At 38.5% G+C, this 72089-nt stretch overlaps 2 protein-coding genes across 2 annotated transcripts; one reads left to right on the top strand and one right to left on the bottom strand.

The window, feature by feature from the left end:
• Positions 1–59257: 59257 nt before the first annotated feature.
• Positions 59258–60488, top strand: LOC140004618 (uncharacterized). The gene is made up of 2 exons (XM_072044749.1): positions 59258–59803; positions 59919–60488. Exons 1-2 carry the CDS (start codon positions 59258–59260, stop codon positions 60486–60488), a joined length of 1116 nt encoding a protein of 371 aa, XP_071900850.1.
• A 3602-nt stretch (positions 60489–64090) lies between these two features.
• On the bottom strand, positions 64091–65008 carry LOC140004610 (uncharacterized). The gene has a single exon (XM_072044723.1). The coding sequence runs from the start codon at positions 65006–65008 to the stop codon at positions 64091–64093; it is 918 nt and encodes a 305-aa protein (XP_071900824.1).
• Positions 65009–72089: the final 7081 nt, after the last annotated feature.

Here is a 72089-nt window from a genome sequence, read left to right as displayed (position 1 = left end):
AGTAACTAACACAGCAAGCTAAACATTGAAAATAAGTTTTCACCATTTCAAGACAAATAGGTTTCAAAGAAATACTGCAAACTCCATGTACCAACACCTGACTAAAGGAAACATTAAGAGTTTTGAAAAACAAGTGCCTATACCACAGCGAAACCAAAGATGAAAAATGGAGAGCAAAGACATGCAGACAATCACACATGAAATTTTAAGTTCAGATACCAATATTTAGATGAATATGTTGGTCTAAAATGGAACTGGAAGGCCCAACTTTTGTCATGTTTGCCATATTTGCAGACTACTACAGTCATAATGATCTAAACAATGAATTAAGATGAATAGTAAATCATTCTGAATATGTTTTGCGTCTTAAAAATTTTTCCAAATTCAAGCAATTAGTCAAATTCCATTTCTAAAGAACAAATGGTACTTTAATTCTTATGTAATTGATATTACTACTCCAAATTATGAGTGCCAATAATCACCAGTTCATATTTGTCTTCTAAGATTTATTAGAAATGGAGATCACTAATTTAATTTTCAATTTTTTTCATAAAAAATTTGTAAAAGCAAAGACATAGGTACACACCTAATCAGCAGAAAATAACCTCAGGAGTTTGAATTTGATAGCTCATGTACAACTACTTAATACTTTGCTCAAACAAGCATAGAGACATATAGTAATAATCTATCATGAGTTTACCTATATGAACATAAGAGACTACTAATTCTGAAATTAAAAGTAAATTTGTGCAAAATTTTATTAATACAATGACAATATGGTAAATTGCCTACTAAATTAAAACATAATAGAGTAGTATTCTATTGAAAATTTCTAACTTTAAGAAACAACCGATGGAAACAAATTGCATGCGTCTATAAATATCCATCGAGTTGTACACATTTAAGAAGAGAAACTAAACACACAATCAAACAAAATGAATTTCTCAAATAGATAACAAATTGCATATGCATAATACATGCTAAACTGACAGTGTGTGACAACCCCACCTTCCCCCTAAGGCGTACCCTAGGGTTTAGCAGACCGCCTGCCCAACTCTCGCCAGGACTCGCTCACTTACTTCAATAAAATAAGTTACAATCTCAAAAGTAAATGAAACAACAGTTCCCAAGCTTGGAACGTACAATTACATTCATTTCTATCTCAAACATTTATACAATCCCCAAATATAACAAAAGATTTGAGTTCCAGATACATTCAACCCTAATCGAGTACTAGTACGCGTACAATTGCCAAAAATTAAAAAAAAAACAAGACTATTCTAGCCTGTACCAGCCTCACACCCTCACTTGTAACCCCTGTAAGGAAAACAAATTTAACGGAATAGAGTGAGGCAAAACTCAGTGAGATTCCAAAACTTCATGCAGACCCAAGTAGCACGTTGGTCATTATGTAAAACTTAAAATATCAAAGTAGCGAGCACAAGAGTTCATAAAAGTAGGCAATAACAATTCAAATTAGCAAATGATTAGTTATCCAACAAATTCCAGGTAAAAGGATACGGATGACTCTCAAGAGTCAAATTCCTGTTGCATTACTTGATCTAAACCCGTTGACACCCCGTCAACATTTGAAGAAGCAAACCATGACCGTAGATCTCCACTTTACACCAATTTTCATCCACCAATCAACCCTCTACCAGGCCCGAAATCCAAAATAAAAGTGATTGTAATACTCGAGTATACCGAATCCAGTGGACCTAATCCAAAGGATTATACAATAAACAATAAACAGTAGTACCTATGGTTCGCCAGTCTTCTCGACCAAGCCCTTATTGGCTCGAATCGACTAACTAACCAATAGGGTGTGGATCCAAGTAGTGAGACGGGATGAGAGGCACCACCCACTCGGATGGAGTATGGTACATGCTACCGCTCTACACTTACAAGTTAAGTACAAGATCTCAGGTAGTATTCAAGTTGTACACATGTATATCAAGTCAATAATAGCCAGTAAACAGTAATAAATCACATTAGAGCAAGTGCGATAAAGTACATCCTTACCCGTTTAAACAAGTCAAGTATTTCTTTTAAATATCAAGCTCAATCATGCACTTGGAAACACTCACCAATTCGAGCAAGAAATATGCCAAAAGTTTCCTTCCGGATTGTACTCCGAATCACCAAAGAAACCTAAATCAGTCAAAATAAGATATTATGGTTCAACAAGTCAAAATCTAGATGAACCATCAAAAATCCAGAAAGTACTAGTGCAAATATGAAAATACAGTTTTAGAGTGAATAATAACATTTGAACTTTCAAGTCATGAAGAATCTTGAGTCATTTCTCAAATTCAAACATAACCAAAGAAAATTCTAGAAATCAGTAGTTGAAAGAACAACCAATCCCAAATTGAAGTGAGCAAATATAATTCAAAATTTTCGAGATAAAACTAACACTTTTCATCGTAGTTGATACCAAATCTTGGTAAAAAACAACTCATATAATACTATTGAAGTGCATTCAAGGATACATATGTAACTTAAGATCCAACTAATCCAAAATCAAACCTTATATCTCACTAATATACATAAGAGCAAGTAATAGAAATTTGGGCAGCATTTCCCCTATTTTCTTACTTTTCCCATCCATGTACAACTTGGATTCACAAGTCAACAAACCTCCAATCCAATCACAAGTGATAACCAACAATATACATCTATTCAAGGCCTCAAAACTGACCAAACTAACCAAATAATAAACTTATCACCATGGATATCAAAGCTGGAAACCAGTTTAAAGAAGAAATTATAAGTGGCAGATTGGTCATCCTTCAATGTTTTGGTTATAACTATAGGTAGGTATATCGGATCGAGGTAAGTTTGATGGTGTTTCGAAGGTAAGACAGAGACCTACAACTTTGATGAAGGCATCAAACTCCAGTTCAAACATTATCAGGGTCGAAATTGGCAAAAATAGAGACATAAAAATTCTATCGGAGCCAAAACAAGAAAACTGAACAGTTTTGGTAAAATGGCTATAACTTGGTGTAGAAATTTTGAAATTGAGCTCCGTCAGCAGCATTTAAAACTAGATTTATAGAGGTTTCCAACGGCATAAAAATTAGGTTCTAGTTCATCTCCTTCAACTACCGGAAAGCTCAGAAATTTGACTGAAATTCACCACCAAATGCTGGAATGCTACATATTTTAGCCAAATCAACCTATACAAACTAGTATATCCACTTAGCAAAGCTAATAAAGCAAGATTCAACTTAAAGCAACAATATAAAGTTGAAATCTCATTACCAAAGTTGACATTCTCATTTCACCACTCAAATCAACTAAGAAGTCATGAAAATCACCATAATCAAACCTAAAAATCACTTATAAACATGTATCTAAGGTAAATATAGCTTCTTGAAACCCATACCTTGATCACCTTCTTGAAGATAGCAAATCCTAGCTTAACGCTCCAAAATCTCTCCACCAAGACCTTCAATCTTCCTTGAGTACCACTTTTTATGGAGTAGATTGTTAGTTTTATGGTACAATTTCAAGATCGAAGCAAAAATGGACGTAGAAAATGAAGCTTTCCTCTCTTCTTTTCTCTCTCCCACGTTCGGCTGACCATGGAGGAAAATGGAAGAAATGAAGACAAAACAAAGGCTTAAGAGATAAGCTTAAGTTAGTCTAGTCAAAGTCTTTGGTCAAAGTCTTAAACAAGACTTAATACTACGGCGACAATTGGCATCATCTAAGCTAATATATATCCTCAGCACATCATAAATAACGTCCCTCAGCATAACACTTCCACCATACTTCAAAAATTTAACGCACGTAACACCTTAGTGGGTCCCACCACCATAATGCATTTCAAACTTATCATGTACTAACTTATACAAGAAAAATGTTTTAAAAACTTGATTCACTTATAAAAATATCTAAGTAATTAAAGCAATGAGTTAAACTAAAGAAAATGTATTCGAAAAAACAAAATACAAAATATAAAAATACAATAAATTTATGCAAATGTAAAAATCATTTCAAATCATTAATTAATCAAACAAATGAGGTGCAACTATGTTAAAATAAAGTAAAAATAGCAAGAATTTAGGTCGTCACATTCTATTCCTCTTACACAAAAATTCGGGGTATTACATTCTTCTCTCCTTAAAAGAATTTCGTCCTCAAAATTCCAACCTTAGTTAAAAAATTTCAGATATCTCTCTTGTATCCCGCTCTTAATAATTGAAAAACTTATTTCACATTAGATATCACGTAATTCGTATATTCATAATCTTTTCACACATTTCACAAATTCCAATACCTCATTAATAAAGATCACCTCAAGAAATTTGTCAATCTATATATTCCAATTCAAGAACAAATCATGTAATCCTTATCTCAATATCCTAATAGTCCTTAAGTACTCTCCTTATTATCTCTTAGTTGTCTTTCTCTTTAGTCAATGCAGTGATGGAACTCCTAGAACTATCCACGAAATCATTAGTACACCCTTACTCCTCAATCACACTAACTTCAGGCTCCCTACTTAAACCAAGAATTTCACATTCAAATCTTCGATAAGTTCTTGGAAGACGTAAGAAGAGCAAACAAAATTAAAAAAATCTAATGAAATCCAGAATTTACATTACCAGAGCCCAAGTCCGCAATTCTTCGAAAATTTCAAGGGTTTCTTGTTCAAAGCATGGCCAAATCTGGTGCGAAAATATATTAGTGTACAATCATGGATTGAAAAACTTGGTTAGAAAACTTCAACCTTTTCTTAGGTCTAGCATATATAAAAATTCAATAAACTCATTACTTGCTCACAAATTTCTAGTTTTAAATTCAAGTGAAATTCACATACTTATCAAAATTGGTAAGTTATAAAGTATTTAGAGCATATATATATTATTTTCAACCATCGTTTGAAAATAAAACTAGTACATCTTAATTCTCTTTGTTTTTTTAGATTCCAAAGCAGGAATTTTTCAGTAAGTAAATGGGTGGAAAAATACATTTTATTCCTTTGAAAATTTGTTTGTTTTGGTTCAAAACCACCATATGTGAAATTAACTAGCAAATCTCTGTTTCTTATCTCCTATAGCTAATACCAATAGTTACACAGATTCCTTCCATTCCTACAAGTACAAAGCCAATTCAAATCTTATTCAATCTTTCACTACTAACCTCTAACATACATAATGTTTTCTTTCCATATAACACCACAAAATTCCTCAGTTTTGTTTCCACCAATCCCATATAAGAAGCTCTCAAGTAACAATTCTCTTTAACCACCAGCATACAGTAGGTTGTCTAGTCCATGTAATATTCAAGTTAATCCCACAGTCCAGCATCCTAAACTTTAAATTTAGGATACACTACAAAGATTTGAAATCTAAAGCTCTGATACCATTTGTGATGACTCCACCTCCCCCTAGGGCATACCCCAAGGTTTAGTGGACCACATACCCAGCTCCTGCCAGAACTTGCTCACTTACTTCAATAAAATAAGTTACAACCTCAAAAGTAAATGAAACAACAGTTTCCAAGCTTGGAACATACAATTACATTCATTTTCTATCTCAAACATTTATACAATCCCCAAATATAACAAAAGATTTGAGTTCTAGATACATTTAACCCTAATCAAGCACTAGTGCGCGTACAATTGCCAAAAATTCAATAAGAAACTAGACTTTGCTAGCCTGTACCAGCCTCACGCCCTCACTCGTAACCCTTGTAAGAGAAACAAATTTAATGGAATAGAGTGAGGCAAAGCTCAGTGAGGTTCCAAAACTTCATGCAGACCTAAGCAGCACGTTTGTCATTATGTAAAACTTGAAATATCAAAGTAGCGAGCATAAGAGTTCATGAAAGTGGGCAACAACAATTCAAATTAGCAAATGATTAGTTATCCAACAAATTCCAGGTAAAAGGATACGGATGGCTCTCAAGAGCCAAATTCCCGTTGCATTACTTGATCTGACCCGTTGGCACCCCGTCAATGTTTGAAAAAGCAAACCATGACCGTAGATCTCCATTTTACACCAATTTTCATCCACCAATCAACCCCCTACCAGGCCCGAAATCCAAAATAAGAGTGATTTAATACTCAAGTATACCGAATCTAGTGGACCAAATCCAAAGGATTATACAATAAACAATAGTACTTATGGTTCGCCGGTCTCCTCGACCATGCCCTTATTGGCTCGAATCGACTAACTAACCAATAGGGTGTGGATCCAAGTAGTGAGATGGGATGAGAGACACCTCCCTCTCGGATGGAGTGTGGTACATGCTACCGCTCAACACTTACAAGTCAAGTACAAGATCTCAGGTAGTATTCAAGTTGTACACATGTATATCAAGTCAATAATAGCCAATAAACGGTAATAAATCACATTAGGGTAAGTGCGATAAAGTACACCCTTACCCGTTCAAACAAGTCAAGTATTTCTTTTAAATATCAAGTTCAATCATGCACTTGGAAATACTCACCAGTTTGAGCAAGAGATATGTCAAAAGTTTCCTTCCAGGTTGTACTCCGGATAACCAAAGAAACCTAAATCAGTCAAAATAATCTATTATGGTTCAACTAGTCAAAATCTAGATGAACCATAAAAAATCCAGAAAGTACTAGTGCAAATATGAAAATACAGTTTTAGAGTGAATAGTAACATTTGAACTTTCAAGTCATGAAAAATATTGAGTCATTTCTCAAATTCAAACATAACCAAAGAAAATTCCAGAAATCAGTAGTTGAAAGAACAACCAATCCCAAATTGAAGTTGTGATACCCCAACTTTTAGGACCATCTTTTGTTTAGTCTCAAAGAGGATATTACGGTTTCTTTAGTTTATTTTTATTTTAAAAACATTATTTTGTTTTAAAGAAGAAACTAAAGTTATTTCTTTGGGTTTGATTTAAAATCTTGTTTTATTTTAAAAGACTAGAAACCCTAAACGTCTAATCAAAACCCTAGTTTCACTTGTGACTGACCGTTTTTCAAATTTATCATATTTTAACCGAAACCCTAAATTCAATTTATGGGATTGTAAAACCCCTCACATTTTTCTTAAAAATTCCCTTTTATTTTGAACTTATGATTTTAGAATAGCCCTACTACCCAATCACACCACAATAAGTGTAAATGAATATAGAAGTAAGGGTTTTTGTTGTCCGTTTTCAAGTTAGAGTGAATTAGGATTTTTACGTTTTTCCGTAGTGTGACTATCCGGTACGAAGTGTGGATCAAATTTGGTAATTAAAAGTGAGTTTTAGATGATATTAAATATGGGATTAGAGGTGATAATAATAAGTTAGTGAATTATAAGTTAAAACCCTAATATACGCGATTTAAGGAAAATCGGGTTGAACCGACGTGTACCGTTCTCTACCGATGGATTACACCACTTGACCACCACTTTATTACCGTAATTCCCTTGTTTTTACTTGACAAATTAGCCCTAAATTACCCCTTAATCCAGCCACCTTTGTTGACTAAAGAAAAGGATGAAAAGAAAAAAAAATTGAGATTGAATCCTACGGCGACACTTGGCGGCAATCCACGTAACTTTGACCCAAGCTTATTAATATCTTCTTAACCTTCTTGAAGCTTCATTTTAGCCTCCATTTTTACACATTAGAACCGTGACTTAGAGAGGAGAAAAGGAGAGAAAGAAACCAAGTGAGCAACCGCCAAGTTTCACTGTGAATCACCTTCATTTGAGCAAAATCAATGAATCCAAACCGATTAAACCTTCATTTGAGTGCTTAGGTAGTTGTGTGTCGTAAAAGTTTGGGAAGACAGTGTTTGGTTTCACACCTACAAGGGAGTTTTTGGCAGGTACATGGCTGTCTTCTCCTTATCTCTTACTTAAATTTGGTTAAGGTTAGATAACAATGCATATTTGTGCCAAATGATAGTTATTTTAGAGGTTTGGATGGATATGGTGCATGTTCTTGAGTTAGGGTTGAGATGGTTAACTGTATTTGTTGTTGTTTAGGTGATATATGGTGTATATAATCTTGGATAGGAGGTTGAGGTAGTGGTTCAAGCTAGAAATATGAAGTTTGCACCTTAAATTCAATGAATTCCAGAATTAGAGCTCTTCACTGCTTGGTTCTGTCCGGTCCTGTTTGACCATGATGGAGGCCGAATTAGGCTTAGTATAAAACATGAAAGTTGTAGAGAATGATATTTTATAGTTTTCTGCAAAATTTCAGCTCAATCAGAGTAACGTAGCCTGTGAAAAGGCAAAACTACCCCTGACTCTCATAGGTTTAGTCCAGTGGACAATTTTGATATTTCACAACACTAACCGTGTCTGTTCACACTGATGTGTACTGAATTAACCTTTGGCCAAAACACAAAGGTTGTAGTGCTATATCTTAGCTTTCCAACACCCCTAGAATTACCTCGTTTGGATTTCAGTAGCCTGAGTTATTGTCATTTACGCATAAGGCGGTTAACAAGCCCGAATATGAGATTCCGGTTCTATTATTTGAGATTTTGACTTAGATACACTACAAACTGGACTGAGTTGTCTTCATAAAAGTTGTAGGCCTTTGTCTTAGCTTCGAAACGGTATCAATTTGACCTCAATCCGATAAGCGTAGCTTCAGTTGTGTCCATTATGCAAAATAACATCAAATCTGTCTTTTGTTTCTTGACTCAACCTTCATTTCCGCACATGCTCCTAGCTTGATTTTGTACTTGTATGACTTGGAGCCTATGGAATGGCTATTGAAATGAGATGATTTTGTATATGACTTTGGATTTGATTGAGGAAAAGAATGAAGCCATAAATGGCTGAAAAATAGGTAAATACAAAGGGTGTGCCTGCCCAAATTTACGCTCGAGAACTAGGTCGATATATTTGCAACTTGAGTAAGGCTTGAGAGCGAATACCACGTGAACCATCTCGGGTATTTATGTTTTCTTTGTCATTTCGACTCAAATAGCGATTTTAAAGTTTTACAAGTGAGTCTAAATTTTACAAATATTTTACTTATGTTCTTTGGTTTCAATGTACTCTTTTCACTACCAAAACCATATTTATACTTTGTACTAGTACGTATTCGACTTTTCTTTGACTCACTTACATCTTTGATGGTTGAAGCATAATGTGTTCATTTGATTATATTAGGATGCTTTGGTGATTGACGGTGTATCCGGAAGGAAACTTTGGACGTTATTTTGCTTAAATAGGTGAGTGTTCCTTGTTTGCTATATTTTTCTTGACTTCATGGCTTGTGTTATTGTTTGATAATGTGTTAAGTGCTTTCAAGGATTTTCAAAACGAGTTTTCTAGGTGAGCGTGTACTTTATCACGCTCGACCTAAATGAAACGTGAAATTTTCAATGATTTAATGATTGATACATTAGTTGTGAATGATGTCAGCCTTTTGGCTGAACTGGGCCCTGCCCTTCGTTACCGATCGACTCGAGCCAGAAGCGGACTAGGTCGGGCGATATGGTGACCCTGGGTGTGAACGTTGGTATACTCGAGTATTACCTTGTTGTCGGGTGGAGTTCGGCCAACGTTCGGAAGGGGGTGAAATGAAATGAACGAACGAGTGGCAATGAATGAAATGAAGGGTTTTACTTATCAAAATGCATTTCAAATAATTGGAGGAATAAGGGGAATGACAGGAGAACGAACGAATGAATGAACGAATAGCTTGGTAGAGACTAGCCTAGACTAGTTTCTTTGATTTTATAATGGTTCTCGCCCTAGTGCTCGGCACAGGCTGGATGTATGGTGAATTGAGAACCTTTGTATATTCGATGTTTGTAGTCCCTTTTGAGATAGTGATGTACATAAGTTTTATCGTCATTATATTTATTCTTGTGGGTTTATTCTGATTTTGTTTGAGGGATGAAGTGAACGACTGAGTCCCGGCGAGAGCTGGGCAGGCGATTTGCCTAACCCTTTGGTTCGCCTTAGGGGGAGGTGGGGCTGTCACAGAAGTGAGCAAATATAATTCAAAGTTTCGAAATAAAACTAACATTTTTCATCTCAGTTGATAACAAATCTTGGTCAAAAACAACTCATATACTACTATTGAAGTGCATTCAAAGATACATATGTAACTTAAGATCCAACTAATTCAAAATCAAACCTTATATCTCACTGATATGCTTAAGAGCAAGTGATAGAAATTTGGGCAGCATTTCCCCTATTTTCTTACTTTTCCCATCCAAGTACAATTTGGATTCACAAGCCAACAAACCTCCAATCCAATCACAAGTGATAACCAACAACATATATCTATTCAAGGCCTCAAAACCGACCTAACTAACCAAGTAATAAACTTATCATTTCGGGTGGGAGGTGTGAGGACTTGCAAATTCCTTACATATTTCTTGAAAAATTTCTTTTTATTTGAAAATTATTTGAAAATTATTATTCTATACCATATTGCTACTTAATCACCCTAGAAAAAGTGCCAATGATCATAGAAAATTAGGGTTTTCCTTTCCGATTTCAATTCGAAGTGAAATAGGATTTTTCGTGTATCCGTCGTGTAATTATCCGGTACGGAGCGAGGATCAAATTTAGTGCTTAAGAGTGACTTTTGGGTGAGAAATAATATGTGATTAGAAGAAATGATAAAAAAGTTAGTGAATAGGAAGTAAAAACCCTAATACGTGTGTTTTAAAGAAAAACGGCGCGAACCGACGGGTACCGCGCACTACCGATTGAACACACCACTTGACCACCACTTTCTTATCACATGAGCATTAATACTTGAGCAAAATATTCCCCCCTCATTGCCAGCTAGCTTGACCAAAAATGTGGACTAAAAATAGCAAGGAAAAGAAAGAGAAAAATGAAAGGTGGTGGTGGCGACAAGTAGAGTTTCTTGACCAAGAGATGGTCTTCCTTCTTGTCCCCAATTTTTGCATCTTTCCTCTTCATTTTTTCTGCTCCATAGCTGAGACAAGAGAGAGAGAGAGAAAGACAAAGAGAGTTCATCTTGTTCTTCTCCAAATCTTGAAAAGTTTCTTCTATTCGCACAAATATACTCCGATTAAGTTGTTATCTAGCACAAGGGCTACCTATCGATGTAATTTTCTTGAGGAACAAAGGCCTTAAACACTTGTTTCTAGTCTCCTTGGAAAGGTATACATGCTCGAACCTTGACTCTCTGATTAAATTCGCGATTAGTTGCTAAATATGTCACATATGGTAGAATTATTGATGTATGTGGTGAAATAGAGGCTTGGATCATGATTTTCCATTTTATTGGAATTTTTACAGCTTTCCTATAATTTTTCTAGTGCTTAAAAAATTGGGGCTTTGATGTTTATAATCTGATATGGGAAGTTAAGGTAGTGAAGCAAGCCAAAAATAAGGAAATTAGCAATTGATTGCAAGAATCCCAGATTTCTGGAAAATTTCAGTTTAGTTCTGCCCGGTTTTAGTACTCATATTTAGAGGCCGAATTAGGCTTTAACCTAAAACATGAAAGTTTTAAAGAATGATATTTTATAGTTGCCTACAAAATTTCAACTCAATCGGAGTAACGTAGCCTGTGAAAAGACCAAAATACCCTCACTGTTCTAGGTTACATTCCAGAGTTCCGCGTGGACAGCTTAGTCTATTTGGTTGTGTTTATTGACTATAATCCGTTTTGATTTATCCATTTTTCAAAACATGAAAGTTTTAGTACCCTGTCTTATCTTTTTAATGCCACCAAGAACGTCTTAAACGGACCTTGGTAGACTGAGATATGGTCATTTGAATGCAGTACGGTTGATTAGCCGAATAGTTGGAACCAGGTTATATGAATTGGGAATTTGATTAGGTTACACTAAAAATTAGACTAAGTGCTCTTCATGAAAATTTTAGGCTTTCGTCTTAGCTTCGAATTGGTATAAGTTGTACCTCAATACGATAAGCATAGCCTCTGATGTGCCTGTTCCGTAAAAACCCGTCAAATCTGTCTTCTATAAGCTTTGTTTCCGCACTTGATATTAGCTTAATCTTTGTTCTTGTATTGTTCTAAGCCTATGGAATGGCCATTGAACTGACTTTGAGTTATGGATAACTTTGGATTGGATTGAGTAAGATAATGAAGCCATAAATGGCTGGAAAAATAGGTAAATACAAAGGGCGTGCTGCCCAAATTTTCGCTCGAGAGCTAAGTTTCTATTTGAATTTGTATATTTTCGTTTGGCAAATACTATGACCGTTTTACCATTCCGTTTTACCATTCCAAAACATGATACCTCTTCGATTTGAAATGCCAGATGTTTACTTACTCCGTACCCAAAATATAGAGGTATGATTTAGGGTTTTCTCGGCAACAAGTGAACCACGTTTAAGTGAGGTTTTAAGTGTGAACGTAAGGTAGTATTGCCCTCCTTTTCACATGATTTTATCATGACGTGTAGTCTATACTAGCTTCTTGGGTATGAGGTGATTTTGAACTATCTAAACGATTCCGAAAATAATATTTTTAGCCTATCTCGTTGGAGTCCGAGTTGTCTTTGATCCAAGTGTTTTCCGCCGGACATTTTATAACCCGTTTGAGTTAGTTTTGTGTTTGGTTTATGAAACCCTAGTTATTTTCGTCCTCCGATCTAAATATCCCCTTTTCACTATAAAGGCGTCCTTATACATTTTACTTATCAATTGCCGATTTTTCTTTGATTTCACTTATTTGTTTGTGCTAGATAGATTGTAATATTCTTTCTCATTTACTCTTAGGTTTTCTCGGTAACTGAGGTAATATCCGGAAGGATATTTGCACGTTGTTTTACGTAAATAGGTGAGTGTTCCTTGTTTGTTATGTTTCTTGATTATATGGCTTATATATGACTGATAACATGTTAAACGCTTTCAATGATTAGCCAAAACGAGTTTTCTAGGCGAGTGTGTACTTTATCGCACTCAACCTAAATGATTATGAAATTCTCAATGATTGAACGATTGAAATGTTACTTGTGCATGAATGTAAGCCTTTTGGCTGAACTAGCCACTGCCCCTTGTTACCGATCGACTCGAGCCAGAAGCGGACTCGATCGGGCGATATGGTGACCTGGATGAACGTTTGGTATACTCGAGTATTACCTTGTAGGTTGGTGGAGGTTGGTGGAGCCTGGCCAATGTCCAGGAAGGGTGGAATGAAATGAACGAACGAACGAACGAGGGTTTTATTGATAAATGAAAAATGCATTTTCAAACGTATGAAGGAATAAGGGGAATGACACGAGAACGAACGAATGAACGAACGTATCCTTTTCATGTGTGACTTATTGTAAATGTTGTAAATGTTTCTTGACTTATTGTTTGATTTATGGCTTGATCCTATGTTCAGAACCTCACTGAGCTTTTAACTCATCCCTTTAGTTTTGTTTTCCTTAACAGGGGAAGGCGAGCGGGGGCGAGAGCTCTGTATCGACTGGCTGGGTCTAGTTTTGGTTTTGTTTTGGTTCTCGCCCTAGTGCTTGGCACGGGTTGGTTGTATGGTGACTTGAGAACTTTTGTATTCTCGACCGTTGTACTTCTTTCTGAGATAGCAATGTATATAAGTTTCATTTTAAGTTTTGGATCCTCATTTTGCTCTTTCTTGTGGTTTTATTTCCGATTTGTGTGAGTGAACGACTGAGTCCCGGCGAGAGCTGGGCACGCGGTCCGCTGAACCCTCTGGTTCGCCTAAGAGGGAGGTGGGGCTGTCATAGGAGGGTCTCTTATCTTGACTTGGTAACCACTTGTTGTGACGCCGTGGGGTGAATCCCTCGACTAGGCTATAAAAAGGTATACTCGAGTAATACCAAACTCTCTCATGAGAAGAACGGGCCCGGTGGGAGTAAGTTGATCGGAGCGTGATACGGAAAAAAAAAATCTACTTAGACCTTAGATAGTGAGAGTTGACGGAGAGTCAACTGCAATCAATTTTGATCAAGCTCGGGGAGAATGGCTCCTGAGAGCCCTATATCCTACCTTGTGCTGTTATACGCTTTCCTGCTTGTTGAATATAGTTTGAAACTATTATTTGCTACTTGTTTTATATGAATGCATGTTTGGGGCACCACTAAGCTTCAGCTCACCCCACGTTACTTGTTTTCCTGAACAGGTTCTGGCATTTGAGAGACCTGAAGTCTGCCTTTACCTTTTATGAATGTTGTTTTGAATCAGACTATGTATCTTTCGGCTTGGGTTGCCACTTGAGGTTGGAAAAGTGCAAAACCTGAGTTTTGTTTGACTTATATGAATGTATTTGAATTTTATGACTTCACTTTGTGGTTTATAATGTATAAATGTAGTTATGTTTTAAATTGATTGGAGGTGTACTTAAGAGTGGATGTTCGGTTGTCCAATGGTAATGTTATCTCTGAAGTTAATGTATTCTTAGTATTTTGGTCGTTTTAAGTGTTATTCTTGGTTTTGATGATCACAAAAGTTTGTTTATACAGACCAAGAAAGTGAACACTTTGATCAGGTCTGTTGGAACAAAGAAAGCATATGTTCGTTTATCTCCTGACTACGTTGCTTTGGATGTGGCAAACAAGATTGAAATAATATGAATGAATTTAGTCAATGTTTTGTTTTCGATCAAAGATATTGTCTTTTAAGTATGTCTAGTTTGTCATTCTTGGTACTTTGAAATATTTGTCTAATCTTCTTCAAATACAAGTGTTTTTTGTCTATCCAAGAATCAGGTTCAAATATGTCATGAAATGTAAAACAACCAAAATGAGAAGCAAAAACAGGACAATCAGGTCGGACGGCCGAAAGGAAACTGTCGGACGTCCGAAAAGATAAAGAACATCAGGAAGGAAGCACCGTCGGACGCTCACATGGAAGCATCGGACGTCCGGAAGGATCGGACGCTTGCCATCGGACGCTAATCAACCGCATCGGACGTCCGAAAAATTCCAAGATAACTTGCTAGCTCTCGGCCCAAGGTCGGACGCTGTGCTGTCGGACGACAAAGAACTTATCGGACGTCCGAACCTCAACTTGGCTATCATCGGACGATTGGTTCGGACGATGATTCGATCGTCGGACGTCCGACAGCCCCAACGGCTAGTTGACTTTTCAGCTGCCTTCTATCCGTTGGAAGCATTGATGAAGCCCATTTCTGGATCCCTTTAAAATCAAACTGGTCTAAATGAAGTAGGGACTTTTGCACACTTTGTTTACAAGATCTAGTGAGATATTTTAGCTAGAAAATAGTCTCCAAAGCAGATTTGTTTTAAAGTGGTGTGAATTTCTGTTGAGCATTTCTTTTGTGGTTGAAAGGATCTTTAGTGTAGCTTTGTTGAGGGTTTTCTGAGTGATTGTAAAACTTCCTAGCTTGACTAAGTGAGGCTTAGGGCAAGGAGGAAGTGCTCCCTCCATTGTACATCTAGTTGATCTTCGTTCATCAAAGAGAAGTTGCTCTTCCTAGTGTTTGGTCTTCAAGTTTGGGTAAAGCTTGGTAGACACTTGGTTTGTTTCTCTATTTTACATTTCTGTTTAATAAAATCTTCATTGCTTATCTATACTTGCTTCTCTGATCAATATTGCTATTGTCTTCTAATCTACTTGGTTGATCATTACTAAAAAGGAAGGTAAATTTTCATTAAAGAAAAAGTGCATAAACTTGGTTAAGATTTTAATCAAACCAATTCACCCCCCCTCTTGGTTGTCTGTGGGACTAACAATTGGTATCAGAGCTTGGTCTCTTTGAGATTAAGCTCTAACGGCTTGGAGTAAAGATGACAACCAGTCATGCTATGTTTGTTGAGGGGCAATCTGTTACTAGGCCTCCCATGTTCAGTGGCTCTAACTATGTTAGCTGGAAAGAACGGATGATTATCTTTTTACAATCTATTGATATTGAACTATGGTTTATTGTGAGTGAAGGACCGCATGAAGCTAACTTTCTTGATGCAGATACAGGGTTGCTTCGGCCAAAAATGAGAGATGAAATGAATGCTCAAGATAGAACTAACCTCACATTGAATGCCAAGGCCATGAATGTTATTTATAGTGCCCTAGATTCAAATGAATCAATCAGAGTAAAAAGCTGCAAATCGGCTAAAGAAATGTGGGATAAACTAAGGGAAATCCATGAGGGTGGTGACAATGTGAAAGAACAAAAAAAAGCCATCTTGGTCACAAAATATGAATCATTTAAAATTGAACCTCTTGAGGATATTGACAAAATGTATTGCAGGTTCACTGACTTGATCAAAGATCTCGAGGCGTTGGGCAAAAAGTACACCTTGGGAGAGAAGAACAGGAAAATTCTCAATGCTTTGGGCAAAGAATGGGAAAATAAAGTGACTGCAATAGAAGAGGCTAAGGATTTAAGTTCTGTGCCTATTGAATCTATCATTAACTCATTAACCTCTTATGAGTTGAAACTGAAATCTAAAGGGCAAGGAGGAAGTGCTCCCTCCATTGTACATCTAGTTGATCTTCGTTCATCAAAGAGAAGTTGCTCTTCCTAGTGTTTGGTCTTCAAGTTTGGGTAAAGCTTGGTAGACACTTGGTTTGTTTCTCTATTTTACATTTCTGTTTAATAAAATCTTCATTGCTTATCTATACTTGCTTCTCTGATCAATATTGCTATTGTCTTCTAATCTACTTGGTTGATCATTACTAAAAAGGAAGGTAAATTTTCATTAAAGAAAAAGTGCATAAACTTGGTTAAGATTTTAATCAAACCAATTCACCCCCCCTCTTGGTTGTCTGTGGGACTAACAATTGGTGTTGAGAGTGGGATGATAAAGGTGTTGTTGTAAGAAATAAAGCCAGATTAGTTGCTAAAGGATATGCACAAGAAGAAGGAATTGATTTTGATGAAACATTTGCTCCCGTAGCAAGATTAGAATCTATTAGAATGCTTCTTGCTTTTGCTTGCTTCAAAGGTTTCAAATTGTTTCAAATGGATGTTAAAAGTGCCTTTTTAAATGGTTTTATTGATCAAGAAGTGTATGTGGATCAACCCCCCGGTTTTGAAAATACAAAATTTCCAAGTCATGTGTTTAAACTTTCTAAAGCTTTATATGGTTTAAAACAGGCTCCAAGAGCTTGGTATGAAAGATTAAGTGGGTTCTTGATTGAAAAAGGTTTCAAAAGGGGTGTTGTGGACACCACACTTTTTACTAAGCATGTGTTGAAAGACCTTCTTATTGTGCAAATATATGTTGATGATATTATTTTCGGTGCTACTAATGAGTATCTATGTAAGGAGTTTTCCACCACTATGCAAAATGAATTTGAAATGAGTATGATGGGAGAATTAAATTTCTTCCTTGGACTTCAAATACATCAAGCTCTTGAGGGAATTTTTATAAATCAAGCAAAATATACCAAGGAATTGCTGAAAAAGTTTGGCATGGAGGACTCAAAACAAGTTGGAACTCCAATGTGCACTTCTACAAAGCTTGACAAAGATGAAGAAGGTAATCATGTGGATGAAAAGCATTATAGAGGTATGATCGGAAGCCTACTTTATTTAACCGCAAGTAGACCTGATATTATGTTTGCTGTTTGCTTGTGTGCTAGATTTCAATCTTGTCCAAAAGAATCACATTTGAATGCTGTAAAAAGAATTTTTAGGTATTTGAAAGGTACATTAGACTATGGTCTTTGGTATGCTAGATCTAATGAGTTTGCTCTATATGGTTATTCGGATGCTGATTTTGGAGGTTGTCATGTGGATAGAAAGAGTACGAGTGGAACTTGTCATTTTCTTGGAAATTGTTTAGTCTCTTGGTTTAGCAAGAAACAATGTGCAATCTCTTTGTCTACCACCGAGGCGGAATATATTGCCGCTAGTGCATGTTGTGCTCAACTTCTATGGATGAAGCACACTTTGAATGATTTTGGATTGTTGTATGACTGCATGCCTGTATTCTGTGATAATACTAGTGCTATCAATTTGACCAAAAAACCTATTCATCATTCTAGGACAAAACACATAGATATAAAGCATCACTTTATTCGTGATCTTGTTCAAAAAGGTGAAATTTGTGTAAATTATGTTTGTTCTAAAGATCAATTTGCTGATATTTTTACGAAAGCTTTGCCATTAGAACAGTTCATTCATCTAAGATCAAAATTAGGAATAATCGAAAAATCATCTTAATTTTCTTTGGGTCTTCGGACGTCCGAAAGAAGATGAACGGACGTCCGATGATGTTCTTCAGTCATTTTCCAGATTGCGCCTGTTCGGACGCAGCTGTCGGACGCACAACTTCGGTCGGCCGTCCGACAGTGCAACGGCTCATTTTTTAAATCAACTTTCTTCCTTATTTGCTTCAGTCTCTTCATATCCTATTTCCTCTCGGACGAAAACTCTCTCTTCCCTCACTCTCAAATTCGTACCATTCTGTAGCTACCATTCCCAAATTGACTCAACCAAAACATTTCCCCATCGTTTGCGTTTCATTTCTCCTGATCATTTCACCAAACTGAGTAACATTTCGCAAATCCCCAAATTTTCCTCACAACCCTACTCTTGCATAACCGCTCTGTCAAATCTCGTTCAAGGTGTTTTTGTCCCAAAATTTCTGTGCGATTCACTTCCCTACTGCTGTGTGCATCATTTGCATCCTCCATTCCACACATTTAGAACAATGGTGAATCTAAGGGGAGGAAAAGTTACTGCCGGACGCAAGCATCCACTCAGGGATGAGGATGAGGATCTTCCTACTGTCAAACGGACATCCAAACGCTTCAAAAGGGGAGCTATCAAGGGTCAAATGTCACGGCCTACTCCACAACCCACATCTCAGCCTGAATCTGGACAGGGGACCTCCTCTCAACCGCCTCCAAAATCAGTCCCTCTCCCTCCATTCTTTGATGATGCTGCAAAAGACAAATACGCCTGGATATCACAGAAGGGTGTCATCCCTCAAAGAACCGTAAACCCCTCTGAATTTCACTCCATAGGTTTAGAATCCATTCTGAATCTATTTGCTTTCCAGAAATGGTCACATCTCATTTCCATGCCAAATGTCTACTACCCTGATATGCTGCATCAATTTTTTGCCAACCTTAGGAAAGGAACTGACCAAACTGAGATCATGTCTAGGGTAAATGGGGTAGACCTAATCTTTGATTCTGATACTGTAAATTCCATTCTAAAGACTACCATTGAACGTTCATGCAAAGATAAGGTTGCTAATTTCTTTTCTTATGAAGAGCTTCCTACTGCTGCAAATCATTTTGATGGGACAAAAATGTTAACCTATTTCAAAAGAAGTTTTTCCTCACCTGCTGATGCTAAATTGAATGATCTAGCTCCTGTGAATTTAATTGCTTTTTCTATCATTTCAAACCTGCTTGTGCCCACTGATGGGCACAGAACTGATGCAAACAAAATGGAGTTGTATCTCTTTTATTGTTTTCGAGAAAAAATTCGGATTGATTTTGGTTTTGTCATGTGCAAGTTTTTACTTCGCTATGCTACTGACTCTCGAAGAAAACTTTCATATGGAAAGTTTCTTCAAAAGATTTTTGACTTTTACAAAGTTCCAATTCTAGGTGTGTGTCCAAAAGAAGCATCTTCTTATGCCTTTACCAGAGCATATTTTGAAAGAAAAAATCTTGTTTTTAAAGATAATCTGTGGGCATATAAGGGGGCATCATCTAGTGAACAAAGGTCCAAGACTGTACATGATCCTTCACCCATTTTACTCACTCCCATTCACCCTAGGAAATCTGCCACTAGACCATCTTCCTCTTCCAGTAATGAAGTAATTGAGCTTCTTCATGAACTCAAACAGCATGTTCTTCTTCTAGAACATGGCCTAATGCTCACCATGTCTTCTGAGCAGCAAACTGCCTTTCTTGACAAAAAGAATCTTCTTTTTCCTCCACCTGTGGTTGAGGAAGTCTCACATGACAAAGAACCTCGAACCACTGATCCAGGTTCATCAGTTCCAGATCCGAATCCAGCAACTCCTGTGACTCCTCATGGCCCTTCCACATCAGACAAAGGCAAGGCACCAATTGTAGAAGCTGCTGAAGATGATGAAGACACTGAAGAGGAGGATCTCGACCAATATCAGCTTTCTCGGAGGACACCTGGATCCACGTAGATCATCATTTAGGACATTTGCATTTTGTTTGTCTCTTTTAGAATATGTTATGTTATGGATATTCTAAGTTTCTTTTGGTATGTTTTGATGGATGATCTAAGTACTGTGGTGTAATATAATGGATATTCTTGTTTATGTTTAAGTTCTGTGATGTTTCTAAGTATCTTGATGGAAGTTATTGGTGATGTTTAAGTACTGGTGATGTTTGTTTATTCTGTTTATGTGAATGGAATGAATTGTTTTTGGTTTACATTTTGGATAAGATGTATTTGTGTATAAGATGGATGTTTTTGGTTTGCTCTTTTGTGATGACAAAAAGGGGGAGAGATCTGATTGATGATTGATAATGTTGGATATGATGAATTGATTGATGGTTTAATTAAATTTGGATTTTGATGATGGATTGAATTGGTAATATGTTGGTTGTGAGTTGCTTAATTGTCATGTTTTGGAACTCGGTTGGGCAGCCTAGTGAGGGGGAGGTTTTCACATTTTTTATGATTCACTAAGAAAGGGGGAGCTTTCATTGCAATCAGCAATCAATCAAAATTCATTTCAAACTTTTGTTTTGTCATCATCAAAAAGGGGGAGAATGTTATTCTTGGTTTTGATGATCACAAAAGTTTGTTTATACAGACCAAGAAAGTGAACACTTTGATCAGGTCTGTTGGAACAAAGAAAGCATATGTTCGTTTATCTCCTGACTACGTTGCTTTGGATGTGGCAAACAAGATTGGAATAATATGAATGAATTTAGTCATTGTTTTGTTTTCGATCAAAGATATTGTCTTTTAAGTATGTCTAGTTTGTCATTCTTGGTACTTTGAAATATTTGTCTAACCTTCTTCAAATACAAGTGTTTTTTGTCTATCCAAGAATCAGGTTCAAATATGTCATGAAATGTAAAACAACCAAAATGAGAAGCAAAAACAGGACAATCAGGTCGGACGGCTGAAAGGAAACTGTCGGACGTCCGAAAAGATAAAGAACATCAGGAAGGAAGCACCGTCGGACGCTCACATGGAAGCATCGGACGTCCGGAAGGATCGGACGCTTGCCATCGGACGCTAATCAACCGCATCGGACGTCCGAAAAATTTCAAGATAACTTGCTAGCTCTCGGCCCAAGGTCGGACGCTGTGCTGTCGGACGACAAAGAACTTATCGGACGTCCGAACCTCAACTTGGCTATCATCGGACGATTGGTTCGGACGATGATTCGATCGTCGGACGTCCGACAGCCCCAACGGCTAGTTGACTCTTCAGCTGCCTTCTATCCGTTGGAAGCATTGATGAAGCCCATTTCTGGATCCCTTTAAAATCAAACTGGTCTAAACGAAGTAGGGACTTTTGCACACTTTGTTTACAAGATCTAGTGAGATATTTTAGTTAGAAAATAGTCTCCAAAGCAGATTTGTTTTAAAGTGGTGTGAATTTCTGTTGAGCATTTCTTTTGTGGTTGAAAGGATCTTTAGTGTAGCTTTGTTGAGGGTTTTCTGAGTGATTGTAAAACTTCCTAACTTGACTAAGTGAGGCTTAGGGCAAGGAGGAAGTGCTCCCTCCATTGTACATCTAGTTGATCTTCGTTCATCAAAGAGAAGTTGCTCTTCCTAGTGTTTGGTCTTCAAGTTTGGGTAAAGCTTGGTAGACACTTGGTTTGTTTCTCTATTTTACATTTCTGTTTAATAAAATCTTCATTGCTTATCTATACTTGCTTCTCTGATCAATATTGCTATTGTCTTCTAATCTACTTGGTTGATCATTACTAAAAAAGAAGGTAAATTTTCATTAAAGAAAAAGTGCATAAACTTGGTTAAGATTTTAATCAAACCAATTCACCCCCCCCTCTTGGTTGTCTGTGGGACTAACATTAAGGATTGGCTTGTTCGGGTGGCGAATTTTGTTTTGGTTTAAGTTATACGTCGGAAGGTTTTAGCCAGTTTCCTTGCTTGAGTCCTGGCGAGAGCCAGGCAGGCGACTCGCCAACCCTCTGGTTCGCCTTAGGGAGAAGTGGGGCCGTCACAAAAATGACTCAAATGGAAGATAAGAAGGTGAGACTTTGTCTTAGCTAAGGAACCATAGGTGGTTGACACTTGTCACCACCAAAGCCTTCCAAGTTTTTGCTTTCTTTTCCTTGTATTTTGGCCTCAAATTTCGGTCACATGGCTGAAGATGAGGGGGGATATTTTGCAAAAATAGCAAGGGTATGTGGTAGTAAGAAAGTGATGGTCAAGTGGTGGGTTCAATCGATAGTGATCGATACCCGTCGGTTTGAGTCGATTTTTCTTAATTCACGTATACTAGGGTTTTTACCTTTTAATCACTAATTTATTATTATCACTTCAAATCATATAATATTTCCTCATCCAAAAGTCATTCTTACCTACCAAATTTGATCCTTACTTCATACCGAATAGTCACACTATGAAAAAACGAAAAAAACCCTAATTCACTCCAACTTGAAAACAAAAAGTGAAACCCTACTTCCTAGGTTCATTTGCACTTATTGTGGAATGATTGGGTAGTAGGGCCATAATAAATGAATAATTTCCAAATAAAAGGGCATTTTTGAGAAAAATATAAAGAATTTTGCAAATCCTCACATAAGAGATAAGTTTAAGTTGGTCTAGTCAAAGTCTTAAACAAGACTTAATACTATAGCGACAAGTGGCATCATCTAAGCTAATATATATCCTTAGCACATTATAAATAATGTCCCTTAGCACAACACTTCCACCATACTTAGAAAATTTAACGCATGTAACACCTTAGTGGGTCCCACCACCTTAATGCACTTCAAACTTATCATGTACTGCCTTATACAAGAAAAATATTTTAAAAACTTGATTCATTATAAAAATATCTAAGTAATTGAAGCAATGAGTTAAACTAAAGAAAATGTATTCGAAGAAACAAAATACAAAATTTAAAAATACAATAAATTGATGCAAATGTAAAAATCATTTCAAATCATTAATTAATAAAAAAAATGAGGTGCAACTATGTTAAAATAAAGTAAAAATAGCAAGAATTTAGGTCGTCACATTCTCTTCCTCTTACACAAAAATCCGGGGTGTCACACAATGCACATGATTAGTCTACTGAAATTGAATTAAAGAAGCATATTGTGAGAACCCGAAAAATTATCGGCGTAATTTATGTTTTCATCTAGAATTTGAAAGTACTACAATCTTCTTGTTATTATTTAACTTATAAGTTTACTTGTTTTTTGTGATTAAACAGCCTAATTGTACCCTGAATTAGTGTAGGATCAACCCTGATAGGAATTAACACTAACTAGAATAAGAAAATTAGTAGGCACATAACATGTTAATATAGAAATATGGGGTAATTATGCAAATAATTCTGGACAATTTTTGCATGCTTGACAAGTGGATGATGACTATGTGTCGCGCCCCATTTTTTGAATAAATAAATAAATAAATGGTTTAAAAAATGTATTTTTTTGATTGGAAAATGAATTGTGATTTAAAAGAAAGATGGGTCTAAATGGGACTTTTGAAAATGCGACGATTTGACCCAAGAAAAAATAGTTCAAAAAGGGTTTTTATATGAAAAATGGAGTCGCCACTTGGTATAAAGTTAGGGTGTACCAAGTCACCCAAAAAAAGTGAATTTTTTAAGGAAAAAAGTAAGAAACCCTTTTGAACGACTCCTAGTCCACGTAAACCAATGAAAAAGATTCCGGAGTCACATTTGACGAAAGGGAAGGCAAGGATAAAAATCCAAGGCACCCCTTCGACCTAACCAAGGCTAGTTGCGTTGATTTAATCAAAGATTTTCTTATTTTAACCAAAGAATTTATTACATTTGGATGTACTACATGAATGCAAACCCTAGACCTAGGGGTATTGGGGGAAATTTCTCTTCAAAGGTGGAGTGATGCCAATCACATTAATTGTGAAGCCCAATAACGATCCTTCGAAGAAGTCACGAATAATGCAAGTGGAATGCTTAAACAAGGAAAGAAAATATGAGAGGTGTGCAAATAAAGGCAAAAGTGCTCGTGTGCAAGTAAAGGGATAAAAAGGTGCATGTGTGCAAATGAGACAAAAGTGAAAGTGGGCAAGTGAAGGGATAAAGGTGTACGTGTGCAAATGAGAGGAGAGATGTTCGTGTGCAAGTGAAGGGATAAAGGTGCATGTGTGCAAATGAGAGGAAAAGTGAAAGTGTAATGATAGAGTGGATTTAGAATGCATGAGCCTAGGGAATTCATGCATAATGGGTACGGGGAGACCTAAATCGTGACTCAATTTGCCCTTTGATAGAGAGGATACAAGCGTGCTAAGGCTTAGAAAAAGCCACACTCGTCTATATCCCATATTTAAGGGGACACTCAAGCAAAATGAACCCTATAGCTAGTATGGGATGCAAAACCTAAAATGAGAGGAAAAGGGGTTCGAGGATCATGCCAAATGATAAAACTAAGGAAAATGCGTGATATGTGGTGAACAAGCAAATGATGTACTAACGAGGGAAAAACCCTAAGGGTCTAGCGTTGGACTAGCCCATTCTATGAATTCCGACTAGCGTTGGACTAGTGGAAACGATAAAAGAAGCCACAACTAGCGTTGGACTAGTGTGGTGACGTACATTCATCCATTCCATTCATCCACACTATGGAAAGCAAGTAGATATACCAAATACTCATAAACACGTAGCACGTAACATTTAGCAGGCTCGACTAGATGCAAGGCCCTAATAAAGCAATTAACAAGTAACACATAGGCATGCAACTAAGCTAATGAACTTATTATATTCACTAACTAAAACAAAAGGGGAAGGGGAAAATGGACCAAATTGCTCGCCACAGCCCTATCTATTACAAGCCAAGAGGTGTACACATACCCCATTAAAAGAATAATTTAATGAAAACAAAAAGTAAATGATATAAGTAAAAGGAATTAAAGAAAAGCTAGGAAAGCAAAGTAGACATGCAATGCACTTAGCACGTTGGGTCACATGGGAATGACGGAAAAAAGATAAAAGAAATTATACCTCCCTTGAAATGGAGCTCTAATGGAGTGAAATCAACTTATTTATCCTCCAAAATAAAAGAAATGGTCAAGGTACCAATTTATTTGGCAAATAATCACAAAGGATAAAAAATAAACATGAATTTGAATCAATTAAATCATGTCAACAAACCACATTTAAGAAGTCAAAAGAAGAAAGGACTTGATTGCAAAAATTAATAAAGTATTGGGGTCAAAATTAAAGAAAAATAAAGTTCAGGGACCTATTTGCAATTAAATTAAGGACTGATTTGAAAGAAGTTGAAAATATCCAGGGCCACAGTATAGTTAAGGAGAAATTCAGGGACTGATTTGCAAAATCGTTTTCTGGTTTCTTCATGGACCAGGCTATTGGGCTATTTCATTTATTTGTTTGGGCCAAAGCTTCCCTAGGCCCATCGCAAAACCAAAACAAAAAGGAATGAGCCATTTTATTCATTTTTGGGCCAAAACCCCTCTTAGCCCAACCGAAACCCAAGCAAAACCCACGGGCTAGCCTATCTTAAATCCAAGAAAAGTTCAACTAAAAATATGTGTGTGGGTTTTATCCCCTAACCCATGTCAACAACCCAGAAAAACAAATCATTAATCCACTTATCAAGCCCAAACAATAAGTTCAAACCAAAACCAACAAGACAAAACTCAACTAAGAAAAATACTAAACTCTGATTATGCATTAAATCCCAGAATTAATCTATCCAAAAAGTCATATAAAAATGTACAAACAGAGGATTAAACTTAGAAGGACCCAATTAGTGCGATTTTCCAGATTTTGGGCGACAATGAAATTAGGCAAATATGGAGGGGCTAAATTGCAAGTTTTAAACATTTAATTCACTCATGCTTCGCAGAGGCTTTCTTCTTCATTGTTAATTTCTGGGTTAGTGCTATTGAAAGCTTATTCGTGCACCAAGTCAAACTGAAACCTGCGAATCTATCAAACGAAAACCTTTAATAAATTCAACCCCTTTAATTAACACAATCCCAATCATGAATATTAAATTATTGAAGATCAAAAAAAACAACAGCTTCCATTTCAACTTTCTTCGCAGACAGAACATCAGAATGTTCAGGTTCGGATTCATTCAAATTCAAGTAATGAAATCGAATTAATGCAAAAATGGAAATTAAGAAAACAAAGCCCTTCAAACTCTGCTTTTCATGACAATAAACCATTCAGACAGGCACGGAATTCACGGACCATTTTTCCCTCACCCGCAAACATAGAGAAACTACCTTCCAATTAGAATTTTCAAACAAGCATTTCATCTAACAGCAAACGGACATAAGAAATTTCACCAAAGTTTTATCCATTGAAGTTATGATTAGCCCCAAAATTATCCGCAACACAAGAGGTTTCAAACCAATTCACATATGAACATGTAAATTCAAAATCGTGTGCGGTTATCAGGAAGTTCATAAGAATCAATTCATTTGCTTTGAGAGCCTTAAAAGTCTGGGTTTGCAAGAAAATATGGAATTCGCAGAAAAGGGATAATTTACCTTACTCCCTCGGTGAAGGTTTGCCCCTGATGGTGGAAGACTCGGGTGGCGGCAGCGGCAACAGCGTCCGCTTGTTGATTCCTTTGTTCCTCAGTCTCTTGCCGCGGCTGGCTTTCCTCGCTGAAGCCTCCCCTTTTCCCCTGTTTTTCATTCAGCCCAGCCGTCAACTTCCTCGCCGTTGTTTTTTCTTTTCCTCTCTTGCCTTGCCTTTCCCGTTGATGGCCAGCCCTTCTGTTTTTCTTTTTCAGCTTTCTAGTTCGCTGCCCCCCCTTCATTCCTCTGATTTTCTCAGCCGCCAGCCCTCTGTCTCTCTCGTTTAGTACCCGAAGATCCTCCCCATTTCTCCTCTAATTTTTCCTTTGCTTCCCGATGGTTTCTTCCTTGCTAATCCCTTGTCCGCTGCTCTTCTTCTTTCTGGTTTTCCTTTTTTCTCTTTTTGTTGCTGCCTGCCGAAGCTGTCCTCCTAGCTTCTCCTTCTCTTCAGCCTTTCTTGCCCTGTTTCCTGATTTCTTTTTTTCGGTTCCCCCCGCAGCCTCCCAATCTTCTAGTTCTCTCTGTATTTTTCTTTTTCGAGAGCCCTTTGTTCGCTGCCTCCTCACGAAGCTCTCATCTTCTTTTTCAGACCAAGCTCCCCCTGTTTCTCAGCCTGAAAAACCCCCAAAGCCTTTTTCGAATTTTTTTCTTTTAGCCGTAGCTCCTCTCCCCTCAAAACCCCTCTCGTTTTTTTTCTTTTTGCCCTTCAGCCTGATGAAAAACCTCCCTCCTAAGCTAAACAAGTGTCCTCCTAAATGTTGTGTTGTCAATTAAACAAAAGGGACACTTGTCCCATGATTGTTTTGTACACTTGTTCCACATGCACACTTCCACCTATTTTTTGCCATTTTCATTCTTTTTCTTTCATTTTTCATCATTTTTCCTTTTTCTCTCTCTTTTTTCATTTCAAGAAATTCTATGCTAAAAACTTAAAAATAAAAATAAAACTAAAAATCGAATAAAACTAACACGACAAATAAACAAACTAAAAATAAACAGTAAATGAAATTACACCAAAAATTTGGTGTCTACAGTTTGCCCCTCTTTGTCTGAGTTTTGAAAAAACTTGAGACAAAGAAGTAGACACCAAATACTTACCTGCATTATTCGGCTGCAAGATGATCTCAACGAACTAGAATTCTAAAATGGGACTGACCCGAATATGAAAAATAACACAGGACTGACCCGAATAAGAATTGAAAACGGGACTGACCCGAACAAAATTTAAACGGGACTGGCCCGAACAAAATTTAAACGGGATTGGCCCGAACAGAATTTTAAACGGGACTGACCCGAACAGAATTTAAACGGGACTGACCCGAACAGAAATTAAACGGGACTGATCCGAACAGAAATTTAAAACGGGACTGACCCGAACAGAATTTAAAACGGGACTGACCCGAACAGAATTTAAACGGGACTGACCCGAACAGAATTTAAACGGGACTGACCCGAACAGAAATTAAACGGGACTGACCCGAACAGGAATTTAAACGGGACTGACCCGAACAGGAATTTAAACGGGACTGACCCGAACAGAAATTAAACGGGACTGACCCGAACAGGAATTTAAACGGGACTGACCCGAACAGAATTTAAACGGGACTGACCCGAACAGAATTTAAACGGGACTGAACCGAACAGGAATTTAAACGGGACTGACCCGAACAGGAATTAAACGGGACTGACCCGAACAGGAATTTAAACGGGACTGACCCGAACAGAATTTAAACGGGACTGACCCGAACAGAATTTAAACGGGACTGACCCGAACAGGAATTTAAACGGGACTGATCCGAACAGAATTTAAACGGGACTGACCCGAACAGAAATTAAACGGGACTGACCCGAACAGAAATTTAAACGGGACGAATTGAAGTGAGATGGAGTGTTGGTGGGATTGACCCATGCTTATTGGTGATGCAAATGAAATGCTCACTAGTGGGACTGACCCACGGCTAGTGGCGAACGAAAAGGAAATGCTCACTGGCGGGACTAACCTCAGGCTCCAGTGGCTTTGAAAATGAAATGCTTTGACAATCGGACAGTGGGATTAAACCCGATCCTGCCGTGATGAACTTGATTTGATTTTTTTGAATTTTTGATTTTTTGAATTTTTTTTTTTTTGATTGATTTTTTTTTTTTTTTGATTTGATTTTTTGATTTTTGAAAAACTTCCCAAAATAATTTGCCCCAGTATGATGAATTGATCAGTGGGATTACACCCAAGCCTGCCTTAGTTGCACTGGCGGCACAAATTTCAGACTCAATAGGATGTCGGCGGCACAAAGTCCAGGCCCAACTTGATTTTTGGAAGGTTGGCGGCACGAAGTCCAGGCCCAATGTGATATTTGTGAATGGCCAGTGGGATAAGACCCAGTCCTGCCACCCAATTGGTCAAGAAATTGAATTTGATTTGTCAAGAAACAAGAAATTTGATTTTCCAAAAAACAAGAATTTGAACTTGATTTTTGATTTTTGAATTTTGAATTTTTTATGATTTTTCGAGAGAGTCTTTTTCAAAATAATTTGCTCTCAGTGTAGGGCCCTTTTCCCCTTCTTTCTTTTCTTTCTTCGGCGTCGGCTTTCCACACCACCAGATGCTCCTTCGTCGATTTCAACTATGAATACCTGCACAGGGGCTTACCAAAATATGACATGCACTTGAATTTCATGAAAAGAAACAGCGTGATTGATTTGAAAAATGCATTATTTGATTCTTGGACGAAATCCTCAAATGAACTATAAAAATTTTGCCCCAGTGTGGGCTTATTCTGTGAAATCCCATGAATAAAAATTTGCTCCAGTGTGGGCCAATTTGCGAAATTTTGCAAATAAAAATTTTGCCCCATTATGGGCCCATTTGATTGCAAAAATTGATTTGGATGACACTCCATTTATTTGAACAATGTAAGAAACTGTGTTTCCTAACAGAAAATTTGATGATGAATCTTTCGAAATAATTCCAAATTACAAAAGATTTCTTTCCCACTTTAGCATAAATGCTTAGGGTAATGGATTACCACTTCTCATCTTTCAGGACCAAACAAGTGGGTGTTATTTTTGATTTTGAGATGACTAAGGAACATGAGAAATCAAGATTTGTCTTGTTTTTGTGCCCCCAATCGTATGTAATCCATTCAATATCACATCTTAGTGAAAGCAAATAGTTTGTCACCCCTATTTCTTAAGAAAATTTAGTCAACATATAAACTTTAAACTTGTACCAAAACGGGTGGAAGCGATAGCTAAACCTGTGAAAACTGATTATACCCCCATGATCACAAATGATTGATGGATTTCTTACGAGCATAATCCTCACTTTGGATTGTCATGAAGGAATAAGTCAACGATGGACTTTATTAACTTGTAATGTGGCTTGAAACGATAGCTGAAAGATAAGACTTCCAAGGACCTTGCACCACAGATCGCATTTTTCCAAAATTGCCCCTATCTTGAACCCGGAGATTCTGAACTTTATTTGATCACTCAATAGTGACTTCACCATCGAATCTTTTGTATTTCATTTTTCCTTTTTGCTTTTCCGTTTTCTCTTCTTTGATCTGGTGGGTTTTCACATGGTGAGTAGCGTCAACCCCATACCCAAGCAATTCAGAAATACAGCTAAAATTTTCCGGCATCAGAAATTTTCTTGACAGGGCTATCGCAAAGAACAGAAGTCAGGACTTTTCAGCTTTTGTAATGGGGTCAGGTGGGGTGTTTAGAAAAGTTAAGGCTTGAAGGCAGATTTTAAAAATGGTTTGAAGAATCTGAGATCGCATTGTTACACCAACCCTATTTTAGGGTTAAATCAGAATTTGCCCCAGTTTATGCTCAATTGAGGCTTTTTCTCTTTCATTTTCTTTCTTCTTCGGCCTTTTGCCATTCCTTTGAAATTTTCAAAAATTTGCCCCAGTTTATTTTGAACTGAGGCTCTCTTTTCTTTTGCTTTTGTTGTTGCCTTAGCACTTTTCACCTCTTGGGACTTTTCTTTTCTTTTCCAACTCAAAGTTACCCCAGTGTGGGGTTTGCGATTCTCAGGGGTTGCCAAACGAAATAATTTATTCTGAAGGCTCAAAAGGGATAACTAGGGATAGAATGTTTGATCGGAAAAGAAGAGGGCCTGACTTTTAATCCGTTCCTTACAATAACTCTGAGAGGGAACTTTCGTTAATGCGAAAATTTTTTGCATGTATCTGAATCACTGACTGAGGAAGACCCTTGTTCATCCATATTTGTGAAACATAGGCGGTCCGTGCGGACAAATCTCTTCCTTTTCTTTTTTTCAAAATTGGAACCCAAGTGGAACCAAATTTCCCCAATTTGCGGTTCCCTCCTTATTCTAGCATTTTTGCTTTTCCCCTTCTCTCTTTTCTTTTTCAAAAATCCCCAATCTCCTTCCCCAATGTGGGGTGCGATCATATGTGCACTCGAAAAGAACCACCAATTTTTAGCTCAAATGAGGATGCAAGGGATAAATGGTGTTTAGGTTGAAGAAATGAAGGCCAGGCATCATTCTTATGCTTCATGACAACCAAAGTAACGAAATGGTTATTGAAAATCCATTCCCCTTTTTGATATTTGAAAATTTTTCAATATAGGGTAGTGATAATTAGGGCTCTTATTTGAAACAAAATTATTCTTTCAAAGGCTCAAATGGGAGAGCAAATGATAAAATGTGTATAGATAGAGAAAAGAATGTTCAAAGTATCATTCCAAATTTTCAAAACAAACAAGAATAATGCACATTTTTGCTTTCACTTAGATGTGAATTGAATCGGTTAAACACAATGGATATTTTCAAGCAAAGATGGCCCCAATTTGCAATTTATCAATCAATGTGACTGATTTTATTTTGGGGTTAAGTGAAGGAGAAAGGCATCTCACGGGTCTTCTGAGTGACCCTTTTTTTTTTTAGCACTCTTATTGGATGACTCGGATCAACAATCTGGTGTACGTAAGAATTTTTGAAAGCAGACACTTGTAAATTTTCAGGCTGGAGGTTGAAAAAATCTCAATTTGGTTTTATTTCTCAAAACTCATCATGAAATCCCCAATGAGTAAGAATAAAGGATGAAATGTACATAAATATACACAAAACAATAATTGTCCAAAATTTTATTGCTGAAAAAGTTTGAAACAAAAATTCCCATTCAATTATGATACAAATGAGAAGAGAGAAACTTGTAAAGAGCTCCACATATACACTTTTTGTCTCCTTTTCTTTTTGGAACAAAATGTATTAACAAATCAAATATACAAAATTTTCCTTTGGAAATAATTACAAAATCTCTCAGATGCTTTAGCGTAGAGCTTCCAGATAGATCTTTTGTGTTTTCATTATAAGATCTGCCCAAGAATCAAATAATACTTGCAGTTTTCAAACCTTATTGGATTAAAATTATCATCAGATATAGAAGAATATTTTCGTCTTATTGAAATATTTTTATGAATGCAGGGAAGGGGGAAAACAAAAGAAAAATACCCAGAGTTAGTAAACAAGAATATAAAATCGGTATGCATGTCCTATGGGGGGACCCTTTTTGTGCCAAGGGTAGGCCTAGCATGAAAATGCAATCCTCTAGGGTAGGCACTATACCATACCTGACGGATCCGATCAACTTATTGAGTGAAAAAAATAATTTTGAAAAATTTGGTCAATTGGAGTGACGAGAGACATTTGTCAAAATGAGGACAACGTCCGAATGAATTGATCACTTTTGATCGATATAAGAATTTGCAAAAAACGTACGGGTTTGACCTTGACGAACTTCCTATCGAAGAGATTGGAATTCGTTGACAAAACTTCTTCAGTAAAGCGCGGGTCAAAACCCCAACTAATCAAATGGCTGGATGCAATGGATGTTTTTCTCAAAATTGACTAGGTTTTTCCATTTTGAAATTCAACATTGAAACTCTAATTGGTCAAACGGGTTGAATGAAATTTTTTTAAAATCGACCGCATTACCCTAAAAAGGGAAACGGGTCAAATGAATTGAGTAAAATTTAAAAACTTACTCAAAATTGACCGAATCATCCCTAAAAAGGAACTTGATCGAATGAAATTGAAAATTTTATTCAAAAATGGATCGGATCATCCTAAAAAGGAACTTGATCAAATGAATTGAATGAAATCGAGAATTTATTCAAAAATCGACTAGATTGCCCTAAAAATGGGTGAATTAGCCAAATGAAATGAAATTGAATTAGTGATTTATTCAAAAATCGGCCGAATGACCCTAAAAAGGGTAAATTGGTCAAATGAATTGACGATTTATTCAAAATCGACCGGATGACCCTAAAAGGGTAAATTGGTCAAATGAATTGACGATTTATTCAAAATCGACCGGATGACCCTAAAAGGGTAAATTGGTCAAATGAATTGACGATTTATTCAAAATCGACCAGGTGACCCTAAAGAGGGTAAATTGGTCAAATGACCCTAAAAAGGGTAAATTGGTCAAAATGAATTGACGATTTATTCAAAAATTGACCGAATGACCCTAAAAAAGGGTAAATTGGTCAAATGACCCTAAAAAGGGTAAATTGGTCAAATGAATGGATGATTTTTCAAAAATTGACCTGATGACCCTAAAAAGGGTAAATTGGTCAAATGAATGGTTTATTCAAAATTGATTATGAATTAACAAAAATGGATCGATTGAATCGTCCGGCCATTGGTGGTTTCAGAAAATTAGTCTATGAGCCTTCTAAAATCACGATTTGACCTCAATTTATTTATCGTCTCAATAGGAGGAATCATTTGTAAATTTCTTCAAATTAGTGTCCTTTATACGCAAGGGATTTTACCAACTTTGATAAAATGGCCAAAAAGTGATTATTAGACGTTCATATTCCAAAAATCACTCTATGAAAATGATTGGATCCTACCTTACCTTGTGCACTACCCCTTTGGATGGTACACAATGTAAACGTGCAAGTTTCGTTGGATTAAGTATCCGAGACACAAGGTGGCTTATCCCCTAACACGGGATCCCCTAAATGGTATTCCCTTCTAGGGTTTATGCATGATGCCAGTTTATTAAAGCGATAAAACATGCAATTTGAAATGAAATCATGACCTAAAAGGACCTTTTATACGCCAAGGTAGGCTTAGAATGCTATGCAATTATTAATCTATGAATGCAATATACCAAAATCTTTAAACGTGCAATAACCTATCTACGAGGGTAGGTTCCTAAAAGAAGGTCATGCCAGACCTCTTATTTGCTAGGGTTTGTGAATGCAATGGGGACATAAAACCAAGAAAGGTTAGTTCAGGCAGAGAAATACACATAACACATTGTAACAACAAGATAAAACAATCAATACAAAGCAATAAAAGGGAAAAAAAAAAGGGTTGGACCCCTCCCCTCGTGAATAGTGTCCCTAGCGCAGGATAAGGCCGACTCTACCCTAAGGCAATTCTAAAATGGATGCATGAGGTTAGGGTTCGCTAATGCATCTAGACTCGATAAGCTCAGGTCCCCGAGCCTTCAGACTTAGAAACCAAGGGTCATCAATCCCAAGGTTCTTTGTCGGTGGCTCGAGCGATTCCCCAAACACCGCTACGCACACATCGTGTCGCGGCTACGTGTTTGAGTGAATCTATCAAAATCCTCAACCTTCGACTAAAAGCTAAAGGCTATCAAACCCATAGCTTAAAGCGGAAGATTGAGTGACCCATTGGATCGTGCTACACACACATCGTGTCGTGATCACATGTCCAAATGGGTCACCTAATCCTAGTAGGGTGGAGTGGCGTGACAAGCCACTAAAAGAAAAATAAAAAGGGATAAATAATAAAGCGAATGCACGTATGCTAGTGCTCGTTTTGGAGGGGAGGGATCAAGAACCAAACGCGAGGCTCTAGGGTGACCCATACCTCCCAAAATGCAATGCAAGCGCGAGATAACAAGTAAACATTCATTCAAACATACATTCATGAGTCGAGGGATTAGTTGGACATGCGTGAAATGCAAAATCCTAAAAAAGGAAAAAATGCAACCCTAAAACATCCAAATGTGATATATGAAAAGGTTAAAAGAAGAAAAAGGTTGATTAAATCAAATTTGCTCGGACTCTCAAACGTCCCCAGTGGAGTCGCCAACTGTCGCGCCCCATTTTTTGAATAAATAAATAAATAAATGGTTTAAAAAATGTATTTTTTTGATTGGAAAATGAATTGTGATTTAAAAGAAAGATGGGTCTAAATGGGACTTTTGAAAATGCGACGATTTGACCCAAGAAAAAATAGTTCAAAAAGGGTTTTTATATGAAAAATGGAGTCGCCACTTGGTATAAAGTTAGGGTGTACCAAGTCACCCAAAAAAAGTGAATTTTTTAAGGAAAAAAGTAAAAAACCCTTTTGAATGACTCCTAGTCCACGTAAACCAATGAAAAAGATTCGGGAGTCACATTTGACGAAAGGGAAGGCAAGGATAAAAATCCAAGGCACCCCTTCGACCTAGCCAAGGCTAGTTGCGTTGATTTAATCAAAGATTTTCTTATTTTAACCAAAGAATTTATTACATTTGGATGTACTACATGAATGCAAACCCTAGACCTAGGGGTATTGGGGGAAATTTCTCTTCAAAGGTGGAGTGGTGCCAATCACATTAATTGTGAAGCCCAATAACGATCCTTCGAAGAAGTCACGAATAATGCAAGTGGAATGCTTAAACAAGGAAAGAAAATATGAGAGGTGTGCAAATAAAGGCAAAAGTGCTCGTGTGCAAGTAAAGGGATAAAAAGGTGCATGTGTGCAAATGAGACAAAAGTGAAAGTGGGCAAGTGAAGGGATAAAGGTGTACGTGTGCAAATGAGAGGAGAGATGTTCGTGTGCAAGTGAAGGGATAAAGGTGCATGTGTGCAAATGAGAGGAAAAGTGAAAGTGTAATGATAGAGTGGATTTAGAATGCATGAGCCTAGGGAATTCATGCATAATGGGTACGGGGAGACCTAAATCGTGACTCAATTTGCCCTTTGATAGAGAGGATACAAGCGTGCTAAGGCTTAGAAAAAGCCACACTCGTCTATATCCCATATTTAAGGGGACACTCAAGCAAAATGAACCCTATAGCTAGTATGGGATGCAAAACCTAAAATGAGAGGAAAAGGGGTTCGAGGATCATGCCAAATGATAAAACTAAGGAAAATGCGTGATATGCGGTGAACAAGCAAATGATGTACTAACGAGGGAAAAACCCTAAGGGTCTAGCGTTGGACTAGCCCATTCTATGAATTCCGACTAGCGTTGGACTAGTGGAAACGATAAAAGAAGCCACAACTAGCGTTGGACTAGTGTGGTGACGTACATTCATCCATTCCATTCATCCACACTATGGAAAGCAAGTAGATATACCAAATACTCATAAACACGTAGCACGTAACATTTAGCAGGCTCGACTAGATGCAAGGCCCTAATAAAGCAATTAACAAGTAACACATAGGCATGCAACTAAGCTAATGAACTTATTATATTCACTAACTAAAACAAAAGGGGAAGGGGAAAATGGACCAAATTGCTCGCCACAGCCCTATCTATTACAAGCCAAGAGGTGTACACATACCCCATTAAAAGAATAATTTAATGAAAACAAAAAGTAAATGATATAAGTAAAAGGAATTAAAGAAAAGCTAGGAAAGCAAAGTAGACATGCAATGCACTTAGCACGTTGGGTCACATGGGAATGACGGAAAAAAGATAAAAGAAATTATACCTCCCTTGAAATGGAGCTCTAATGGAGTGAAATCAACTTATTTATCCTCCAAAATAAAAGAAATGGTCAAGGTACCAATTTATTTGGCAAATAATCACAAAGGATAAAAAATAAACATGAATTTGAATCAATTAAATCATGTCAACAAACCACATTTAAGAAGTCAAAAGAAGAAAGGACTTGATTGCAAAAATTAATAAAGTATTGGGGTCAAAATTAAAGAAAAATAAAGTTCAGGGACCTATTTGCAATTAAATTAAGGACTGATTTGAAAGAAGTTGAAAATATCCAGGGCCACAGTATAGTTAAGGAGAAATTCAGGGACTGATTTGCAAAATCGTTTTCTGGTTTCTTCATGGACCAGGCTATTGGGCTATTTCATTTATTTGTTTGGGCCAAAGCTTCCCTAGGCCCATCGCAAAACCAAAACAAAAAGGAATGAGCCATTTTATTCATTTTTGGGCCAAAACCCCTCTTAGCCCAACCGAAACCCAAGCAAAACCCACGGGCTAGCCTATCTTAAATCCAAGAAAAGTTCAACTAAAAATATGTGTGTGGGTTTTATCCCCTAACCCATGTCAACAACCCAGAAAAACAAATCATTAATCCACTTATCAAGCCCAAACAATAAGTTCAAACCAAAACCAACAAGACAAAACTCAACTAAGAAAAATACTAAACTCTGATTATGCATTAAATCCCAGAATTAATCTATCCAAAAAGTCATATAAAAATGTACAAACAGAGGATTAAACTTAGAAGGACCCAATTAGTGCGATTTTCCAGATTTTGGGCGACAATGAAATTAGGCAAATATGGAGGGGCTAAATTGCAAGTTTTAAACATTTAATTCACTCATGCTTCGCAGAGGCTTTCTTCTTCATTGTTAATTTCTGGGTTAGTGCTATTGAAAGCTTATTCGTGCACCAAGTCAAACTGAAACCTGCGAATCTATCAAACGAAAACCTTTAATAAATTCAACCCCTTTAATTAACACAATCCCAATCATGAATATTAAATTATTGAAGATAAAAAAAAACAACAGCTTCCATTTCAACTTTCTTCGCAGACAGAACATCAGAATGTTCAGGTTCGGATTCATTCAAATTCAAGTAATGAAATCGAATTAATGCAAAAATGGAAATTAAGAAAACAAAGCCCTTCAAACTCTGCTTTTCATGACAATAAACCATTCAGACAGGCACGGAATTCACGGACCATTTTTCCCTCACCCGCAAACATAGAGAAACTACCTTCCAATTAGAATTTTCAAACAAGCATTTCATCTAACAGCAAACGGACATAAGAAATTTCACCAAAGTTTTATCCATTGAAGTTATGATTAGCCCCAAAATTATCCGCAACACAAGAGGTTTCAAACCAATTCACATATGAACATGTAAATTCAAAATCGTGTGCGGTTATCAGGAAGTTCATAAGAATCAATTCATTTGCTTTGAGAGCCTTAAAAGTCTGGGTTTGCAAGAAAATATGGAATTCGCAGAAAAGGGATAATTTACCTTACTCCCTCGGTGAAGGTTTGCCCCTGATGGTGGAAGACTCGGGTGGCGGCAGCGGCAACAGCGTCCGCTTGTTGATTCCTTTGTTCCTCAGTCTCTTGCCGCGGCTGGCTTTCCTCGCTGAAGCCTCCCCTTTTCCCCTGTTTTTCATTCAGCCCAGCCGTCAACTTCCTCGCCGTTGTTTTTTCTTTTCCTCTCTTGCCTTGCCTTTCCCGTTGATGGCCAGCCCTTCTGTTTTTCTTTTTCAGCTTTCTAGTTCGCTGCCCCCCCTTCATTCCTCTGATTTTCTCAGCCGCCAGCCCTCTGTCTCTCTCGTTTAGTACCCGAAGATCCTCCCCATTTCTCCTCTAATTTTTCCTTTGCTTCCCGATGGTTTCTTCCTTGCTAATCCCTTGTCCGCTGCTCTTCTTCTTTCTGGTTTTCCTTTTTTCTCTTTTTGTTGCTGCCTGCCGAAGCTGTCCTCCTAGCTTCTCCTTCTCTTCAGCCTTTCTTGCCCTGTTTCCTGATTTCTTTTTTTCGGTTCCCCCCGCAGCCTCCCAATCTTCTAGTTCTCTCTGTATTTTTCTTTTTCGAGAGCCCTTTGTTCGCTGCCTCCTCACGAAGCTCTCATCTTCTTTTTCAGACCAAGCTCCCCCTGTTTCTCAGCCTGAAAAACCCCCAAAGCCTTTTTCGATTTTTTTTCTTTTAGCCGTAGCTCCTCTCCCCTCAAAACCCCTCTCGTTTTTTTTCTTTTTGCCCTTCAGCCTGATGAAAAACCTCCCTCCTAAGCTAAACAAGTGTCCTCCTAAATGTTGTGTTGTCAATTAAACAAAAGGGACACTTGTCCCATGATTGTTTTGTACACTTGTTCCACATGCACACTTCCACCTATTTTTTGCCATTTTCATTCTTTTTCTTTCATTTTTCATCATTTTTCCTTTTTCTCTCTCTTTTTTCATTTCAAGAAATTCTATGCTAAAAACTTAAAAATAAAAATAAAACTAAAAATCGAATAAAACTAACACGACAAATAAACAAACTAAAAATAAACAGTAAATGAAATTACACCAAAAATTTGGTGTCTACACTATGTGCCATGTGCCAATACATGCATAAGACATAAACCTCTTTAGCCCATATTTTCCTTTGTCTTACTCCATTTTAGCTGAGAGAAACATTGGCCAAAGTTTCCCTTTGTTTTGCTCCATCTAGCCGAGAGAAAAGTAGAGAGAGTGGAGAGAAAAAAAAACTGGTATCTTGCTTCCAGTTTCAGCCGAGAGAAAGGAGAGAGAGTAGAGAGGAAATGTAGAGGCTCGCATCCTTGTTCCAGCCAAGTTAAAGTAGAGAAAGTTGGGAGGAAATTTAGTGGCTTGTTTCCTTGCTCAGCCGAGAGAGTTAGTGAGTGAAGGATGAGAGGAAGCTGCTTGTTCTTCAAGCTTGGACCGAGGAGAAAGAAAAGGAAGGAGAGTAACTTTCAGCTTGTTTTGTAGGAAAAAAAATAAGGTAACATGACTTAGAAACTTCAATTTTTTCATATACTTTAGAGAAATTTGGATGCATGCTTGGTTTGGGGTTTGATTGAAGTAAAAAACTAGTGATAAGAACCTATTTAATTCTGGAAATTTTTCCAGCTTGGGCAGAGCTAAGGAAGCTTGTTTCCTTCTAGCTTTTGGTTTATATTATGTTGCAAGTTGCTAGATATTCTTTTACTCCTTTTGGTAAATGAATCTTGGTGAGAATATGGGATGCACGTGTGCTTCATGGTTGCGGAAATTTCCAGGCTGAAGCTGAGAGTTGCAATTTCGGTTTCTAGTTGCAATTTTTGTTGACTTTTGCTGTAAAATGCATGATTGCTACTTCACTCTATGTTATAAGCATATTTGTATGTGACTTAAGGTTGAAAGTAGGTAAGAAAGGTGCTGTTTTGGGTGAGAAAATTGAAGAAAGTTTGCTGAAAATTTCCAACCTGAACTGTGTGTGATGAGCTGTGATTTCCAACTTTATCTCCACAAAATTTCATTAGTTTGGTTAGAAACTTACTTCATATATCAGTCATCTCCTTAATCTAGTCATTCATGTGGTATTTGAGGAGTTAAAAGCAAGAAAAGATTGACTTTTAAAGCAATCTCAAAAACTGGAAAATTTTGGACAGCAAAACGAGAGGGAAAAGCTGCAGTTTTGGTTCTTTACTCCGAAAATTTTGCTAGATTATGACTAGAATCCACGCTTTATGTCCTGTATAATGCTTATAGGGTGATGCATGTAAGATTTTATGGTGAAAAGCTTAACTTTTGTGGCTGGAATTCTTGTTCGGAGGATTGCATGGCTACTGGAAAATTTCCAGCTTGGCCGATGATGAATCTTCTAGTTTTGACTGGGTATTTTGGTGGAAATTGACTGGAAGATCATGTTATGTACCTTGTGTATGCTGTACTTATGGTTGTATAAAAGGTTTCTTTGGTGAAAATTCAATTAATGGGGCTGAACTCACTGCATGAAAACCATCTGCAATTTTGTGGTTATTTCTCACAAAATCTGTTAAGATGAAATTGCATGCAACACACACACACTCTAGTTCTTTTATCTTGTCATGCACGCCGAATTTCACTTGAAGAGAAAAGGTTCAGTGAAAAAAAACTTGAGAGGGAAAACTCTATTTAAAGACTGATTCATTGCTGGAAATTTCTGTTTTTGGTTGACGGTAGGAGAGCTGAAGTTTCGCAGCTGCTCATTCGAAAACTTGGAAGAAATTTCACTAGGAATGAATGATATATGTTTCATCTCTTTTCCTGTAAGATATTTTGCCTTTGAAACTAGTGAATCATTGGCAAACTTGGTTGAAATTGTTGAAGAAAGCTTGCTGGAATTTTTCCAGCTTTGGCCAAGAGAGAGATAAGGAAGAATTTTTCTGTTTTCTCCATGAATTTCGACTGAAAATTGCATAATGTTGTTGTTTACACCTTATAATACATTAACATTGACATGCATCTAGCAGTTAACTTGAATCCAAGTGAAATAAGTGTTGGCATTGAGGGAACTTTGCTGAAAATTCCGGTCATGATTGACAATTGAGGACTATTGGAGTAGAGTTGAGGGTTGCAGCTTTAACTTCAAAGTTTTGCTGGTTTTGGTCAAAACTCACTTCATGTACCATTTACCTCTTTTATCTAAACATGCATGTGGTAATTGTTAAGTTCAAAGCTAGAAAGGACTGATTTTTGGAGGAAACTCTAAACCTGGAAATTTTCCATTTTCTTGCCAATAGTTTTGATAAACTTGGTTAAAAACTACTTTAGGCATCATCCAATGTTCTAATCTAGCAATATATGTTGTATAATTGACATTATAAATAGTAGCCATGGAGTTAAATGAGAGCTTTCAATTGATCTAAATAAGAAAGTTTAGGCTTTGCGCAAGGGGAAATGGAAGAAGTGAACCTGGACAATTATTCCACCTTTAAGGTTAAACCTTAACTTTAATTAATTTTGGTTTTTGACTTGAGTTGTCAGGTAGATTTTATACAATATTATTGTGCTTGAACCTGACTAAATTATACTAAAGTGAACGATATATGTACTTTAGGTAATTTCTAACGATTAAACTTAGTGTAATCAACTTAGAATCAGGATTGGGGATGAAAGTAACAGCACTTAGTGATTATTCCTAAAATTATACCATAACTATAGTACTTAAAAGGGTTAAATCCACTTTGTCCCCCCAAACTTTGGACGATTACCCACTTCAGTCCCTAAACTTCAAAATGGGACACTTAAGTCCCTAAACTTATAAATACCTCCCACTTAAGTCCCTGAACTTATAAAATGGGACACTTAAATCCCTAAACCCTTATAAAATGAGACACTTCGACCACCAACGGCATTCAAGATTTGTTAACAATTTTTCTTAAGTGGGAGGTATTTATAAGTTTAGGGACTTAAGTGTCCCATTTTGAAGTTTAGGGACTGAAGTGGGTAATCGTCCAAAATTTGGGGGGACAAAGTGGTATTAACCCTACTTGAAATTTGTCTCAGAAACTATTAGTGGGCGTGAAAGCAATCTCGGGACCGAAGTGCAACTTGTTTGACTAGGTGAGTGTTTCTGGATTTGTGTGTTAAACTGCTTATAATTTACTTAAGTGATGTTATGTGATAAATGTACTTATTATGGAATATTGGTAGCGATTCATTGTAAATTGTATCTCAATTGTCCTTCGCCTTCTAAGTTGAGGGTGTACTTTATCGCACTCAGTTTATTGAGATTGAAGGTTGATAATTGACCAAGTATTACTGTAAGTGTGCATGAATGTAAACCATACGTGTACTTTACTACACCGGCAAAATTGAGCCCCAAAACCCTCTGTTCAACTGACTATTCGAGCTAACAAAGGGCATGGTCGGGTAGGATGGTAGATTTGGGTAAGCGTTTCGGTATACTCGAATGTTACCCTAAAGTTTGGAGATTATTGAATTGATTAATAAAATGTAGGGGATTGTGCAGTGATTTTGGCGGAGTGTGCAGTAAAATTGAAATGACTCCCAGAAGTAGCTTGTATCCTTTTATATGGAGTGAGTTATTATATTGTGAAATGTACAATGTTATATAACCCATGATAATCTTGGTATTGAGCTGCTTCTCAATTTACTCCTTTATTTTGAGATTCATATCTCATTTGAACTTGCGAGGTTTCTACTTTACTAATGAAAAATTTGGATCGATTGGCAATCGATGGACCACTATATCTGTAGAAATTTCGAATATATCATCATACGATCATGTAAATATATCTTGAAATAAAGTTAAGAATTCAATCATAATCTTTCTCTGCTTCTTATTCAAATGTACACTGATTTAGATTTCTTTAACCTCCGTTTTAGTACCAATGTTAATGATTTCTGTCTCTTCTAGATTCAGTTTGGGTTTCTTTTCATATTGTTCAAGAATCTTTGAAATAGACTCCTATCACTCTCGTTTTAAATTTTAGATTCTATAATTTTAAATTTGTGAGAGATATCATGGTAATCATCGTATTCCAGAATGGTGAGATCTGAAGAATCAAAAAGTTTTATTTTTGGCCACCTGAAAATAAATAAACACATGTAATGAACAATTAGAAAATAATAGAAAGATGAACAGAGATCGTTCATTTCATTGAATTTAAAAGAGCAAATAGAAATTGAACAAGAAAAACTACTTTGCAAGATAAATCTTTTGTTAAAAGACTCATCCCTTGCAGAGTAGTGCACCAGTAATAGAACTTACTTGAACAAAAATACATATCAACATAATAATGAAAGAAAATAAATAAAATGACAAAAGTAGTTCTCATCTAAGATTTTATCTAGACATGGATTTCAATCAAAGACGGTCCCCTAAATTTATCGAAATTTCCTTCGAAAGGGAAGATAATTAGCAATCCGATTTTGTATAGCTCTTTCAAAAATTGTTGAGAACCCCAGACCTTTAGATGACTCATCTTCATAAATAACTCCAACGAGCAACTGGGATAAATTCTCTTCAATTTCATTGATCAAATTCAGATATGATTACCCTCAACGGACGAGAAGAAATCTAATGTAGTGATGAGATACTCATGACAATTTTCTTTCTGTTTTTTTCTATTTTCTTGCGAGTTTGCATCTCCCTTTTATCCTTTGCAGTCAGTTGAAATTCTAATCCAAATGCATCCTTTTGCACTGAAAGTTCTATTGGTTCCAAGGTTCCTTATAAATTTCGTCTAAGACCTTTACTTATCTTGTACCTTCCTCGAATCATTTCTTTGACCGTCATAATGCTAGCTTCTGACATATTCGACTTCACGAATGGCTTCTCTCTAGATGTCCATCCCACTGAAATAGTGTCAGCAACATAATGTGGAGAAACTAAAGTTCTTCTGCTACTTTTCCTTTTGATCCAGAATTAACGATCATAGTACAGTCATGTTCAGCGAATACAGTGATCAATTGGACAGCCACAATAAATCTCAATATCTGATGGAGAGAGAATGGTATCGAGTTAAAATCGTGAATCCAGGCCTGTCTAAGCAAGAGTTTGTACATATTTGAAAAGTCCATAACTTGGCAAGTGATTTGAAATTGAGCAAGTCCAATCTTCAGCACTAGGTCAATTTTGTCCATAGACTCGCTTCTTGCATTGTCAAATCCTCTTACTATCGTTGTCAATAGATAAAGTCTAGCATCAAGAAATCTCAATTTCATAAGAGTATTTTACGGACAGATGTTTAAAACTAAACTATTATCTATCAAGACCCTAAGTAGCAACTTTTCATTACAATATACTGATATATAAATGGTTTATTATGTCCGATCCCCTCTGGAGTCAAGTTATCATCAGAAAAGGTGATGTGATTGGAATCTAGAACATTTTCAATGACATGGAAGAATTTTTTAACAGGCATGCTCTTAGGTACTTGAGTTTCACTCAAGATCTTAAACAATACCTCTCTATGTGGTTCGGAAGTCAAAAGCAGATTCAAAATAGATACTTAAGCAGACATTTTATCCAACTGTTCTATAATCTTGTACTTACTTCTCTTCAGCAGTTTCAAGAAATTCAGCGTTTCCCTTCCAGTCACAAACATTTTTGGTGATGGGACATCCTCTTTGGCTTTTGATTGAGTATGAACTTAGAATCGGTCACAATTCTTTTAGATCTAGTGATAGCAGCAACCTTCTCTTTTGACATCTCCTTATTTCCAATCAATATGGTGGGCTCACTATAATTCAGCGACACTTCTTGTAGATTATGGATAGGTGATTTCTCTAAAAATTCAAATACAGCAGGTTCTGATAACTCTCATTCAAAAGGTGGTAAGGCTAAGATGAAAGGTTCTTTGGTGTTCCTAACTTCAGAGGTTTCTCTTCTAGCACGAATGGCTTCTCAGTTGTGCTAATTATTTTGACTTCATCTGTAATATATTGAACACGCTCTTCAAACTCCTCATCAAGGGTGATGGCTCCAACAGTACCTTTATGTTCAGGGAGAGGATTTTTGCTAATATTCGGCCCTTGCTCATCTTTTCTTTTTAAAATTATATCTCCAGCATCAATCATATCTTAGATTTTATACTTCAAAACCCAACAATTGACGATTGAATGACCAAAACTTCTAGAATGATAAGCGCAAATAGCCTGAGGATCGTAGCCAACAGAAAAGCCTCTCGGATAAATCTTGGGAGGTATAGCACCAATTTTACTAGCAACCTTAAATTGTTCGTACAGTTGGTCTATAGGTTAGCTTAAATTGGTGAAAATTCAAAATTGGTTTTGGATTGGGGTTCTTCTAATTTGGGAAGAATCATGGGTTGGGTTATGTGGGGGAGCTAGTTTTGGGTTATAGATAGGGGAGGACGACTTTGTAAGATAATTTGAAAAATTTTGAACAGTGTGGGTATATTTATGTAGTTTGGTCAGGGACAACAAGGCTTGACAGTGGTATGATAAACAATCGGGGGTTTGAGTTGTATAGATAAGAAGATGAGTATGTAGGGTAGTTTTGAAATTTTGGTCTAAAAGAGAGGTCTTGATCACACACAAAAATAGCTTCTCCTTTTTTCTTAAATTGGAGTTTCTTTCCACAATTATTTTGGTTTTCCAGGGCTTCCAACTATACTTTTAAGGTGACACATTAACAATTTTTCTACCTTCACAAACTTATCATATTCTTCAAGTTTGTTGACAATAGCTATAAACGAACTTCCAGTCATGCGAAAAATCTCTTCAAAATACAGTGGATCATGGGTCTTGATAAAAGTGTTGACAATCTCCTCCTCAGTCATAAGAGACTCTTAGCAGCCAATTTACTCCATCATTTCGCATAGATTTTATGATCCTCGAAAGGTTTCCTCTTGGTTCCTTCTAGCGTTGTTCACGTTCACGTAGGTGCAAACTCACAATTATACTCATATTGTCTTACAAAAGCTGTTGATAAATCCAACCAAATCTTTATTTTTTCAGGTTTCAAATTAGAATACTAATCCAAAGTATCGCCTTCCAAATTTTCAGGAAATAGTAGCACTAGCAAGTTCTCTTCATCTATTGGTTTACCAAGTATGTTGGCAAATATTTTAAGATGCATCTTGGAATTCTCAATTTCATCATACTTATTAAATTTTGGAGTTTTAAAATCCAAAGGCAGTTGTATGTCTGGAAAAAGGCACAACTTATTATAATCCAATCTTCTATACTTGTTCAATCCTTAATTGTTCTTCATGAACTCATCAAATCAGTTCAATCTCTTTAACAAATTTTTGTCAATCAAAGTAGAGTATTCATCCATTCCCGCCTTTCCTTGAGAGACGGTATCCAACATGAATGGTTTTGTGGTGGGGGGTTGGTCCTTGAGGATTAGGTGGGATATTTCGATTGATCTGTGGATAATTTTGAAAAATTTGATTGTTAGTCGGGTAAATCAAGGTATTACTTGGAGGTGTTTGTTGAAAACAGGGTTGAGATAAGTGAAGGCACCCTTAGGTGGATTTAAAAAAGGTGGGACAAATATGGCTTGAATGTTGGATGTGTGGGGTGGATGGATATCTGACTTAGGTTGATTACCGCCAATAGGGATTTGGTCATTCTGAACACCGCCACTGCTGTTCGAAACAAGTTGATCAATTATGCGCTTTTGTGCTACCATTTTCATGCTTAATTCATTGAATTTGATCAGCATCTCATGCAATTGGGTCCCCAAAGTTGCAGCGTCTGATGACGTAACTATTGCTGATCTTTCTGACGATTTCGAGTATGAACTCATGTTTACTCGATTTTTCAAGGTTTTGTTGTGGGATCTTGTAATGATGGGATTTCTATGGGTAACTATGTTTCGAAGTAACTAGATGTAGAAGAGATATCTATTTAGAAGTTCGTTCTTTAATTAAACTATTGTAATTTATTCAAAAGAAAAGAAAAAACATGAGTTAGTAAATCTTTAAATAATTCGAATGTATATCCTATGAGGGGTGCCCTTTTTACGCCAAGGATCAGCCTAATATGATGCAACACTTTTGCATGAGATGTTCATCAAACCTGTTTTTCAATAGGAACTTTCCAAGAAGAGGAAAGTCATTTTATTACCAAAGTTGTGAAACCCATGTACATTATCTAGATCATTTCTCAAAAGCGATTTCTTACAAAGTCATTAAATTTCTTCAACTTATCTATTACAGCATCTTTTGACTCTCTAGAATAGGGATTTCTCATGTGTTCAGTTTGATTATATAATTCACCACATTTTCTTTTCAATTCTTATTGTTTTTTCGTATTTCTTTGTATGATCTCTTACTTTTCTCTGCCAAATCCTTGTTAGCCTCCACGAATTGCTTCAATTACAAAGTTTCTCTAACCTTTGCCTCAATGATAGCCATCAGGCTTTTAACCTCTTCAAATTGCTCTGCTTGCGGTCTTTGTGCACCAAAATCTCTGAACCAGTCTTAATATTGTGAAGTGACAAAAGCCATCTGTTTAAAGTCTAGAATATAGGCACTATGCTCATCATCAGATAATGTTTCCCAAGATTCAATAATTGATATCTTCATTGGAATTTAGTTCGGATAGATTTTCTTATCGAAATTGATAGTGAATTCGATCAAAGTAAGTGTGGGTAGTGATCCTTGAATGCGTTCTAACTGCCTAAGAAACCTTTTCAAAGTATAAGCCATGATGCCTTGAGTTTCTAATAATGAGATAAAATCTAACTTGGTGTGAAGAGCAGGTTTGAAACAATCGGTCCAATCTAAAACCCACCTAACTATTTTATTTGGCAACGTCTTCAAGAAATCCAGATATTCCAATGCACTTCTCGGCAGACTATTTCTGTCGACTCCTTTATGATGAATTACTATCCAATTGTATTCAATCAAGGGTAAACTATCAGAAATAGGTAGTCTTCTAAATGTTCCATAACCCACATACGCAGAATCAAATTCGAGTCATGGAAGAATTTCACTTATCTCTGACAATTAGTACAGGCAACAAATATATCGGCTAATAAGGTCGGCACTATGAAGTACTGTCGATTTTTAATCCCAAGAAAAATGTTAAACATGAGCTTAGTGATCTTGAAAGTTATTTTTTTAACCCTTCATGAAAACGGATACGTCCCAACCATGACGAGTCCACATATCCACGGCTTTTTGAGCTCCCCCATTGTCTTAGATGCAAATAAAAAATTCTTGAAATACCTCTTGAACCCATCTCTTAGTGCAAATCTGTCAAATAAGAACTTTACATCTATATTCTGATCAAACCCTTGTACTGCTGACTCTTTTAACCTAATGAAATGATAAAACTCAACCTTGCCGGAGGCAAACGAGAATATCACTGCTATGCCATGTACTAAGAAGTTAAGAAAGCCATCTACCTCTTCAATTGTCACAATCATCTCTCTGTTTCCTTCTCTAAATGCTAAACAACTAGGATCCCATAATTGTATCAAAACCTCTAACAAGTAACCGTCTGATTCAATGTCCTTAAAATCTCTGATCGGTCCTAGGTAAGGCGTCACTTAATGAATTTCACTAGAAGAGAGAAACGTGGGTCACCTTCGAACCTCAATTGGAATTACTAACAATTGTCTGATTCGTTGAGAAGTGTCCATCTGAAACATAAAGTCTGGATCAAATGCCTTATCTAGGGCCCCACTTCTCCAATTTTGGCAAAATTAAATATGAAAATTCTAGAAAGGATTAGATACCCAAGGAATAAAAGGTTGGCATAATCCTAAAAATGGCATTTCCTAAATGGCATTCCTTCTAAGGTTAATGCATTATGTCAGTTTATTAAAGTAAATATGCAATAACAGAAATTAAACATGATCTAAAGGAATCATTTTTATATGTCGGGGTAGACCTAAAAATAATGTGCAATTATTAGAATATTAATGAAAAAAACTGTAATTTAAATATGTAATAATCTATCGAATAAGGTTGGCCCTTAAAAGAGTACCATGTCAGGACTCTTGTTTCTAAAACTCATGAATGCAAGAAAAGAAAAGACAAAAAAAGGTCAGTTCAATTGATAAATAACACATAACACGTTGGAGTAATAAAATGACATAGAAATATAAGGTAAAGAAAAAGAGATAGAATCCCTCCTCTCATGTTTAATGTTCCTAATAGGGTAAGATTGATTCTGTTTTAGGCAATTTCTAATATGAATGCATACAGTTGGGTTCACTAATGCATCTAGATTCGATAAGATTTCAGACCCCCAAACCTTCAAACAAAAGGACAAAGGGTCATCAATCCCAAGACTCTTAGTCGATGGTTCAAATAATCTTCCAGACATTGCTACGTGCACGTCGTGGTACGACCACATGTTTAAGTGAATCGATTTTAATCCTAATAGGAAGGAGTGGTGTGACAATCATTAAAAGAAAATAAAATGAAGGGTTAAAAAGGAATAGCATATGTACATATGAAGTACTCCTTTGAGGTGAGGGATTAACATCATTAAACGCGCATGAAGGTTCTAGAATAATATCACCTCCTACCCCAAAATGCAAAGCGTGATACAATTAAGTAAATGAAAATAAACAAACTATTCATTACATATGCAAATAATGAGGGGCGAATACGAGTATGAAATGCAAAAAGCTCTTAAAAAATGCAACCTAAACATCCAAATGTGATATGTAAAAGGGTTAGAAAAAGGAAAAAAAATCAATTAAACCAAATGTTTGGACTCACTAGAAGTATCTCTAGTGGAGTCGCCAAACTGTCGTACCCCATTTTTTAAAATAAAAGAGAAATGGTGTTTTAAAAATGAGCTTTTGAAATAAAGAAAAAGGGATTAAAATGGGATTTAGAGAATGCGACGGTTTAAGTCCAAAAAGAGTTTTTAGAAAAAAGAGTCATTACTTGATATTAAGTTTTGGTGTATCAAATCACTCAAAATATATTTTTAATGAAAACAAATAAAACCCTTTTAAACAACTCTGAAAAATCAAAGTTCCACTGGATACGATGGTCTCAGCTATGCTACCCCGTGGAGGAGGGTGGGGTTGGTTTTCGAAGACTTCGGGATGTCTACAGAGCCTTTTCATGTAAGTTGTGGTGGGGGTTTCGGACTGGAGCTTCACTTTGGGCGTCTTATATGCAAGCTAAGTACTGTAGGGAGCAGCATCCTTGTCAAGTGCCTCTCAGAATATCTACTACGGCTACTTGGAGACGAATGTGGTATGTTAGTCAGCAGGTGGAGTTGTCAATGTTATGGCACGTTAATGGGGGTGTGACAGCCCCACCTCCCCCTAGGGCGTACCCCAGGGTTCGGCGGACCGCCTGTCCAACTCTCGCCGGGACTCAGTCGTTCACTACAATCCTCAAATGAATTACAATATAAATCTCAAATATACATCAAATGGTCCACAAATATACATCCGTCTCCAATAATTACATGTCACAAATGCAGCGGAAACTAATCCCAAATATATATAAAATAATTCCAAATCCAAAATTGTACAAAGTTTAGCCCATCCATACACGTGCACAAGTACTACAAGTCCTTCCTTCGCCACGAGCCCTGTGGAGGGGAATAAAATAGTTTTTGGGGTGAGTTAAAAGCTCAGCGAGTAACCAGAAAATCATTAATCAAATCGGTTTCACAATAGTTCATTTCAATGATGTCATATAGCAATGATGTCATAAATTACATGATAAATCCGGAAACAACTACATCATTTGCAAAACAGTAAATATGGATTATCAATAATTCAAGAAACATTTACAATGGAAAGCGATAGTAACATTCATGAAAGGATACATTCATTCTCCTGACATTTCCTCGCTCATTTGGTCATTCATTTCATTTCATTCACCCCGTCCCTGGCTTTTGGCCAAGCTCCACCAACCTACATAGGTAATACTCAAGTATACCAAACGTTCACCCAAGTTCCTAATCGCCTGACCGAGTCCGCTTCTGGCTCAAGACGACCGGTAACAAGGGGCAATGGCCAGTTCAGCCCAAAAGGCTTACATTCATGCGCAAGTAACATTTCAATCGAAAATTTCACATTTATCGAGGTCGAGTGCGATAAAGTACACACTCGCCTCGAAAACTCGTTTTGGAAATCATTATAAGCGCTTAACACGTTATCAACCAAAATACAAGTCATGAAGTCAAGAAATATAGCAAACAAGGCACACTCAAATGCCAGCACACATGATATGCAAGAAAACATTTCAAAAGTAACTTTGGAAACAGTTCAAAAGTAAATAATGTAAGAAACGGCTCATAAATAACTTTAGAAGTAATTTGAGGTCACTCACCTCCATGGCTCAGAACCCATTCGTCATAAACCATTATCTTGTCCGAATCCAAGCCCTAAAACCCAAAACAGATTTGATGTCCTTTAGTGATTTTGGCACCATTGGCACTACGATTATCGGATGGGGGTGTAAGATACACCGTTTCGAAGATAAAAGACAGGGCTACAACATTACAGAAGGTCACTCAACCCAGGTTTGACTGCAAACAGGTCAAAAATACAGAATACCAAACCAGAACCGTAATTGCAGGTTTACAAATCACACCATGCTGTAATTAGTCCAACTCAGTCTATACAGGTCCAAATGCATTGATTCCAAAGGCATGCGGTAGCTAAGACCTCAAGCTACATTTCATAAGAAGACACCAACATCCAAATCCAAAGCAATTCCAGTCAAAACAGACGATTACAAACACAGTTTGCACATTCTGATCAACCCAGAACAGCTACAGTAAAATCGACATATCTCACTCTACACTACTCCAAATGACCTAAGATTTTACAGGCACCTCAAACACATCAATACCTACAACTTTCATGTTTTGAGACAAGGCCAATTCGGCCTCTAACTAGGTGCTAAAAATTCGGACAGATTGTGCAACCCAAAAACCCTAACTTGCTGAAATTTTTCCCAAACCAGAAATTGGTTGCAATTGTTCACTTTTCCCACCTCCTTAAGTCATTATATACCATTTCTAATCATCCTAGATAGCCACACAATCATGCTTATATTAAAATAGAAAAAATCCCCAAAATAATAAAACTTCATCATTTCAACCACAAATCAAGAATTAATCCATAAAATTGCCTCTTATGCCACTACTAAACATAAATTAAACATCATTAGAGGGAGGAAAGGGGTTCATCCACCACTCACCTTAGTAAAACAAGAGGGAGAGCAACTTATCACCTTAAGCTTCCAAACAACTCACTATCACTAAGTGAAGAGGTTTTATGGAGTAGAAACAAGTTTAGAAGGTTGGATGGTTTGATTGAAGCAAGATGAAAGCCAAAACTTGAAGAGTTTTTCTCTCTTTTGAAGCTCAAGAAAGTCGGCCAAGAGGAAGACAAGAATAAGAGATTTTTGGTTAATTTTTTTAGATATTTAACCAATTTGGTCAAAAGTCAAAAACCATGAATAGTTGTCATAAGCCATACCCAATGAAATGGTGACACTTGTCACCTCAATTAATGCATTCCTATCCCTTCCTTTTCCTCTCACATCAATCACTTAACATCCTCTACTTATCTCTTAATACCCGATAAATTTCACACAGTATCCGAAACTTAACCTTATTGGCCGAATTTTTCCGAACTTTTCGCACTAGTGGATCCCACGTCCATATACGCTCTTAATTTCTCAAAAACTAACCGATACTAGAAAAATCATTTAAAAACTATATTTACTCATAAAAATTATCTGGAGAATTTTCTAATAAAGAGAATGTCGGAAAGGCGGGCGATCAATAAAACAAACCCTAGAAACTTAAAAAAAATTTCGGGTCCGCGTACTCATTCTTTCGGGACGTCACAGGGGGTGCCTGTCACTTCTGGTACGACAATTGGGTAGGCAATGGTGCTTTGTTTCTCAGCTCGACAGTCATCCCCGATCTCTCCTTTGGGGACTTTATCACAAATGGAACATGGGACGCCCAGTTGCTATCGCGGGCCTTACCACCAGGGATCATCCCCTTAATCTTACAACATCCGATACCTGAAGGTGGTCGCGCAGCTGAGCCTGTGTGGATGCCATCAACATCTGGGAAATTCACGCTAGCGTCGGCTTTTGGGGAGGTTCGTCAAGCCTGCAACACTTCTGCGGTTCTATCACACGTCTGGCATCATCGATACCGCTGAAGGTGTCTTTCTTCATGTTATGCTTATTGAGGGGAAGGTTGTCGGTAGCGGATGCCCTCTGCCAGCTAGGTTTTCAAATGCCGTCGAAGTGTCTTTGTTGTCGGAACCCATCTTGCAAATCTATTGAGCATGTGTTTGCAACGGGACAGGTTGCCATGGAAGTCTGGGGATATTTTGGGGGTGTGTGTTGCGTGGCTGGTACAGGATCCTTACTGCGAGCTTGGATGGCGGCATGGTGGTTTGTGGAGCAGCGATCGGAAAGGGCTGGTACAAATTCTTACTAGTGTTGGACTAGTGAAAAATTGGGGAAAAGAGCTATAACTAATGTTAGACTAACGTGGTAACATCATGCACTCATGATAAATAAATATAACATATAGAGCATAACATATAAATACATAAAACACAAAAAACATGTAAAGCACATAATGCATAGGCATAATATCTAGATGTAAAATCCTAGAGAAAGCGAATAAAACACATAAGCACATAAGTACACATGCACGTAATACCTAACTATTACATTGGAGGCTCTAACTACAATTTAAAAGGGAAAATATACATAATAAACCTATCTAACCTATCTATTACATTTATCTAATTAATTACATTTCTTGCAAAAAAATAAAATCTATCTATTACATTAGCTATCTAATTACATTTCTTTCATAAAAGGATATTACTTATCTATTACAATTTGAGCATTTAAATACCCTCGAAATAATTACAAGACATAAATTAAACATGCATAAAAATGAATAAAAGCTTAAAGTAAATAAGTAAAAGAAAAAACACATAAACATAAAAATACATAAGAGTACATAGAGCACATAAAAGAATTTAAAGGGTAATAGGAGTACCTCCCTTGAAGTAGTGACTAAGTGAGAATGATGGGAAGTTGTCACTTTTTCCAAAAATTAACAAACGGGTCAATGTACCAATTTAATTCACAATACTTTGAAAAAAAATGAAAACATATACTAAATTCCTCTTATTATTGCAAAAAATTATAAATAAACAAAAAGCAACAAAAACTTATAAATTAAATGCATTTAAATGAAACACAATTAACAATTAAAGAAAAGAAGCAATTGTAATTGAGAAATAATAAACATTAGGGACTAAATTACAAAAAATTTAAAAAATTTTGGGGTTAAATCATAATTCTCAAAAAGACTAGAGCTCAAAATTAAACAAAAATAAAGTTCAGTGATCAAAATGTAATTAAATTAAGGACCTAAATAAAACAAATCCAAGACTTTTAGAGCCACAATAAAATTACTCAAAAGATCAAGAGTAGAATTGTAAAATCGTTTTCTGATTACATGACAAAATGACAATCTGGACTTTTTTTTAATTTTTAATCTGTCTTGTGCCGAACCATTTTGGCCCAACGAAAACTAATCTAAATTACCCTATCTCAAACTAACTAGGAAACTAGGATTGAGCCTCCAAGCTCATGCCACAAACCCAAACAAAAATAACATATCAACCTAACATAAAATAATTCTTTTGGCCCAATCTTTAGTCTACAAGCACAAAAAAAATAAGCCAAATAGTTTTGAAAGATCAAACCACAACAAACAAAACAAAGAAAAATGAGAAAAAAATAAGAGAATGTTGTAAAACTAATAAAATAAACCACTATTATATCAAGTGAAATATTGGAGATATTAGAGAAAGAAGTAGAGAAATAGAGAGTGATTATCTTATTATTCCAACTAATATAAAAGTCCTCTCAAAGAGCGTCAATGTACCTCTATATATAGGTACTACAAGATTAAAGGTACATTAATCCTATTAAACACCCACTACTACAAGAATATGAAGAAACTTATGAAACAGTTTCTCCACTACATGAATAGATTTATGGATTGTAACTTCTATACATAATGTAGTCATAAATCATGAATTAATCCTCTTGGGAATACAAAGGGACATCCACACTTTTAGTTGTTTCATAACACTTCCACTTGGATGTCCAGTACATAAAGAATATGCCTCGTTAAAACCTTACTAGGGAAAAACCTATCGGGACAAAAACCCTAGTCAAGGAAAAAGAGTACATTATTCCTGTATATTAATTTCTCCCCCTAATGCAAATATTATTTGAGATCTTTTAATGGTCGCAATCCAATATTTTTCGCCAATTGCACTGAGATATGGTACTCAGGACCAAATATCTCTTTATTTTCCTCTCGCGGTCTAAAAGGATCCTTATTAGGATCTAATGATCTCACAACCATTGAAGTACTTAATGTATGTGTCTTATCCATATAAAACCGCTTTAATACCTTTCAGGTATAAGCAGTTTTATGGACAAAAATTTCACTTTTCAAATGCTCAATTTGTAAGCCAAGACAGAATTTTGTCTTTCTAAAATCTTTGATCTCAAATTCTTTCTTCAAATATTCAACACTATTTTGAATCTCTTCATGAGTTCCAATCAAATTTAGATCATCAACATAAACAGCAATTATCACAAAATTTGATCCATTTTTCTTGATAAAAACACATGGATATATTGGATCATTGGTATCCAAATATTTGTGAAAATTCTTGGGCTACTTGCTTTACACTTTCAGATGTTTGGACTACAAGTCCAAAAACTTTTCTTTTAATCCAATTTAGATTGAATTGCATCTTTCCACTTTGCCCAATCATTTCTATACCGACATTCATCAACCGATCTAGATTCATGATCCTGATCAACTTCTATAATATCAAGTGCTACATTTCATTGGGTTTCAATTAAATTTTCTATGATTTCATTCTCTTTAGGAGTTGACTCTTCAGGAGTGACCTCTTCAAGAGGTTGAATATTGTCATGATATTTATTTAATTTTCGGAGATATTTGAAATCAATTTATACCTTATTTAGGTAGGCCGGCCTTAAATTTATTTGTAGCACTTGTGCATATCCTTCAGAGATATCAATTTTAATTACAGTATTTCCTGCAGGAATAGTTGATTTAATGACTCTTCTGGAGTCGATAAATATAACTTTCTACAAATGAAGAATTTCTTGAACTTCTAGTTCACATTATTTTGTATGAGGATCGAGGAAATCCAATTTTTCAGATGATTTCCTTTCGATTGATTTTTTCCTCCCCCTAATATCGGAAATCGTAGCTCATCAAAATAAATAAATCATTCAATAGATCACCCATCAATATTTTACAATATTTAATCGTAAAAGATGATTCATACCCAACATAAATTTTAAATTTCTTTTAGAGCGCCATATATACTATAAAGGGGATATGTATAAATATTTGTCAACTCTCAAATATTTTCACTTTCGTCAAATCATATATCCATTGAGATCAGTAAACTTCTGGTTTATTGCAGGTGATAACTATAAATCAAATAAGAATGAAGACAACTATATCGATAACCATTTCTCTCTCGAATGGTTATTATGATATAATTAACCTTTATCTCATTTGATTTCTAAATATGATCTCTATTATTGTTTCATTTAGTGTCTCAATTTGATATCCATTTCAATGGATATTCAAATTTAATAAATTTTTCGAAACATGGTAAAAAGTAGTGCTTTATTTATGATAAACTTTTCTCCTACATGGAGAAATATAGTAGTGGCTCTTCTGGAGTTTTCAATCACTTAAACATTACAACTGATTATGTTTGTCTCACTCATTGGAATATAGTGTATATAGTGGTACTTATTAATGAGACACATATCATTGTCACCATAATTCTTATGGGACAAATATTATCACCATAATCCTTTGATCCCAAATATTTAACATCCATTTCTTCTTCAAGAAGAAAAGTCAATTACTATCATAAATTAAATCAAGCATCATACACCTTTAGGGTGTTTAAAGAAATCGGTCATGTGAAGATGTTATTATAATTTTGATTTCTCATATGTATTTTGAGACATTTATCTTCAGAATCCTTACTTTCTTGTCCTTATCATTATTATCTCACTTCAAGTCGTAACTTTTTCTCTTTTAATAGTAAAATATATATTTACCAAAATCATAGTCATGACAGCAACCATAACTAATAAATTGAAATTTAGTCGCATTCACTTCTGGGAATGAACTAGAACTAGCATGCAATAAGTACATAATACTTCTCAAATTGTCTCTCAATATTGCTACGTCAAGAGCATATTTGAGAAATATGTAGAGAATATTATTTTCAACTAAGAAATAATTCTAAACATAGCAGAATTATGTACTTGCAGCCATAAGCAAATTTATCATACCAAACTTTTTGGTAGTTCCTTTTTAGTTTTTCTTTTACACACTATTTAACTACATTAATATTGAATTAGGAAATAAAATAGCTTAGGTTAATTTATATCATTGCTTCCTTTACACTAAACTCTTCATTATAGTTATCTCTAATGTCATCTCGAGTTTGAATTTTCATGAAAAATTCAGTTGCAGTGAACATAATATTCAACCCTAACTTATGATTCAACTTATAACCATCATATATAGCCTATTAGAAGCAAAAACTTTGGATCTCAGCAGACAACTAGGATTTTCCTAACTGCAGTACATGGCGGCCAATGGGCCGTCGGAATCGCCTCCAGAGGGAGGGCCACCGCAGAGCAGGTCGTTTGTGGCGGTTGTCTCGGGTGGGGCTGCTGCTGCAGCCTCAGGTGCGTTGGGAGAGGTCTCCACCTTTAGGGGAGAACCTGCTCTCCGCCTCACAAAACAGGATATCGCCAAGCTTGCTGAACCTTTCCAGAATGCTCTTGTGGGGATGTTTGCGTTCACCAGGCCTCCAATGGAACTCATCAAAAAGTTCATCACATCTCTAGGCCTTAAAGGGGAATGTGTGGTAGGTTTGCTGGATCAAAAGCATGTGTTGCGTCAGCCGACGTTGGAGGAAGATTACACTAGGCTCTTCGCGAGAAGGGTGTGGTACGTACGCAGCTCTCCTATGTCAATATCCAAATGGTCTTTGGAGTTCAAGGCAAATCAGGAGTTGGCAATTGCACCGGTGTGGGTGGCCTTTCCTGAGTTGTCCATACTTTTTTTTCAAAAACAACAACTGCTGCAGCTTGCTGCAACATTCGGGAGACCGTTGAGAGTAGACGCTGCAACCAGTGATCTCAGGCGTCTCTCTGTAACGCGCATACTGGTGGAACTCTGCATCTCGGCGTCACCAGTGCAGCGGGTCAGGATAGGTGACGAAAACTATGGATTTTGGCAGCCGGTGGAGTTGGAGGGATTGCCTGAGTACTGCTCCTTTTGTAGTATGTTTGGCCACGCGGTTGGTTTGTGCTTTCGAAATGACCCATCTTTGCAGCCAGCGGTTACTGGCCAGCAGTAGCAGCGGAGATATGTGCAACGAGTGGCATCAGAAACGGGAAGGATGGCGACGACAGCAGACCCACAACGTCTCCTTTAGCAACCAAATACGGTTGCCACTGATGACACGCCATTGCTGCGGGAGGAGGAAGGAGAGGCAGCGCTGGTGGTCACGAAGGTGAGAGGGACAAAGGATAACGGGGAGGACCTGATGCTACTTGGGATAGCCTTTCCTACGCCAGCTTTGCATGGAAATCAGCAGCAGCAAGTTATGGTGCTGCAGGACAAACCATTGCCGAGGGAAGGGAAAGGAGATGCGGCGCTGTTGGCCACGGAGGTAAGGGATAAAACGAAAGATGGAGAGGTCATGAAACCGATTGGGCTGACATCGACAGCGCCAGTCTTGCAAGTAAAACAACAGCAGCAGGTCGTGGTGCAACAGGCTACGGAGCAAGCCACTGAAAACGCATGGGTGAATATCGAGGTGGACGACAGGTTGGTGATTGATTTGGGTGGCTCGGGGGCGATCCCGAAGACGCCGTCGGTGGAGGATTTCACGGGAGGGGGACAAAATCGGTTCACTGCCCTGCAGAGCTTGGGGGCAGAGGAGGAGGATGGGAGCATGCTAGAGTCCCTGAGCGCATCTCCGCATATTCTACGATGACGAGACTTGCCACGTAGGCTGTCAGCAGATAACCTAGCGGCTGGGCCCATCACGAGGCAGCAGCTTTTGGAGTCCTACGAGGAGTTGAACCTCAGGTGGAATAATTTACGAGTGGCAGGAGTGGTGGTACAAGGCGAGGGGGACGGGGAGACGGTAGCAGCGAGTGAAACACTAACCAATAGTCAGAGGAGGCGCGGCCGTCCGTGCAAGGGTACCTTTTTGAACCAGGTATTGTCGGAACCCCAAACTTCGTATGCATTACAGTCTTATGTTAAACCCAATTAGCGCATTATGTTGGAATATCCGGGGAGCATCCCGCGCGGACTCTCTCCGATATTTGGGCAAAATGTGTCGAGAAAACTCGGTTCGTCTACTGGTTCTCTTGGAGCCTATGTCAGAAGCAGGTCAATTGGAAATTGTACGGCGTAAACTAAAGTTTGATAAGGCAAGGAGCTTTGTCGATCGGAAAATTTGGATGCTTTGGGACTCAAGGTTGCAGTTAGGCTCTGTCGAACGGGCGGACCAATTAGTGCACGTAAGGGCTTGTTTTGAGTTTGGCGCATCTTTCGCTGTGTCCTTTGTGTATGCCAAGTGTACCAGGGTGGCGAGACGCCCACTCTGGGAGGCGCTAGAGGGGATAGGGGAGTCGATGAATCAGCCATGGATGGCCATTGGGGACTTTAATGTCATCTCCTCGGCCAACGAAAGAGCCGGAGGGTCCCCGCCGAACCTGCGAAACATGGAGGAGTTTAATTCCTCAATGTTTCGATGCGGGTTGTCGGAGATGGGCTTTGACGGGTCGCAATTCACCTGGACAAATGGGTCAATGTGGCAAAGGCTGGACCGCGCACTGATCAATGATAAGTGGCTGGCGGCTTACCCTGTGTCCAAGGTGTCACACCTAGCTCGGGGGGGCTCTGACCATGCACCTTTGCTGGTGAAATGTGCCCCAGCACGGGCCCGTCCTTCTCATTCTGGTATCTTAATGTTTGGGCCCCACATCCCAGTTTCCTCTCGGTAGTGAGCGGGGCTTGGGGGATGGATGTACCAGGGGTGGGTATATCCCTTTTTTCAACAAACTAGTACAAGCACGGGAAAAACTGAGAGGATGGAGCCAGGAGGTATTTGGTAATATACCCTCTCGGGTTAAGACAGCAGAGGCTGCATACAGACTGCGAGAGGAGGAGTATGATCGGTGTAGGAATGATTCCACCAGGGCCTGCCTCAATGCGGCTAGGGCAGAATATAATAGAGAACTGGCCGTCGAATATGAGTTCTGGCGGCAAAAGGCGGCAGTTAAGTGGCTTCGCGAGGGAGAGGCCAACACTTCATTCCTTCACTCCATGGTTCGTCAGCGAAAGAGCTCTAATTTTATTGCGAGAATTAAGGTTGAGGAGGGTCGATGGTATGACTCTGTGCGACATATTAAAGCCTCTGCAACAGATTTCTATGCTAAATTGTTTACATCGGAATCTACGTATAGAGAAGGCTTTCCGGAACTTCCTTTTACGGTTCCATCGGTTGAGAGTGGGAGCAATGACAAACTAAAGGAGGTTCTGACAGCAGAGGAAATCTGAGAGATTGTGTTCTCGATGGAGGTCAATAGTGCTCCGGGGTCCGATGGCTTTGGAGTGGGCTTTTACCAAGTTTGCTGGCCAATTATAAAGGACGACCTGGTGGCGGCGATCAAGGAGTTCTTTCAAGGAGTGGGACAACCAAGGGGATGGTCAAGTTCACTTTTGGTTCTCATTCCCAAGGTGGAGGGAGCCTGCCAATGGCGGGATTTCCGCCCAATCAGCCTATGTAACGTAAACTCCAAAATTATCTCCAAGGTCTTGGCATCAAGGTTCAACAAAGTGCTCCTGCAGATCATATCACCTTGGCAAACGGGGTTCGTACCAAGTCGGGGTATTACCGATAATATCTTGCTGGCTCAAGAGATGGCACAAGACTTGGATAGACGTTTGAAGGAGCCGAACCTGATTCTCAAATTGGATTTGGAAAAGGCGTATGATAGGGTAGAGTGGCCTTTTCTACTCTTCATGCTTCACCAGTTTGGATTCCATGAACACGTGGTGGATTTATGCTTCCGGACTTTCTCAAACTCGTGGTTCTCGGTACTAATCAATGGTGAGCCTTCAGGGTATTTTAAATCGACGCGGGGGGTGAGACAAGAGGACCCCTTGTCACCAGTTTTATTTCTATTTGTGGCCGAGTTCTTGGGACGGGGGATTCATGACCTGCTACTGGCTCAGGAGAACAGGTTTTTCATCTCCGATGGTTCACGAGTGCCATATTTAGCATTTGCAGATGATATCATGATTTTCATACGATGCTCGACAGATGCATTGACTACAATTAAGGGTTTTTTGGCGAGGTACTAGGCATGGTCAGGGCAAAAGGTCAATATGGAAAAGAGCTCATTCTCCCCAGCATCCGAGGCATTAGCAGAACAGATACAGCTGGTACAGTCTATTCTTGGGTTTCGTGAGCAAAGTTTACCTTTTCGGTACCATGGGGTTCCGCTGGTAAAGGGCAGGATTAGCTGTGTGCACTTTGATGGGTTGCTAACGAAGCTGCGACAACGGCTGTTTCATTGGAGTTCTAAGATGCTAACCATGGGAGGTAAGATAATCTTCATTCGCCATGTGCTTAGCTCGATTCCGATGCATTTGATCCAGGTACTTCAACCTCCCAAACCGGTGACTGTCGCTCTGGGGCGAATCTGCAACGCTTTCCTCTGGGACCACTCCACAACAGAAAAGAGGGTGCACTGGGCGGCCTGGGAGAAAGTTTGCTTTCCAGAGGAAGAAGGTGGATTGGGTTTCTGTGCATTTGATGATAGGATACGGGCATTTTCGTGCAAACTATGGTGGAAGCTGCGGAGGAAGGATTCGGCCTGGGCAGACTTTATGCACTGCAAATATGTTAAAGGTGTCCACCCGGCCATTGCTAGGGTGGAACGACCACCAGCGTCGTAGCGGCGCCTGCTGGAGATTCACGATTTTGCTAAGGAAAGGAGCCGCTGGTGTTTGGGTAAAGGCCTAGTCGACTTTTGGCAAGATCATTGGTGCACAGATGTTCCACTAGCTCAGTTTCTGGGGGTGTCGAATATGCCTTGTGTGTTTGTAGGCGAGCTATATTTACAGGATGGTTGGGACGTCGCACGTCTTCGGCAATGGCTACCAGGGCAGTATGTATCCATGGTCCTGGAACTACAAATCTTCCCAACGTTGAAGGATTAACTAGTTTGGAAAGGGTCACCCACTGGCAATTTCTCGATATCGGTGGCTTTGGAGGAGGTTCGCCACAAGAGGAATGTATCGCTGATAAGCAAGTACATCTGGAGTTCTGCTTTACCAAAGAAGCTCTCTTTCTTCGTCTGGCGTTTGGTAAACAAATAGATTCCCCTGGATGACCAACTGCAGCAGAAGGGCATTCATTTGGGGTCCAGGTGTTCTTGCTGCGAAAGGGCTCGGGAAATAGGGGAGCATCTATTTGGGTCTGGGGCAGTGTCCTCATCTGTCTGGGGACATTTCGGCAAACAATTCGGGATTTTGAGGAGGGGGTTCCACGGGATTTCCCCCTGCTAAAGTCATGGTTCTTATCCCATCGGATGGTGAATGAGAACCATATACGGGTGATTATTCCTGTGGTGACCCTGTAGTTCATCTGGAGAGTTAGGAATCATGCGAGGTTCAAGGGATCGAGGATGAGCGCGGAGAGTATTATATGGCAAGTGGGAAACCTAATAGAGCAATTGGGGGACTCACAAAAGCTAGGGCGTTCGTTTCGGGGAGACGGGATTGTGTCTGGGCTAAAGGGAGGCGTGCGGCAGCGGTGCGACGGCCTTCCCTGGTGGCATGGGTCAAACCTCCTGCGCATTATCTGAAACTGAACACGGATGCGAGTATCACATCAACTGGAGCATTTGGAGGAGGCGTAGTTCGGTCCAGCGAAGGGAAGATGATCTTTGCCTTCTACAAGGAGTTCGGGGAGGCGAGTGTGGTACATGCTGAGGCACTGGCTCTACTGGCAGGGCTAACCTATTGTCAGGAAAGGCATCTAACAGGGGTAAGGGTAGAGAGCGATTCTGAGGCTCTCATTCGAATGGTCGCCTCGGAGGCTTTGGCATGCTGGCCGCTATGCAACGCTCTACGGAGGATACGATCTATACTGACGAATCTGGAAACGACACTCAGTCACGTTTATCGTCAAGCGAATATGGTCGCTGATGCAATTGCTTCGGCTCATTTGGGCCACGATGTGTTGTACAATGAGGAAGCATCTCTGCCACGTAGGATTAAAGTTCTCCTGAGGTTAGACAGGCTAGGGGTCCCATATATCAGGCATTAGATAGCAGTGGCTTAATCCTTGTACTTTTTAGGTTTCCATCCTATTTGATTAAAATATTAAAAACAATCATACCAAGCTTTGAAATAATGACCATCTTCTGGTGGCTAAATCTTTTTATTAAAGAACGACCATTTTCAGGTGATCGAATCTTTTTTTAAAAATATTTCAAAGGACAAGTAGATCCTCAAATATAATTGGTTTTCTATAATAGCATCTCCAAAATTCATTGCATCAGAATATAAGTTTTTTTTTTTCTAAAATTTCAGCTTTAATTATTAGATCAAAACTTTCTCGGCAACATAACATGTTTTTTTTTTTATAAAGGAAATTTTATTAATGAAAGACTGAAAACATAGCCTGGGATAAAGCAAAAGCCTTAGCCCCTAAAAGCAAAACGGAAGTTACAAAAATTTTGCAGATCCAAAGCCAAAAGTCCCCTAGTACGAGTCGGCAACTGTGAGCCCTTAGTAAAAATAACTCGAGTACCTGACATGGCCCCATATGCCGCTAGCGAATCCGCCACTGTATTCCCCTCCCGGTAGCAATGGCAGAAGTGGTGAGAGCTTGGCTCACCCATCCGAATAGCACGAACTATAGGCCGAATCCCTGCGAGGACTCCTCATTCCCCCCTTAAACACTTAATCAGAACCAGGCAGTCAGATTCTACAATTAACCGAGAGACCCCTACTTGGCGCCCCAATTGAAGCCCCAAGAGGAGTGCGCGAGCCTCCGCCTGCAAAGAGTCCACACCACCAAATGAATCCGCAAAAGCAACAATCAACCTCCCACATGAATCCCTAATCACCCCTCTGCCCCCGCTACCTCACTCTGTGGCACAACCATCAGTGTTTAGCTTGAAGCAGCCCGTCGGAGGGAAAGCCCACCTGACCGCCGTTGCAGTTAAAGCCCTCCGAACCACAGACAAGGCCTTCAGAAGTTCATCCCATTGGCCAAGCACCGTAATACCCGGAAAATGGGCTCTGACAAGCATTCTTACCTCATGTACAATAAGAGCCCGAACTTGCGAGCCACAAATCTTGCGACCCTCGAACCTGGACATATTCCTGGCCCGCCATAGAAACCATAAAATGAGGATTGGGAGAATACGCATTAACCAGCGTATAACCTTACCTTTCACGGGGAGTAACCACCAAGTGGCGCACCGGGAACGAACCGTGGCAGCCGATGTAGATAATTCAAGAGAATGCTTAAAAAACGCCCATGTCGCAGAGGCTAGCTGCCCTGTTAAGAAAACATGTTCCATCGTCTCTAACTGGCCAAGCACACAGCAGTGACATTTAGAAGGACCATGAATTTGGAACTTTTCGAGCACGTCATCCATCGGCAACTGGCCGTTCACTAAACGCAACATAAAGAAAGACAATTTACGCGGGATGAAGGAATGCCAAAAGAAAGAGAAAACCCAGGAGCGAGCCCTAGCCAGGCGAACAAGTTGATATGTCGACCTAATCGAGAAAACTCCCGAAGGATCCCGTAACCAAACTAGGGTATCTGGATCCAACCTAAAACAGAAAAAGGATCCCTGGGCAGCGTCCCTAACCACTGCGGGCACCGATGCCAAAGCCGAATAATCCCATCTCCCTTCTCGTAAAAAAGCCGTAGCCCTTGCATCCGACGCCTCCTCAGGAAACCTCCACGCCAATGGGCCTAGCCCACTCCAGTTATCCCACCAGAAAGCCACCTCCCCTCTCGAGAGATCCCACAACAACCAATGCTCCATGGTTGTACGGGCGCTAAGCATACGTTTACACGTAGCAGACAATTGGACAGGAAACGGACCTTGATTTGGATGCAGAGGCCCAAAATATCTAGCCCTCATGAACTGCGCCCAGAGAGATTGCCCATGTCTAAACATCCACCAAAGCTTACAGGAGAAAGCCTCCACAATCGCCTGAAGAGACCGAAAACCAACCCCTCCTTTCTCCACCGGAAAACATAAATTCTCCCACTTCGACCAGTGCCGCTTCGCTCCAAACTCCGTCTCACCCCAAAAGAACCTCGCCAAAACCCACTCAGATCAGAAATCACCCCCTTTGGGGGCTCTATCACCGCAAGAAGATGAATAGGCATGGACGACAATACATGCTTAATCAATAGGGCCCGAGCACTCATAGATAACCACCGACCATGCCAGGAGGCAATCCGTTGGGAAACTTTAGTCAGCAAGTCAGAAAATAAGGCTTTCACTCGTCTCCCCTCAAACAACGGGCATCCCAAGTACGTGACCGGTAAAGATCTAGGACAGAAACCAGTGACGTGAGCAATTATCTTCCTGCGAGCCACCGAAGTCTTCTTGCCAACCAAAAAACAGCTCTTCGCCACATTCACCAGCTGCCCTGACACCTCCTGATAACCCTGTAGCACCTCCCTGACACACTCCAAGGACCGCTTTCCACCATTATAGAAAACGATGACGTCATCAGCATAGGCCAGATGTGTCAGCGGCGGAGAGTCCCGCGACACCAAGAATGGGACAAACCTCGAGTCTCGAGGTAGCTCATTCAAGCGTCTAGACAAAACCTCCGCTGCAATAATGAATAGGGCCGGGGATAAAGGGTCCCCTTGACGCAACCCACGAGAGGATTGGAAGAATCCGCAAGGCTTCCCATTAACCAGAACCGAAAAATGACACGATGAGATCAGCCTCCAAACCATGTCAAGCCATTGCTCCCCAAATCCAAACCGTCTCATAACTTGGATGAGGAAATTCCAAGTTACCCTATCATACGCCTTGGCCATGTCTAGTTTGAGAGCAACATTAGATCCCCGCACCTTCTTCCCTAACGCCAAGCACATCTCTAAGGCCAGCAAAATATTATCCGAGATTCGCCGACCCTTTACAAAGCCACTCTGTTGCGGCGAAATTATCTTTGGCAGCACGTTTTCCAAGCGCCTCGCTAACAGTTTGAAAATGATTTTATTGATAAAGTTGCACAAGCTAATCGAGCGAAACTCTGAGAAAGAGGAAGCCCCGGGAACCTTGGGAATCAAAGCCAACCATGTAGACGTATAGCCCCAGGGTAGCTCCGCTCCTGCAAAAAAATCACCAACCGCCCTGACAATATCCACCTGCACTATCTCCCAACAAGTCGTGAAAAAAGTCCCCTTGAAGCCATCTGGACCCGAACTACTCTCACCATCCAACTGGAAAACGACTGACCTAATTTCCTCCTCTGTGGGGAACCGTTGGAGACTCGCATTATCCTGTTCAGTAATAATCGACGGGATCACCCTTAGTAAGATAAATAATTCTAAAGATAACAAATATAAGTATTTATAACAAATAATTCTAAAGATAAATAAGTAGAATTAAAAGATGAAATATTACCTCAAAGATGTCTAAGAGTATATGTTCTTGTTTAGTAGTTGCTCAGTAGTAAACACTTGTATTTTGCAATCATTCAAAGGTTAACTATAAGAAATTGAAATAAATTTATGTGTCAAAAATTTACCTCAATAAGTAGATAGAAGTTGCCGAAAAAATACAGGTAGAATCTCTTGTTTCACTTTTACTCAAGGTAGAAGCTCCGTTTTCACTTTTTGCTCAAAAACAGAGACTCGTGCTAATAACGTATTGTAAAACTAATAAAATAAACCACTATAATATCAAGTGAAATATTGGAGATATTAGAGAAAGAAATAGAGAGTGATTATCTTATTATTCCAACTAATACAAAAGTCCTCACAAAGAGTGTCAATGTACCTCTATATATAGGTACTACAAGATTAAAGATACATTAATCCTATTAAACACCCACTACCACAAGAATATGAAGAAACCTATGAAACGGTTTCTCCACTACATGAATAGATTTATGGATTGTAACTTCTATACATAATGTAGTCATAAATCATGAATTAACCCTCTTGGGAATACAAAGGGACATCCACACTTTTAGTTGTTTCATAACAGCGAAGAAATTGGATGAAGATTCCGAAATCCAGAAAAATTCCAACCAACATGACCGGAATTTCACCGAAATCCACTTTCAAGAGCATTTAAGGTCGGATTTTGACATAGACATATTCTCTATAGTCTCATGAGTTCATTTAAACATCAAACAAACCCATTAAACATTATAAATCATGAGAAGAATGAGATCTAAGATGCAAACCTATGAGAACTCATGTAATGACTTAAAATCACATGTAAAACATTAAATCAACCAAGGAAGGAAGCTATAGTTATCTAAGGAAGCTGGTGAACTCGAATAGATGTGGAAAAACTTACCCAAATTCCAAAAATGAAGCAAACAAGTTCGTGTTGCAGAAGTTCAAGTGCTGATGAACCTGCAAATTTGAGCCTCGATTCGAAGGACTTAAGGATTTTTTTGAAAAAAAAATTCAAAATGAAAATTTCTCTCCTACAATCATAGATTGTATAGAAACAAAGATCTTGCTAATCAGACTTCAAATGAAGTCAGAATCAGCAAACAAACAAGTCTGGTTCATCAGCCCTATTTTCGTTATTGTAGAAAAGGTTTTCGTGGAGGCAAGTTTGGGTTTCAATTTAAGGAGTTTCTAATGTTATCAGAGAAACTTTTAAACATGAAAGTTATTACCGTATGTCTTACAAAAACTTAGGAAGAAGAATCATCTAAAAAGGACCTATATCGAAAGAGAAAATTGAATTAATTGAACCAGGCTGGTTCATCAACCCTTTTCAAGAAAAATTTTTGCAGAAAAATTCTCTCTCCCTGTTTTCTTTTTTCTGGCTTTTTGTTGCTGTTTGCCACTTTCCTAACTCTCTCCTCTTCCTAAAAGCTATGTTATTTTCTATTTATATGAGACCAAGAAACCCTAGATTCTAAAAAACAAAATCACATGTGGTAAGATTTTTAAGAAAGTCGTGATGTGTTGCTTTCTAAATCATTCGATTAATTTGGTTAGCTATCAAAAGATAAGATTTGGGAAGGGTGAGCTATCTTTTGTACAACCAGTCTTGGAGAAAAAGAAAGAAAACAAAAAAGAAAAAAACCAAACATGAAGTACGTTGCTGGAAATCTGATGAAGAAGAAGACTGGAATTTTCATTTTAAAGAAAAGAGAAATGGACCAATTGGGCCTCTTCTTATTTCCTTTCTCTATAGGTTTTTGTAGATTTGGCATGGGTTTTTGTAGAGTTTTGTTTGGATTTTTGTAGAGTTTTGCTTGGGCTTTTGTTGGAGTTTTTGCATGTTTTGTTGGATTTTTTTCTTTTGGATTGGGCTAAAAAATTAAGAATATTTTAAATACAAAAAAAAAAGAAAATAAAAATGATTACATAATCAATAATATAAAATAAAGATACAATAAAAAATTAACAAAATTTTTGAGAAAAATTTGGTATCTACACACCCATTCCCTGCATGCAAAAGTTTTTCTTTTTAAATACTGTTGTTTGGATTTTAGTGTTGAAAATAGTTTGGGTGAATTGGCTTACAAAGGGGCTTTTAGGGTGTCTCAATTGGTCAAATTTGGAAGAGTTTAAAATGTCAAATTTTGGTAGATTTTGAAGTCAAGTGTCTGAAGTTACAAGTGTAAAGTTGGGCTGGTGAATCTTGGTGACGAAAAAATGCTAGAACGAATCAAGGAGAAAAGCTAGGCCTGAAGGAAGAAGAAGGGCATTTTGCAGCTATAAGCAATTGTTTTGCTGATGTCAATATTTCTTTAACGTCCAAAAAATGTTAGGGGCATATTTGATAAATGTTTTGGACATTTAAGAGGGTTAACTATTATTTAGTCAAATTACAAGATTTGTTTGGCCTCCTATCACCAATTGGTTGGATGGTGTTGGTTTGTGGGTCTCTCTTATATTAGTTTCTGACTCAATTTGACGATGACTTTCTGAGCGTTCTAATGTAATTGTGTGTGTGTGTTTCTTCTGTCTATGGAAAAAAACAAGATTTATTTGGTAATATGACTAAACCTTAGTGTTGATAAATGTAAAACGTAATTAACCGAAAAAGAAAAAAGAAACAAAAAGAGATCATCAAAATGCTATGGTAAAATTTCTCTTCCAACATTTATTGCTCTTAATCATGAAGCGGTCTCCAAAGGTCTCGATACACTAAGGGACCAAGAAAAGCCTGTCGAAGTCATCGAAGTCGCTAGTCGCTTCATAGTTCATAATAGTCAAGAAAACAAGGGGTTTGTTTGGATTGTGGTTTATTTCCAAAATATATTTGCTTACATCATCATTACAATTTTCAATACACCTTTTTATCTTTTCAATTATCTTTTTATTTCACATACATCACATCACAAAAAGTGTTACAGTAAAAATATCTCTAATAATTCACAATCCAAACAAACCCCTTGACTGGCAGCCGGGGATGCTCAGCAAAAGAAAAAAAAAAGGCTAGGAAGCCAAATAAATCATATTGAAGTGATTGGCGTAGAAGAGTTTTTTCGATCTTTTAAACTTTCAAAGACGTAGTCAAAAGAGAGACTTTTTTAGCCGGAAAAATGCAAAAAAAATAAAAAACGAAAAAGGCGTGCGTTAGAAGTGGTAGCTAAGTTAGAAATTCCAAAGAACAGTTATATGGAGTCCGGTAAAGACGACAGGGTTCTATTATCAAGACGACTTCATTGTTCGTTTATTCTTTTTGACAAGGTAGCAAAGATTTGTGAAGAAGCACGGAACTTCCCCGGGGAGAGCTGACCTGATCAGCTCGGCGTGCTGATGGAAGAGCTGATCCTAAGCCTGCAAAACAGAAAGGGTGAGCTGACAGAGGGGGCCCGAGGGTTGTCCCCGAGGGCGCTCCGACGGCCAAGTTAGTTTTCCGGTGAGTAAGGTTCACGGGAAGTAGTGATAGCTTCGGGTAAATTGCCAATAGTGAGCGTGTTGTTTGCGTACCTTGTCAGAGTGGTGGAAGTTACCATTTATACTTGTTCAGAGAGTCCGACCTCCACACGGTGGGGGACTTGCCCGGCATAGCTCCCAATCCCGATCCACGGGGGATCTCCTCCGACCTTTCCGGAGTCCTTTCCCAGAGCCCTTTGGAGCCCTAGCAGTAAAGCGGCCTAGGGCAATTGTCAAAGGGCTGAAGGCCGGGGCCCAGCTCGGTCAGAGCTGGGCTGCCACGTGGCCGGGCCCAGAACAGGGCCTCTGCACTAGCCCCCTAGATTAGGTAGGGCTGTCAAGCAGACCTAATCTAACCCTGCCACGTGGGAGGCCAGCGTCGCGCACTACTCCTCCAACATCACCTCTGGTACAGTACTGTCACAGGGACGCTGCGCCCGCGTCCTTTCAGTTGTCACGCCTCTTCGGTTTCCGTACCAGCATTAAATGCCTTCACATGGGGGTCGGTTCAAATCCCTCCACCGTTTTCCCCCCATTTCTCCCCTTATAAATAGGGGTAATCAGATTCCAACCGACTCCATTTGCTATTTTCCCTTCCCCTCGTGCATTTTGCACTCCCATTTCCTTTGTGCACTCGCATTTCCATTTTCCAGCGACTTCCGGCGTCCCATACCCAGATTCCGGCGAGCCTTCCATCCCTCTTCCGCTCCAACACCATCAGTAAGTTCCTTTTTGCAGACTCTTCCCTTGACAGTGCCTCTTCCACCCTCATGCTTCTACCATCTCTTTTATGTCGGATTACTACGACGTCACTTCCACCGCCTCCCCGTCCCCGGTCCATCGCAGAGCCACCAGGATCTTCATTTCTTCCTCATCTTCGCCCTCGTCGTCGCCTTCTCCACCTCCCCCTGCTTCCTCTTCCGCTTCTAACCCCGACCTCCTAGACCCTATAGTCATTATGAGTTCTCCTTCGCCCCAGTCTCCTTCATCCCACTCTCCTTCTGGCCGCGCCATTGAGGAGGTGGCCGAGCTCGACGCCCTCATCGCGCGGCAGGCTACCTCCGCCTTTCCCCCCAGGTCTCCACACGACTCCCCCGGCGGAGCCCAAGGGGGAGTCGAGGAGGATAGGGAGGCCTCTGAGGGGACCCCTGCTTCAGAGCAGGGGAATGACCCCGAGTTCTCCTACGGTCATGTCGACTTGCAGGAGGCCACCCTATCCTCCGCGGCAGTGGCCGAACTGGCCAAGTCTTACTCCATCCCTCCAACCTACGAGCCGAGGGCAGCCGGGCCCGGCGAACGAGCCTGCAGACCTTCCCCTGGCTTCGTAGCCATCTACAGGGAGCAGCTCATCGCAGGACTCCGCCCCCCATCCCTTCAGCCCTTACCGAGATTCTGAACTACTGGGGGCTCAGAATCACCCAACTTCACCCCACCTCTATCAGGATTATTATTGGATTCCTGATCTACTGCCTTCTTTGTGACATCCCCTACTCCCTCTCCCTCTTCCGAGCTGCCTTCATCCTTAAAACCGCCCTCCCGGGGTGGTACTACTTCTCCCGCCGTGGCCCCCAGACCAAAGGAGGAAAAGGGGCCCAGGAGTTATTCTACGGCCTCCCCTCCTCCGTGAAGGACTGGAAAGAGGACTTCTTCTTTGTCAGATCCACACACTTTCCCCCCAATGTGTGGAAGGTTGAGGGGGTCAAGGCCGACTCCTATCCGGGGGACCTGGACTACGATACTCTCGGCCAGCTGTTGGGCTCCAAGGTGAAGCTCGATGTCACCCGGATCTCGACTGAGCAGCTCTCCGCAGCCGGGCTGATGGGGACGTTGTCCGGATCCTCTGGGGAAGTGGCAATCCCTAAGCCCAAACCCGATACCTGTAACGCTGGCTTTGCCCCTGTCACATTTGTAGTATATTTTGGCTTGATTTTTTTCCTTTTACTGCATTGCGCTTGGCTTATCCGGTTGTGTCCGTTGCAGTGAGTAAGTTCTCCCAGCTGTTGGGCGCTGCTACTGAG

The sequence above is a fragment of the Coffea arabica genome, chromosome 1c (assembly GCF_036785885.1).
Source record: "Coffea arabica cultivar ET-39 chromosome 1c, Coffea Arabica ET-39 HiFi, whole genome shotgun sequence".
Lineage (NCBI taxonomy): Eukaryota > Viridiplantae > Streptophyta > Magnoliopsida > Gentianales > Rubiaceae > Coffea > Coffea arabica.
Note: the sequence above shows the minus strand (reverse complement) of the source record. Positions and strands in the feature narration are given on the sequence as shown.

Coding starts and splice junctions, on each gene's coding strand:
- LOC140004618 (XM_072044749.1), top strand. CDS start 59,258: ATGTGTCGAGAAAACTCGGTTCGTCTACTGGTTCTCTTGGAGCCTATG. Junction 59,804..59,918: donor CGGCTTACCCTGTGTCCAAG/GTGTCACACCTA, acceptor CCCACATCCCAG/TTTCCTCTCGGTAGTGAGCG.
- LOC140004610 (XM_072044723.1), bottom strand. CDS start 65,008: ATGGAGCATTGGTTGTTGTGGGATCTCTCGAGAGGGGAGGTGGCTTTC.